The sequence below is a fragment of the Mastacembelus armatus genome, chromosome 3 (genome assembly GCF_900324485.2).
Source record: "Mastacembelus armatus chromosome 3, fMasArm1.2, whole genome shotgun sequence".
NCBI classification, from domain to species: Eukaryota; Metazoa; Chordata; class Actinopteri; order Synbranchiformes; family Mastacembelidae; genus Mastacembelus; species Mastacembelus armatus.
Window position 1 is genome coordinate 1808182 of NC_046635.1, and position 72089 is coordinate 1880270.

General features: G+C 39.6%; 3 protein-coding genes across 3 annotated transcripts in view; all 3 read right to left on the reverse strand.

Moving 5' to 3' along the window:
• LOC113138245 (N-acetyllactosaminide alpha-1,3-galactosyltransferase-like) overlaps nt 1-4023 on the reverse strand; it is a 9550-nt gene extending 5527 nt beyond the window's left edge. Inside the window, exons 1-4 of the mRNA XM_026320543.1 lie at nt 3871-4023; nt 562-645; nt 146-229; nt 1-26 (exon numbers count right to left, since the gene is read on the reverse strand). The exon at nt 1-26 is cut by the window's left edge and continues 70 nt beyond it. Coding sequence (XP_026176328.1) covers nt 1-26; nt 146-229; nt 562-599 — 148 coding nt within the window. The 5' untranslated portion in view covers nt 600-645; nt 3871-4023. The remainder of the gene's footprint in view (nt 27-145; nt 230-561; nt 646-3870) is intronic.
• Nucleotides 4024-7716: 3693 nt separating this feature from the next.
• Nucleotides 7717-38088, reverse strand: mapk8ip1b (mitogen-activated protein kinase 8 interacting protein 1b). Its single transcript, XM_033325089.1, is given in 13 exon segments — nt 7717-10448; nt 11608-11706; nt 12027-12097; nt 13138-13254; nt 13522-13625; nt 14291-14463; nt 15479-15554; nt 16771-17916; nt 18990-19071; nt 25171-25428; nt 31876-31987; nt 37842-38043; nt 38046-38088. Coding segments are annotated over 13 exon segments (2556 nt in total). The 3' UTR covers nt 7717-10375.
• Nucleotides 38089-47375: 9287 nt separating this feature from the next.
• LOC113138083 (guanylyl cyclase-activating protein 2-like) lies at nt 47376-48472 on the reverse strand. The gene is made up of 4 exons (XM_026320221.1): nt 48275-48472; nt 48023-48172; nt 47633-47741; nt 47376-47503 (listed from the first exon to the last, which is right to left on the reverse strand). Exons 1-4 carry the CDS (start codon nt 48470-48472, stop codon nt 47376-47378), a joined length of 585 nt encoding a protein of 194 aa, XP_026176006.1.
• Nucleotides 48473-72089: the final 23617 nt, after the last annotated feature.

The following is a 72089-nucleotide window of genomic DNA, read 5'->3' on the forward strand; positions in this document are numbered from 1 at the left end:
CCACAGGGCTGAAGTTTTTTAAATAGCTAATATCACCATGAGACAAAGTAGAGGCAGTTTGAAATTATTCTTTGAAATAAATTGCATTGTCTCATATGTGCTTCTAAAGCTCTTTAAAAACTATTATAAGCCCTTTGGTACTCACGTTAAATATAAGGAGGTTATGTGGATAAGACCGAATACAATGCAGCAGACAATGCAAATAGTCCTTCCCTTGCGAAGGAGGCCACTGGAATGATGTAAACAGAAAAACAGTTAATTTAGTCTATATACTGTGTGGTTAAAAATGATTATAAGGTGTTTTGTTTCAGTTCAGTTCAGATCTTTTTGTTTTTCCTTCACAGGATAATTATATTTGCAGCTAGGTAACATAAAAATGAAAAGAAAAAAAAAGTAAATAAAGTAAAAGCATTAAAGATTTAACATTGTCGCTATGGATGGTCTAATAACTTGATCTATTACCACGAGGGAAAAATGTGGTTTGGGTGAACTCAAAACAATTTGATCATCAACTTGGATGCTGATAATAATTAAACACATCAAAGATGAGTGATAGGATACCTTATAGTTGTGCAAAACTCCATTATTTCAGCTAACATATTCTTGGAGGCGGAGGTATGTGTTGGCTGGTGGACAAAATGGCACCTTGAAGAAAATGACATTTAGTTTACACTCAACACAGAAGCCAATATGGACAAATCCAACTCAAGGTACATTGCACATTTACTGCCATAATGAACTGAACAACATGTTAACTGATGATTATTTAGTCTTTCCCACAATAACTAATTAATCTAGTTTTCATTTTGACATGAATTTTCAATCGTCATTGAAGCAAAATCAAGACACACCAGACTGAAGAATGAAGAATAGACCTGCCAAAATTAAACAGCACAGTCGCAATGGAAAACAATCAACTGTCTGAAACCAAATGTCCTCTGTTTCTTCCATAAAAGAGCTTGTTCTATGCTGCAGCCATTTTATGATTGGTTGTAGAGTCTGTCAAGGCAAGTCGAGGCAAATTTGTTTGTATAGCACCATTTCATACACTACGCAATTCAAAGTGCTTCACAAGGCATGTAATTACATTAAAAGTATGGAAAAGTGCATCTAAAAACAAAGACATTTAACATAAAATAAATTTAAATCAAATAAAGTAAATTAAAATAAGACGTTAAAGCAAGGATGAACAATTATTCGAAGGCAGCAGTAAACAACAGAGTTTTCAGTCCTGATATGAATGAGCTGACAGTTTGAGCAGACCTCAGGTGTTCAGGAAGTTTGTTCCAAAAATGAGGAGCATAGTGACTGAATGCTGCTTCACTTTGTCTGGTTGTGGTTCTGGGAACACACAGTAGACCTGTCCCAGGTGACCTGAGGGGCCTGGAAACCTCATAGGGAACTGAACATATTTTGGTCCACAACCATTTAGTGCTTTATAAACTAGCAATAAGATTTTAAAATCTATCCTTTGACTAACGGGAAGCCAGTGTAGTGGTCTGAGAACTGGTGTGATATGGTCCAGTCTCCTGGTGTTTGTAAGGACTCTGGCAGCAGCATTCTGGATTAGGTGCAGCTGCCTGATTGACTTTTTGCTAAGACCTGTGAACAAGCCATTACAATAATCTAACCTACTGAAGATAAATGCGTGAACAAGTTTTTCTGCATCTTGTGTAGAAAGAAAACCTTTTATTCTAGCAATGTTTTTCAGGTTGTAATAGGAAGATTTAGTGATGGATTTTATGTGGCTGTTAAAATTCAGGTCTGAGTCAATGATTACACCAAGGTTTCTGGCTTGATTTGTAGCTTTCAATGACATGGAGTCAAGGTGAGCAATGAAGTTTGACCTTTGACCTTTGACCTTTCATCACTTCTGTCTTGTCTGTATTGAGCTGGAGAAAATTCTGGCACATCCATTCTTTGACTTGATTAATACACTCACATAATGAAATGAGAGGACTATAATCATGAGATCAACAACAGTGTGGAGGGTGTGTGTGTGTGTGTATATATATATATATATATATATATATATATATATGTATATATATAAACTGTCTGGTTTATATATAAACCAGACAGAACTGCTGCTGGTTTAAAAGGGGAGAGCTGCAGATACTGATTAGATTTAGGTTTGGTTCCCTTCACTGAACTTTGGATGTGCAGTTATTAGATAAATGAAAAGCGATTTGTGTAGTTTAACATTAAAAATTATTGGTATTGATATCTTAGCTTAGTTATATTTGGTATTGTTTAATAACCAGTAATATTACCTGCCCCCAGTGGAGGAAATAATGTATTGTAGATCAATTGTGGGCAAATTTTGGATGCAAATGTCATGACCTGCTAAGAAAGTGAAACTAAATGAAGCCTGCTGAAATACTTCAGGAAACACAAGATAAAGCTTTTGGTGTGACCTTCATTGTCCCCTGAGAAGGTGTCAGGCCTCGCCAGCTTCACTCAGCCCTACTAGAATAAGCCTTTTCTACAATTGCCCCATAAACAAGGCACAGAACCACCACTGACAGACTTTTCCTCAGTATGTGACCAGCACATATCATCACGCATTACATTAATGCAATCAGCTGCACACTCTCCACACACATTATGTGTAATTGCATTACCCCTACATGTTCTGTGGGTTTTACTAGTAAACAACAAAAACAAACAAAAGAAAAAAACTTTGTCTGACCTTGTGTAACTACATTTTTTTAAATTCTGCTTTTCTGTTTTTCCCAGGTGAAGTTTCAGTGGCTTGTTAGGCAACTTCATAGACACGTAGACTTGCTCAGTTGTCCAACCACTGTCTGAAACCACCGACCACTGAAACAGTCTCCATTTAGCAGCACTTCTAAACAAATTTCCTGTCTTGCCAGCCAGTGTTACAGTAAATTTGTGGGTAAGTGTGAGAGCGAGATAAGATGCTGGGTTCTCTCCTGTTTATTTACCAAGATTTTGGGGAGATGGAAGCATGGGAGAAGTTTCCTCTAGCACCAATCTGATGCTGGTTACATGTTCCACAGTTCACTGCAGCTGCAGTAAAATAGTTTCCGCTCTTTCCTCTGGCCCTACTTTACCTGCATCCACAAATCCAGCAGCCTCATCTTTTCTGAATAGCTTCTGCAACCAGTTTATGTTGGTTTGATCTGTTATGATATGCTTATGTCAAAACAAAAAATATAACTGTGCCAAAATGTTGGGTTTCTTCATGAAGCCTGTTAAACTGGATTCCTAAGGTTAAATTTGCACCTTTCACAATCTGCTGGCGCTTTTGAACAATTAAACCAGTTAAACTGGTTTTTAAAGAATTCCATAATCCCCCACACTACTGATGCAGCACGCGGCTCTCAGACACTCTATCACATAAGTGCAAAACATTCTCGCTCGCTTTAGGTATAGCTACACCATCGCAAACCTGTTAAGTTCACCCTATGAGATCATTTGCATTTACATTTTTGGCTCTGTACTCTGACTTAAAATATAAATAAAAGTAGTAAAGCACATGTCATAGGCAAACACTTCAACAACGAACAAATTTTTTTTAATTTCCTTTAGCTTCGTAAATTTGGCATCTGTGGACTCTCACAGGAAGACAAAAAAAAAAAGCATACGATGTAGTGACCAAGGTTTTATCCTAAGTCAGCTATTCTTATAATAATTAACAGGCAAATAAATAAAACCACATCTTGCACTTTACACTGTGTAAAATTAGTTTTTACTGACTCAGTCAAATATACATAAACTTCTCATTTCTAATTCAAACGCTCAGGAACTGTTTTAAATCAGCACAGTTAAACTATACAAGGTTGTAAATGGCAACTTATTTTCAATGTGAGCCACTTTTCCATGAAGACATTACTGGTGACTTACCTTTGTGCAGGTTGATTTCACTGTCATAAATCCACAGAATATTAACAGGATCTCTGCTCACATGCATGCATGCAGGTAAACATGATTTGCCCTGTTATTTTCTTCTTAGTTCATAATGTTTGTAGCATAGAGCAGCTCATGGGCACTGAAGGTGTGTGGATAAGACAATCTGTTATTATGTTACTGTAGTGGGAGGACAAGAGCAGGAAGGCGTGTTCTAGAGGGGCAAAAAGTGTTTTTTCTTCTTGAAATGTGATGACTTGTCATCTAGTGCCATCATCTGGTTGTAACGACCACTGTAGAAATGAATAACACACACTGGTTAGTTGTAGATTAATCTGCACAGTTGGGAGAAACTGTCTGTCCTCCCTGCGAAATCCCCATCTGGACTAAATGTCCTCTGTCACGTCTGGGACTCTTGTCTTTCACGGAGAACTCTTGCCTTGCGTGCTGGCTTGGTTTCTAAGAGGACACGCTCATGGCGTTCAGGTAACAATTATAGTTCAGAAGGTTCTTCCCAACACACTTTTAGGTTGCTTTGCTTTCACCCTTCTGTCCAGTTCATCCCAAAGCAGCTTGATGGGGTTTAAGTCTGGAGACTGTGCTGTTCTGGCTTTGGTCTGCCAGAACTCTTCGTGTCAATTTCCAAGTACCTCTTAATGCTGTAGGAGACTGTACTGACTGACACCTTGGCTTTGTTTGCAATATCTCTAAAGCAAAGACCTGCCCTTTAAAGCCCGATGAGGGTCTGTTTTCCTTTAACTTCCTTTTCCATGCCAATATGAAAGCAATACAATACTTAAAGCACAACAATACTGTCCAAATATTGCTTAGGAGGGTGCGGTCTGTTCCAACACTGCTTTTACACAGACAAAAGGCAAACAACAAAAGTTGGAACACCTGTAGAAATTGTTAGCATCGATTTTCAAGGCTTAATTTACTTCCATTTCTGCAACAAAAGGTTGTTCACTGGAGTCAAACTGCTTAAATTTCAGTACATTACACACACACACACACACACACACACAAACAAACACGTGTACATTCACACCACCGGTGTGAACATTGAAGTAACATAAGCCAATTGATGGTTGCTACGGTGACGTTACTCCTTTACAACATTAACAACAAAGAATAAAGGTTCATCTTGTCCTTCCTTATCCTACACCCCTCACATTTTTTGCCTTCATTTTCCCACAATTCCCTAATTTCTGCTCACATCCGGGTGAGTGAATGGAGAAGAAGCATTTTCTGACATTTTGTGAAACACAGAAGGAGCAGCAGTAGTAAATTTGAAGAACTTTTGTCCTCCTGGGTCAACTTGACCCTTTCTGTTCTGACTGTTTATAAAGCATGAGGTATAAAATGACAATTTTTTTGTTTCACCTCTTTAGTGACCTTGTTTCCAACATATTAACACATATTTTACACATAGTAGGGAACCATCCATGTCCTTTTAGTTAATTATATAGAAGAAAACCAAAGTTATCACATGTGTTCACATTGGAAAATGGGTCAAACTGACCCAAAGACAACAGGATAAGAAACAGTTAAACAGGCTGCTGTGTTTTCCATGAGTTGAAGGCGTCTAATAGAAGAGTGATTCACAGAAATGTATTGGTCTTGCTGCTCCAGTAATCGTAAACATGTTTACATTGAAATCAATGGAAGTGGTGATTGCAATCACTGGTGACATCAGCTTCGTTCTAAGTTGAATCAAGGCTAACAGTGTGGCCAGACAGGATCCACACAGACATGTTAACTCTCCTTATTCTCGTCTCTCTTGTAATGGACGGTGGCCTGCTTGTGCCTGTTCGCAGCAGGTAGGTCTTATTTTTTTTTCTTTAGGTGCTTAGTCTAGTGTGTGTGCTGCCACATAGTGCACTTTATCAATTCTGCATAAACCTTGTGATCAGGAACATGATTAGCGTTAAGTGAGCATTCAGCTGTTATGTGTTATGAAGGGCCAGTCCTGGAAACTAAAACACACATCTGGATTTCTGTTGATGACCTGCTTCCCTGTAGTTCTTTGAATGACTAATGTTTTATCTCCTATTAACATTTGTAAAAGGTGCAGTTCGTAAAAGTCACAGTAAAGGCTTGGGGTTTACTCAACATAGGACCCACCCTATTTTCCTTTGAATATAATGCTGTTGCTAACATAATGCAAAGCTATTGTTCTATACTGGGAGAGCTGAAGCGTGGTTCTTAGGTAACAACTGTAAGGCTATTCATTGCTTCCTCAGGTTACTGAGGCTATGTAAATATAAATAGCATTTTAAGATATCAGTTACCTCTGCAGTGTTAATGGTGATAACAACCAGTAGTTCTTCTTTTTCCTCTGACAGAGCTGATGAAATTACAGCGGAGCTGCAGCTTTTGTTTGATCCGAACCTCGTCCAACCCTACGTTAGCCTTCCTGATGGTACGACACCTGCATATCAGTCTGCTGAAGCTGCTTAGAAACCCATAATGTTAAACAAGCAAATTAGTAATCGCCTTGTGTCCGAGTCACATACTGAGCAAAAGCAGAACTGATAAAACACAGAGGACAATGCAACTTGTTTCTGGTTGACAAACCTGTTTTTTCAATACTGTCCATCAGTTTTATTGTGTTAATATGTTGCAACAGATTATGGTCAGAGGCCCTTCCACCCTTCTCTGCCAAATGACAATGACCCTTACCAACCTAATCTGGAGGATGAATACTACTAACACAATCGCGACAGAAACGCAAAGAAATTAAGTTCATCTGTCCTCCATTGACCGACAGCGATAACAGCAGCATGTTAATAAAAAGAAAAATAAAGATGGCTCTCTTGTTGGTGCATGTTTCCTTGTATTTTGAACCTTTTCAAAACAATAATAAGAAAATAAAGCTCATCCTGAGGCTGAAGAGTTTTAGAGGCAAAACATCCATGGCTTTACTTTAATAAGAGAAAAGTTGTGTTTTTGAACAGGGCACAGCAGCTCAGGCTATCAGACTCCTTTACAGGGAAATATTTTTCTGTGGTGTTTGGTTAGCGCTCACCTTAGCATTTTGCAGAAATGCAACTGAGGACTAAAGAAGGAACAAATGCAAGGAGGTCTGCTGTTATTGTTACTCAGCATGTGACATGAAGGCTCAGGGAACAGGAGGAGTCTGTACAGTGTGTTGCATGGACAGAAACAGAAAGCTTAGATCTAATCAGCCATGAGAAGCTAATGTCAGACTTTGCATTTCTGTGCAGTAAAAACACGGAGACTGGACGAGGTGTAGTTACACTTTAAGCCTGAAAAGTCAGCCAGTCAACTCCAGCACTATGTTTCCATGATAACAATAAATGACAAAAACAAACAGTGGCACTAGGTAAAAAGAAGAGAGCAAAACAAAGCTCATATTATTTTAATAGTCTTGCAGTGTTTCCTGAATTTGCTCAGCAACATGTGCTTCACCTTTTAAATCTCCTGTTTGAGGGTTAACTCTTGGTTTTACCCGGATCAGGTGTGTTGAGTTATTTGGATGACGGAAGAGACCATCTGAGATGAAGGTGGAATGGGAGAACAGAAAGTGAGTTGGTATCTTCCAGCTTCTGATTAACTCAACACACCTGATCCAGGTAATAGGTAATAGAAAACAGGCAGGGCAGTGGCCCTTAACCAGGACTGCCGACCCCTGGTGTAGGAAACACATTACAATATGTTAGTGCCTGTTTACTGTTGTCACTAAAGTACAAGTGTGTGTGTGTGTGTGTGTGTGTTGATACAAACTTAATAACGACATGACACCACAAGATCTGCATTAAAATTTTTAAATAAAGAATAATTCACACCTAAAGAAATCCCAAAATAAAGAATTTCACATACTACATGTTGAATCAATACAATGTAATATTTATAATTACAGATAGAAAATTATTTATTTATATATGGCATATCTGTACACCCATTGTATTGCCCCATTGCAGTACATTTTCTCCTGACCACTCTTTAAGGGAACTCATATAAAAGTCAGTGTTGATCTCTTGATGCAAACACCATGGCTTTGACCAGCAGGTGACTCGTTGCTTTTGTCCAAGGTTTGTTCATGTGAAAGGGCCAAACTGTCGGGATTAGTGAGATGGCTGGATTTCCACATCGCTTATAAATGAATCTTTCTTTTACTAAATATAGACCACATAAAATCATCTGTTACAAATCATGTTTGTGATACAGTATATGATGGTTTGTTTTTCACTTTCCAGTTGTTCTGCACCTGTGCTGGACCCAGGATGACTCAAAATAATATGGCGGTCCTTTGGTTTTCTGTTATGTTTATCTGGTCCCTCATTCACAATACAAAAATCGTTTTGAGAAAATGCAGGGATAAACAATGAATCATTTCGTCTTCTCTAGAAAACTTAGGTTCAAAACCTTCAGGTAGGACAAATTGAACTCAAGTCTCAAGTCTGGTGTCACATCTAATGTGGATTTTTTTCTTGAAAAATTACTTCGATTAGTTTTAAAAGAGATTTTGATTATTTGTCAGTTTACTAAAACCAAAGTCTCAAGTCTTCATGAGGAACCTACAAGTCAAGACAAGAAGTCTTTCAGGTATTAAAATGCTGACCGATACTTATTGTCAGTACCCACAGCATTCATCCTTGCACAACCTGCTTGTTGCTCTTTTTAAAAAATTTGTTCCAGGATTTTACCAAGTCAGAATTTGGTACCTCATGTGCTTTCAAGTCTCTAGTTAGTCAAGTCTCAGACGTTTCAATCCACTTCCTCCAATCCTATTGATTAAGAATGTTCTTGGTTTGGTTTAATTGTCTTGTGTGTTAACTCTCTACAGTCCCTCTCAAGTAACAGATATAAAGGTTCTGTAGTATCACAATTCAACTGGACTCTGCATGTTCTCAAACCAGTATGACTAAATATAACTGGAGTTCAACAGCAACAGGTAGAGTACAGAACATTTAGTGCAGTGGAAAACAAACAAACAAACAAACAAGCAAACAACACACTCCATGTCAAACATACTGACAGATCTGTTTTCATTCCAACTTTTAAACTCAACACACTCACTTGCAATCCTTCAAAATGTTGTGATAAAGTTCACTGAGGAAGGTCACACTGATCTGATGAAAAAGAGGCACTACTAGTGAAGATCTGAAGACACCACAGTTTTGCTTATGCTCCCTTATCAGCACCTGCACCTGCTGTACTGGGGATCAGCCTGATTATATTATCACTGCCACGCTGAGAGCATTTCATACTTCTGAATGTGGAAACTATGAGGTTTCTAGAACACCAACCGGGAGGACAGCGTGTACTGCGTGTGGGTCTTATCCTCGGTACCACCACAGAGTCTAACGTGGATGTTTTCTTCCCAGAACATCTTTGTCACTGATGTGATGTGTATTAGAGCTAACAGGTAACAAGCACAGTGTGTCTGCCATTAGACATTAGGCATTAAACAGAACAGTGGGGGTGTTTTAGCTGAGCACTACAGTACCAATACAGGCCGCTAAAAAGGAAACATCCACGCTCGTACGTCCCTCACACTGTTTTCTTTTTCAAGCATGATCAAAGCATGCCCAGTGCATTTCAGGGATTCTTTGTGACTCAGCGTTGACATTTGTCCAATAAGCCCAAGTGTCTACGCCTACTTTGATTAGTGATTACGCATATTTACTGGAATGCTAACCAGCGTATGTGCCGCCTGGGTATTGTACTATACTGTATTTCCTCTTCTGTTTGACTGGACCATTTATGGAAATGTGTGTCTCTAGACATCTGGCAGCAGACTCGCTTCGAGCATTTGACAGTTGGCTACAGCATGTTCTGCTGTTGACACGCTGATGAAAATGGGTCGATTTGGCAACTATGTTTGGCACAGAACATCAAACGTCTAACAGGACCCACAAATGCAAAGAACATCGCCTTCAGCTGGTTTTATAACAGTGTTTAGGGTGGATTTTGAACAATGTGATTTATTATATCAGGTGTTCTAAATTGAAATGCACTGTCCCTACATGGGTTATTTGTTTCATTTAGTGTATATTTTCATTTGAGGATGTTATTTAGTAAATATACACCTCCCTAATGCTCACGCCCTGAATAATTAAAGAGAAGAGAAAACTCTTAATTTTCCACATCTCAGCTGCTGTTTTCTTTTATCAAGTGCAAGGTACAAGGTAGTGGAGTCCAGTACAGCTGCAGAGAAGATGCTACAGGCTAACTAGCACTGCTTAGACAGGGGTGATATAATGTTTGTGCTTTCCATCAACAGCCCGTGATCACTGACTCATCACTGCCTCCATTTTGCATATTTTCCTCTCTCAATACATGCCTCCTTTGGCTCATTTTCCTCTCCTCATATTGAACAAAGATCCCACCTCAGCTTCAATACTTGATCATTCTGCTCCACACTGTTAGTCAGTCTGTTAATTTCATTATATTTTTAGTTAGTTGTCGGTCCTTCATGCAATGTTATGTTATGATACATCGTACTGTACAGTGCCGAGCTGAAGGCAGGGCTGGGCTACTCCAGGTAGATGTCCTCTGTAGGGCACGAGAACTCCACAAACTCTTTATAGTACAACTGGAAGGCTTTCCTGAGAAATAGAAACACGTAACACAGTTTTATACAGTTTTCACTTCCTATTGCTTCATGCAAAGGTCCTAAATGCAGTGGGACTCCACATGTGATTGGAGATGCCCCAGAATGTTTAATTTTAGAACTAAGTTTTTAAATTTGAGAAAACACAGGTTATGTCATTATGCACAAAAACAAAACAAACTAACAAACAAACAAAAAAAAAACAATCCATAGAAGGAATCAAGATGCAGCCAAAGGTGCAAGAGTTTTGAATTCAATTTTTTTGTTTCTGTTCCACAAGGCTGTTTTTGCTAAAAAGCGACAAATATTCTAGTGAGAACTATAGTCCAGAAAATACGGTACCTAAGAACGCTGATAATATTGACAATAAGGACATACAGTCAGTTTTATAGAGGTCTCACTGTGCAGAGAAGTGTTTTCTGTTATTTAGCCTAAACCCACTGATATAAATACAAGAAAAAACAGTATAAGAAACAGAGTCCAGTTCAAGCTGCATCATCAAACTGTTCTGCTGTTACTATTATTTTGTCTATTAGACTGATGAACAGAACTAGCTGTCAGTGTAACACAGTCCGGGTCATGGAGCAGCGGTCAAACAGTCTGAACGTTGTAACCATCATGAACAAGGCTTTACTGCACGACTGCAAATATTTGCTAATCAAAGGAAAACATTTCGTCTCATAGGGTATTTGTAAGGCCACTATCCCAACAACCCACTTAGCAAATGTCAAGCTTAGGAAAACAGTGGACATTGTGTTTAACACAGCTCCACACACCTACAGCTCCTTATTTACTTAAATGGAAGATCAGTAATAATAATAGTTTTGATAGAGGGCCCATTAATATTAATATTAATATATAATAATCATTAATATTACGAACTTTCTTTCATTTTCTTGTATGTTTCAGTGATTTTAAGAGCTTATAAACATGATTGTGTTAGTAGGAAGTTAAAGTGAGCAGCCCATGAGAAAATGTAAGAACCTTATAAATTAGCTGAAGTATTACTACCTACACTTTCACACAGTGTTCCTGTACAGCAGTGACACACAGTGATGTGCCTGTTTGTGTCAGCAGAGATTAAGTGAATGCTCAAACCTCCTGGCAAAGAATGAATATCTAATAAGAGCTAATACAGAGACAGTCCAACTCACCCTACTGACTCTGCCAGTGGTTTGGTGGATTTTTCAGACACAAACACATGGCAGGCAAATCTCTGGTCTGCTGGGTGCTTCGTAATAAATCCAAAATACCTGCAGAGAGGACAGAGAGAGTAGATATGGTACTATAGATAGGGTACTCCACAGAGGCAATTCAGCACCTTGATTTGTTTAATTACTTGTCATGTATTCATAATAAACAGCTGTTTCACATTTGATCCATAGTCGAGTTCTATGTCTGGCCTGGTATTAGTGTTGATTTCTAGTAGTTCTTATGGTAACTTATTTTTCTTTCTTTGGACTCAGCAGGTAACGACTAGTAGAAGGTAAGCACATATAAGTTTTGTGTACTCATACAGTAGTTCTGCATTAAATAGATTTTTTAAATAGTATTATTGTTTCCTCTTACTTACTTGCTGTTTTTGGGGTGATATCCACAGAAAGAGACATTTTTTAACTGGAAGAAGTGACTGCACTCATTACTCTGTGAACAGGACACAAAAAACGCAAAATAAATGTCTCACATCCAGAAGGCTGTTTGCTCTGTCATTACTACAGACATCTTATCTGGAGCTGACACAATTATTTGATTAGCTTATCAATAGGAACGTATTCTCAAACTACTTTGATAATCAATAAATCAATTGTCAAATCAAAAGTGATTTGCTCTGGCAAAAATTAAGATTCTCAACCACTCAAATAGTCTTCTGCTTTTCTCTGGGTAACATCACTGTAAATTGAAATTTCTGGTCATTTTTATTATTTTATTATTTTCATAAAGACATGCTAGAAACAGTTTAGGAGATAAAATGATGTGAAAATAATATTTAGTTGGCTACAAACTAAAGTATAGTGTAATTACTTGTAAATAACTACAAATCATAATTTATATAATAATTTCAAATTACAGTGCAGTGTTTTTCTGTAACTAATAACTGAGGAACAACTTATCTGAAGCAGGATTGACAAGAAAACCCAAATCTCTGTATGTTTCATTCACTGCCGTTAACACATAAATAAGGTTTAACAGTCTCGATGAGGAGCAACAGGTTTGTTTGTTGCTGGATTTAGGGTAGAATGAAGTCAGTCTGATTTCAAGATGTATTATTCATCAGCTATGTTGTAGGTTGGGAGTCTTTAGAAGTATCTGGACTAAGAGACAAAGTTTTTTTTTCTTTTATGACAAATATTGCCCATGTCAAGTGGGAACTAAGACACATGCATGTGCATATATACCATATAAAAGATCATCATATGTTCAGCATGTCTGACTGTCAAACACATGTAATGGACATAACAATACAACGTTTTCCTGAGTAATACAGAAGCTCCTACACACCAACTCACTAATAACCTGCAAGAAAACACACCCCTTAAGTGTCTTTGCCTGCAGTGTCTAGTGGCAGCCACATGGGGGCAACATAACTCAGGTTGTGAAAATTGGCTTTTATTTTTCATTTGTCAAAAGCTCATGAAAGTGCAGCAGGTTTAATTTGCATTGGAAACAAAAAGCAAGAGTCCTACTCTGTCACAAGCATAATAGTCCTCTTGAACTGCGAGCTTGATGCCTTTCACACTAATCTCCAGGATGCAGGAGGAAGGAGGGTTGTACTTGACTGTCATCCTTCTGTTGGTGGCAATCTGGAAAACAAATATAAATGATGAGTCTTAAATAAAAATAAAAAACAAAAGCAGTGTACCCCAGTAACCCCGTCCCATCTATGCTAGATGAAATTATGAAATATAATATTATTTATCTAAGATGACAGTACCTTATATAAAGCATATAGGAAAGCTCCTTTATTTTTGTAATGTGTCCCTTAAGTTTCATTACTATATTAGTCAAATGCTTTAAACAATCAAACACATAGTCTGCAAAAACACAAAACTACACAACATGGGTATTACCTTCTGCATAGCCGCACAGAGAACATCGTTTCCTTTGTGGTACGGTACTTGGACTGAGCCCAGGAACTTCAGTCGGTATCTGTCCATCCATTCACTGGTCTTCACTGCACAGTAAAGAAACAGGATTATTCAGTAACTAGAAAATAACACAACACAGAAGGTGTCAGTGATTTATTGAAGCACCAAAACCAAGAATTTAGTGGAAAGACAAAAAAAAGTGGTTCTTTTGTTTTCCTCAGGAACAATAATCACATTGGCAACGGGTTGACAGGGCGTTTGTTCGTCCCAGTGCCTCAGTACATGCACAGTAACCCACCAGAGTAACTGTGCTCTTTCAACAATGATCTAAAAGAAGCCAAACAGTCAGAATCCTATCACTATTAGCTCTTTTCAACCAGAGCGACCAGAGCGAGCCACATGGTCTTTCTCTTTTTGTTCTCAGTATAAATAATTACTAAATTTAGATCATTTTCAACTACTCTGGCATGATGAGACTAGAAGAAGCATCACTGTAGTTGCACCTGAAGAGAAAAATTTTTACTGATACGGTTATTTTAGAGTAGGGACATAATTTATCACATTTTACCTTGTTTAAAAAGACCAGTGAAATTAGTCCACTGAGAAAATACTAAGACCTAAGACTTGTGCCAGATTAAATACAGTGGGACTTTAGCTCTGACTAGTACAGGGACAGATAAGCCGCATCATTTCAGCCCTTTGCAAACACTTTCACAGTCTTTGTAATTAACAATTGCAGCAGAGTCAGTACCTTTGTAAGTCTCGGTGTCCTTGGCCACCTCTATAGCGTAGTAAGCGGGGAAGATCCCACGGGAACCAGTCCGCATGTTGTAGCCCTCGTACCAGTAATCCTCCGCCTGGACCTCCACCAGCAACGGATCATCCACTTCCAGCTCCAACTCATCGTCATGTCGAGGGACAAATCTGACGAGAAAGATGAACTTATGCAGAAGATCGGAGGAACATAACAGGCTTTTTACGAGCTGGTTGATGACCTTATACAGTATCTGAACCTCAAATATGTCCTGCGTTGTCTGACTTCCTGGAAATTTGGTTCATTTTCGAACTAGAATGCCTCCTAGAGGTTATTGACATGTATTCAGATATTTGTATCTTTTCATGAGTCAGAAACAGACAGAAAATTGACACTTAACACAAGGTAAATCAAGGTAAATCAAGGTAAACAGCATAAAACAATTACATAACTTCCAACTATTAGCTAACTAATTTGGGCCTGGTTGATAGTGGAGGCTATAGATGCATGACAGAAATACAAAGCAGTTAAAATAACATTATAAGCCCAAGCTTTCAGCTCTGCATGGATAATGTACCACACACTCACATGACCTGAGAGAGCAAAGAGATGCTTATTTTCACATGACTGTGCTGATGTTGTTTCTGCCCCCCTCCCTTATATGCATTCATCAGCCTGAGGCCTTCAGCAGCAGCTTTAGTCTAACTCTATGCTGCCAACTGGAGTGTGAATATTACTGAGCAAACTGGAGAAACTGAGTATTTGTGGCTGCTGTGACTATAAAACCAAAACAAAAAAATGAACATTTTAAAATTAATTTGAATTTAAGCATAATGAAGTATTAATTCAAACATTCATCTGTATTAATCACCTCATTATTAAGGTTGGAGAAGCCTAAAGTTATATATGAATCCATTGCCTAATTGAGTTCTGTGCTGCCTTAGTGTAAGTAATTTATTTAAATGTTATTTGTGCCAGTTGAAGTAAGATTAAAGTGTGTACATTGATTGTACTCAACACTATGCGATCAAGTGCTTTTATCAATAAATTGGATTCCCTGACTGCTTAGTTCATGGTCTGTGACTAAAATGTCATGACTAAAACTAGTCATGGTGTCACATTTAGTATGGACGTAGACATGATGAAGGAGATGATGATGATGAAGGTGTTGTGGTTCTTCCTCACCTGTAAATGGCCCTGTGGCTCTGGTCCTTCTCCTCTCCATTTATGACACACGAGTACAAGCCAAAGGATTCTGCACCTTGAACAGCAGAAAATAAATAAATAAAATCAGCAAGTGAATAGTGTCACAAGATTAATGTGTCTAGCAGTGACAAATATTAAACATAATTTAGGAAGTGTGTTCATTTTAAAGAACACATATCTTTTGAGAATTTCACCTTAATTAGGTGTGAAAACGATTTTCACTGTGGAACCATTTTTCTACCCACATACATTCGCCCACAATATCCATGACCTGTCCTGCACTACTCCGATAAACTGTCGTGGTGTTTGTCAAGTCCATAAAACACATGGGCAGCATCCAAGAAGACAGCAATGACTCTTAGAGGAAACAACCACACATATATTAAAGAAAAAGCTCTTTCCATCCTTACGCAGTGATACTTCCCATTTTTCTTCCCAAGGTGCCAATGTGCCTAGTGAAAGCAAACCATACAACACGATATTATATGACTCTCCTTGGTCCTATGCTTTCGATCCCGAGATGTAGGCTGCAAATCTCAGATAGAGCAACAGCTTTGTCCATTTTAAGTACATGGACTCAAGTAGCAGGATATTCAAGGTTTCCAGATGATGTTTTTGATGACTCGCTGATCTGTCTTCGAGCACCCAGCTCAAACTTTTCATGTCTCTCAAATCTCAAAGATTCTTAGATGAATGTTGATGATGTTGACGATTCAAGCCGTCGGATGAACACTTTCTATTCAGCACTTCCCATGTTTCCTGTCGGCCTCCAGACAGGCCCTTTTCAAAATACCTCAGGTCACTTTTTTTTCAGTGAGTGTCACAAAATCTGATAAAGTGCCTCGGGTGATATTGCTTAGTGTCGGTTTGGAGCAAAGAAAGAGTTTAATTATCTGGTGATTTGGATTTAGAAGTGAGTTTACCTCAGTAGCATGCCCCGCATCTCTTCCTGAGGCTACATTAGCCGCTATTATTACAACATACCCAAATCTCTGAGAAAACTGTTGGCAGTTGAGGTTTTTAGAAGCAAGAAAAAAGCATCAAACAAAAAATGATGATATCTGGTTCTATTGCATCCATTTTGTTGCTGGATCAGCGTTTCTCCACCTAATAGGCCATTTAAATATCCAGCTCAAACATGTTGCTGTCAGAATGCTGATAACAAAATCAGCTAAGAAGCAAAAACATTTTCATTACCACACTTACAATTTGAGCTGCGTTATATGGCTTTAAATGGTAATAAAAAATAATAACACTAAAGAGCAACTTACTGGATGAGCGAGAGCGGCCATTCATGAAGACATTGAGGAACTTCTTGGAGAAGTGCAGGTCTGCCTCTGGAGTGGAGTCTTCAGACAGACAAGCTGTGGCTTCTCTCCTCACCCCTCCTATCCGAGCCCCGTCCTCCTCATCCTCATCGTCCTCCTCATACTCCTCCCCGATGGCTGACTCATAAGGAGAGGAGACACAGTTGTCGTAGACGGTGGCCGAGTCACTGTCGTCGCTGTATCCTTGGTAACACTGCCGGAGACTGACCAGTTCTAACTGAGCATGCTCATCCACCACCAGTGTGTATTTGACTGAGTCATATGAAAGGCCACTGGCCTCTGAGCTCATGGAAGTCCTTGGCGGGGCTGCTCTGCTACCACCCCTATCTCCCTTTCCTCCCCCTTTCCTCATCCTTCCATCCATTATAATCCTGTCCACATCCTCATCCTCCCCACAGTAGCTTTCATCTGTGGCATCCACATACTCCACTGATGACCCAGCTCTCAGCATGGCCCCAGCCCCAGCCCCCGTCCCCGCCCCCTTCAGGCTGAGGTCCAGCACGAGGGAGGAACGAGCTGAGAGTGCTGTGCTGGGCGGCGTGATGAGGGATTCTACGCAGGAAGCATATGAAGGCGGAGGGATATAGACTTCGTCCTCCTCATAGATTGAGGGATTTGTCCGGTCTGGAAGAGGCTGGTAAGGAGGTGGGCCCTCTGTGTCAGAGCTGATGGACATGCGGCCCTGTTCAGTCTGCTGTGAGAGAAATGGTCGGTCCTGCAGGTTGGGTGGTTCTAGGGGGTCAGCAGATCGCTGCACCGGAGTAAGATAGATCTCCTCTGTGGGTTCTAGATGAACATCTGTGTGGTAACGGATCCTCTCCCGATGGTGCCCACCTCCATCCCCCCCCTTTCCTGCTGGGTACAAAGGAGCTGGTGTGTAGTTCTGTGGTGGTGGAGGTGCAGGTGGCTTCTCTTGAATTTTGGAGTGTGTTGCAGCTGCCTTAGATGAGTCGTGCACGTGTCCAGAAGTATGGCTGTGTCTGCAAGGAGCGTCGGTGGAGGTCCCGCGGTCTTTGGTCTGTGCTCCCCCTCCCTGCACTTTGTCCTCGTCACTCAGACAGCTGTGCTCACGTGGGGGGCTGAGCTCACCTGGAGAAAGAACAGATGCGAACGAAAACATGCACGCGGCCGCACAAACACACACACAGACGACACACAAGCATGCAAGGTCAGACACACACACAGTGTAAATATACATGATGCAGGAGACGCAAGCACAACCCAAAGAAACGCACAGACAGGAAGGCAGTCATGGCAGCATATGGACAGAGTAAAGTACGAACAAGAAGAGAGAAAAGTAGAAATGGTTAGGTAATGCATGTTAGGATTACGCAGCTAAATCCCTATTACTCATCAAATTCAGTGCAGCCAGGAGAAGGTGATTGCTGTGTTATGTCATAATCCATTGCCAGAAAATCCAGGCATGATAATGTCACCGTGGATGATGCAGCACTGCAGCCTGAGCTTACATGACACCAGTGAGGTGAGTTCTGGACGAGCGGTTTCATTTATTTTAGCTTTTATGGAACAGGCTGGTTAAATCGGGATAATAGTGTAGGACACTTGAACTTCCTCGTGTCGTCACACAGACCTGTTCTATACTAAATGATTTGGATCTGCAATTTAAATTTAAGAGAAGTTTCTCCAGTGACTCTTTAAAACAAATTTTGTTTAAATTGCTTTTATTAATTGTTTTATGAACGCAGGTCTGAGCAGACAAATATGTCTGAAAAAAGCAAACCATGCTCCAAACTTTTTAAAAGTTTGCCTCAAAATTAAAACTAGTTTGTCTGAAACAAGAAAACCAAGAGCCAAAAAAAGACATCTAGCCTCAAATTAAAATAGGAGATTAACAAGGTTGCCTGACAAAAGAAACACACACACACAGAGTATATATCATTCCCTCAGCTAACGACAGTTAGCCTAGCATAGCTAATTCAGGCCTTAACACTGTGGCCTCTGAATAAGACTGACACAAAACCTGCCAGACTCAATGCGAGTCACACAAACATTCAGATACTTTGCCTTAAGAGTTTGACTTATATCAAATATATATATTTTTGGTCTGCACACTCCAGTTACCATCAACAAAACAGGAATATTCACACAGGCTGAAACACAAACTTCATAGTGTTGAGATCTAATGAGAAAGAAAAGCTCACCGGTTTTAAGAGGCGAAGATGAGCCTGAAACCTTTTCCTGCCAACTGTATTTCTTCCCAAATGAGTTGTTGTTTAACGTGTCCTGTGAAAATGCAGAAAAGAAGAAAAGAAGAAGGAAATGGTGAGAAAGAAAAAAGAGAAGCAAAGAAATAGAGTTCGAGATGTCTGGTCACTGAGCGCTGGATCCTAAAGCTCACTGTACAACTTTTTTGTCTCTATCCGTCTCTCTCTGGCTCACACACAACACACACACACATAACACACACACACACACCCTTTTATTCTGTTGAATGAGCAGGGATTCTTTTGTCTGTGCTCCACAGTGTGTATTTAAAGGGAACCAGACCTTTTAACCAAGCTATTGCGAACACACACACACACACACACCCTCACACACACACACACACACACACACACACACACACACACACACACACACACAGTCTCTTCAGGCTGCTCGAGGCGAGAGAGCCTTTTCTGGACACCATGATACTTCTCATGATACCTCTACTTAAAGGATCAATGCACCTAAAAAAACATTTGTGTGCCTCGTTTAAAAATTTTAAGTAAGCTACAGAATATTTTCATCATCGTCATTTTAAAAACATAAAATATTATTTCAAGTGCTACCTAATTATTTATTCTCATCACAGATTCACACAGTATGACCAAAGGGTTCAAAGGGGTCAAAATCCCACTAAAGCGTCTTTTAAAAAAGAAGCAGTTTTGATTCATCAGCATCCAATCTCTAATCTTCCATATTTATGCAACATTTTAGACACATTGGTTATTATTTCTTTCTTATATATTATATATATGCTATTTATGCTATTATGCATCCATTCCCAGGGTGGCATTGGGCTGGAGCCAATCCCAGCTGACAAAGGTGGGTTACACCCTGGACAGATCACCAGTGTGTCACGGGGCTGACACAGAGACAAACACTCACATTCAGGCCTACAAACAATTAGTCACCAATTAACCTGAGTATCCCGAGAAAACACACAGAGTCTGGTTGAACCTGGAACTTTCTTGCTGGGGGAAGACAGTGCTAATCACCGCCTTGTTATCATTTATTTTATGTCGTTTTGTGATTTAATTTAACTTCATATTATTATTTTATTTTATCTTTTTCTCCCTTCTTGTCATTTACCTGCAAAGTGCTTTGAATTGCATTCACCTGTTTGAAAGTTGCTGTATAAAGATGCTGTTAAAAAGTCCCATTCAAGAGGAAAAATGGTTGAAAGCGGTGACTTGCTCTAATATGTACAATGCTTCAATATGCACAATGCTCCAATATGCACAATGCTCCAATATGCACAATGCTGTAATATGCACAATGCTCCAATATGCACAATGCTCTAATAGTGCTGCCAGCCACAGGAGTGCTGAGGTTTGACAGGCTGCCCTGGGTAACAGAAGGAGAGACACTAATAACATAAAGGAAGATTTTAACAGATGGAACAAAAACTGGAAAATCCTGTGACGACAATGTGTCACCCAAAATAAGATCATGTCCTCCTTCTGTCCACCCACTGGATGATTCACTTCCCCTCTACGTGTTTCAGACAGAGATGTTGCTGTGGTAACAAGTGAATCAGCAGGTGGGAGAGCAGCATCGATCTGAGGGGCAAAGATTTATTTTACAAAATGATCATCACTCAGGGAAATGAGTCTGTATTAAAAGCTCTACATGCAAATGACTGATAACATACAACTGTGAAATACAGACATGAATCTGGCTGTGGGTAATGCACAAGGTGCTAAACTTAGTCAAAGAACAACTCCAAATGATTTCCAATTTTGCAATGACATTGTTGAAAATATAATATTATACGGGGGAAATTTGCTTATAGCTTTATAAAATATACTTAAAACTAAGCAATAAATGCAAATTTATTCAAGAGCCTTCTGATGCCTTCTTCTTTTAGAGTACTCCCTTTCATTCTCTATGTATATATATATATATATATATATATATATATATATATATATATTCCCAGAAAGGATTAAATACCCTGAAAACAAAGAAAAATCAAATGTGCTATTTTAAATTATAGGTAGAGCTTATTGCTAACATTATGTACATAAATGCATAGGTACTGTACATACAGTGGCATTGGAAAGTACAGCTGGGCTTCCAGCCAAACTGAGTAACCTGGGTTATGCTGACACTTTCAGAAGTCCTCTGCAGAGATGGGACAACCTGCCAGGAGGCAGCACATCATCTATCAGGCCTTTATGGTACAGAGTCTAGCCAGAAACCACTCTGAGTAAGAGCCATATGACAGTTTGTGTGGAGCCAAACAGCATCTAAAGGACTCAAAGAGCACGAGGAAAAAGATTCCTGAATCTGATGAGACGAAACTCTTGGGGCAGAACTCCAATCAATATATCAGGTTCATCACAACTAATATCATCCTGATAGTGAAGCACAGTGGTGTAGAGCTAGTTTTTTTTAAATCAATATGCATTGTTGTATCTGTATTATTTTCTGCAAAAACCTCAGTATAGTATACATTACATGACTGCCACCCACCTGAATTAACCCTACCTTGAAAAAAGTTTTTTTCATGTCTCATGATATTTTGATGATTTGCAGGTTTGTTCACTTTTGCTGGAACCAGTCAGATTTTTAGATCTAAAAATATTGCTTTTCAAAAAACCCTGATCAACACTGAGAGGTGCTTTTATTCAACTACAGAGCTAACAGATTGCTAAATGCTGCAGGGCTAAATTTAAATTTTACATTTTTACTGATCCACAGACCTGAAAATTGTTCCCAGTAGTCCGTGTCTCTCCCTATTTTACAGTATTTGTTCTAAGAACAAAATGTCTGGAGATTGTCAACACTCATCTATCATCACCATCTATCTCTCAGCCTGACAAAACCTCAGGTTTTCACTGTGAACTCTGTTGGAGCTAGCAGAGCTTCAGTATTGTCTTAATTTAAGGTGTGCTGGAGAACTAAGATCTACCATACACTTCACCTTCATTGCAAAACTGTTTTGGAGTTGGGCTATACATGTCAGACTCTGTGATTACACCACAACAAGGTCTTCTTCAGCTGTGTTATAGCTAAAATGCAGGAGAAAGTCACTAATGTGAGGAATTCATAGAAGAGTAAGTAGACAGTGAAATTTGAGAGGGCAGCGTAACCTGTTGCTTCAAGTCCTCAGAGTTCATGCAAAAGCCACTGTCAGGAAACGTTTTACTTCATACGTGAGTTTTTTTTCTGCTGAATAAAGAGAATGAAAAACATCCCAGGAGACACAAACACTTCCCAAGAAGAAGCAAATTCAGGGCAACCATTTCCTTCATGCTTTCCAGTTCTGACAGCACAACACACACACTCTCACAAGAACAAAGGCACATCAGCAGGTGCAGTAGGTTTGTTTGCACCTCATGGAAACTGGGCAAAGTGCAGATAAATATAGTGCTGCTTGGTTGATCACGTTGACAGACTGCACTGTGGGGAAGTGTGTGTATGTCACAGCATGGCTTAACTTACTAACATATACATTACTGTATTTGCTGCATGACAAGAGAATCCAGGTTGTTACATCTCTACAGAACCTGGGAGATTTTTCACAGTATACAAATGAGTATTAAATGTGTAAAATACATGATAAAATATTTGCCCCTAAATTAGAAAATCGTGTCCTCAATAACTTAATTCCCCCAAGTATAGAGGCTGCAGTAGAAGTAATTGGCTAAATAGCTACATCTATTGTCAAAAGAGTTGCCTATTAAAACAATGTTTTAAACACAAAAGCTATTCTTTAATCTGAACTGAAGAGAACACAACATGGTACCCAAAAACGCAGTGCTGCGTACTCCTGCGTCGTTTTTACAACTCTCAGTATTACTTCGCCTCTAAACATCCATCGAGCAAAGGTATCGAGCAAAGGTATCGAGCAAAGGTATCAAGCAAAGGTATCGAGCAAAGGTATCGAGCAAAGGTATACCTGCACCAACATACAACTCAAAATAGACCAAAATACAACAACATTCCCTTTTCTTAGAGTTATAAAACTCATATCAACCATATCAATGAGCAATTGATTCAACATTTCATTACTTTCAAAATTAATCAATAACCTCAGTCATACTGAACTCATTAGCTTATCAACTCATTAAGCTATGTTCACGTATCTGGGTGGACTTTCAAACACCAGGCATGGCTGCTATTGGTTACTGTCACATATGACAACTATGCTCCAATCCATTACAAAGTCCTCATATCTTTGTGGTGTCTTGATGAGATGTCACATGAGCAGATGAAGACGAAGACTGAGACCGAGTGTCCTTTAAAGAATTCACTGTTTTTCAGTAGGTGACTGAACAGGTGAAGAACTTCATGAGCCCTTCATTGCCTCTCCTGGTGAGGTCTTAAGTTCAGCATCCAACTTTAAGGTCAGAGGTTGTAGGAGTCTCAGATGTCTCCGGTGTCTACGCGTGATTCCTTTTTTAGTCCGTAGGATGTATGACCTGGGTTGATGGCCCCATGCAGACGTTGCAGTATTTCAGATCTCATTATTGTCTCCAAACAGCAACGCACCATCTAGTCCATAGCTACTGGCATCTGCACTCACGATGGTTGGCTGTTTCATATCAAAGAAAGACAAAACTGGTGCCTGAGTTACTAGCTGCTTTACTATGGGAAGGCCTGCTCTTGTGCTGGGCCCCAGCCCTACGTAGCATCCCCTCTCAGTAATTCATTGAGTGGTGCTGTGATATCAGAGACGGTGAACATGAATCTACTTAAATTGTGAACCATCCCAAGGGTCCGACGTAGAGGTGCAACATCTTTTGGTGACTCCGTGTACGTAATAGCCAGTACTTTGGAAGGATCAGGTCTTATGCCTCCCATAAGGAGTAATAAATGTTGTCAATTTTGCACTGTCCCTATCCAAGGGAATCTGCCAGAACCCACTGGCTGCATCCATGAGATGCCTGTGAGAGTCTGGGCAAAATATCGTCAGTAGTAGGAAGGACATATTTGTATACTGCTTTGTTTAGCTGTTTTAAGTCAACACAAATCATGACTTTTCCACTGCTCTTCTTAGCTCTTAACTGCTACCATGCTGGTGCACCATTCTATTGGTTCTTCGGTTTCTTCAGTGAGTTAAGGAACTGAGACTCACGTCTTTTAGACTTATTTTAATGGGCTTTATTTTTAACAGTTCAACCTCAGTTGGTGGGCATGTATTTTTGAGCTCTTTGACTCTTCTGATAAGTCCCATTGCCACAGAGACATTTCGGCACAACAGGTTACTCAGAAAGGTGAATTCTATACCAAACCTTTACTATAGCGTTGGCACGTCATCCACCTGTCATCTACCACTTATCTATATACATCAAGGATTTTTAATGTGTCGCCTTGCCAGTCGGGGTGCAGGATCATGTTCTGCCCAGTTGAAAACTGTATTGTGTTGCTTAATTTGAAGAACTTCTCTGTATAGACACAGATTTAGTGGCCACGTAGTGAAGGAGACCATGGTACCAGAGCTCTGCTGTTGAAAGGATGTGGAGAGACACATGATATCAACAGACATCGAGCACCACTCATGCACTGTCATACACATACAGCCTCACCCAAATGCAAACACACGTACACCCACACACAGACATAACTGTTTTCATATCTTGTGGGAATATTACATTGACTTACATTCATTCCCCAGAGACTTACAATAACTGCTACCTCACCATAACCTTAATCCAAGTCACCTCTTTATAATTCAGTGATTTACATGGTGGGGACCTGACCTTGGTCCCCACAGGGAAGCCAAGACTCACTTGTCACTGTGTAAACAGGGTCCAGTCCTCACAATGAAGGAGGAACAAGCACAAACACACACAGTCACAAGCTCTATAGCGGCATTCAAGCACAAACAGAGATGGGCACTGAGGAAAAAAATCAGTGTTGACAACTGAGACTATTGTTCAGTCCAGTAAACACATCCTGTCAGAGAAACAATGATAATGAATCCAGTGGTGATGTCACGCAAGTTGTCCATCATATTTGTATGTGCGGGGGAACACATATAAAGAGACGGACACCTGGACATAGAAAAATACTGTTCACTAAAAAAAACAACATTCATTCTCTCCTGTTTTTGTCTTTTTGATTGATATTTGGTGTTGTGTTACAAATTGTGGTTAATTCAGGTTTTACCTGTGTCCGAGGTACAATCGGGAAGAGGTTAAGGGTCGTGGGTCTCTTGGGCCGGTAGGTATCCATGGTAACAGGTGCTACAGGGTCCTGGATGACTGGCGGGGGTGCGATAGCAGATGCCTTTGAGGACTCTTTGTCACCGCGGTAACCGTCAGCACCGTCTATGAGGTCCAAATGCAGCATCTCTGCCTGAAGCTGGCCGACGGCGCCCAGCTCTGCCCTCCCCGACATGCTATTGGTTCCTCGTCTCACATGGCCCTATTGGGATTGGAGGAAACACGCTGTCAGTTGAGGCAGGGAAAGCGTGAGAAAGACAGAGAGAAAGAGAGCGTGCATGAGGCTGGGATGAGGAGACTGAAGCAGCCAATTAGAAGCTGGTCTCCCTTCAGTCTCGAACACTCAAAGAAACTAAGCTGCTTTAGGCAGAGAGGCAGACACTTTTCCCACCATCACTTTCTGTCCTCTAACCAAAACAATAACAATGAGCTGATAATCTTAGCAGAGATGGCATGAGTCTAGAAGAGAATATTTAAAGTAATACAGTGTTAAATACAATATTAAAAAGACAATGTTGATCAGGACTACTAAGAAAATGTTAGTAGGACTAAGATACACAAGAGGTGACTCGAATCGGAGCAGCAGTGTTGAAATTCATTTGACCCTCTTTTTTTACTGTAAACAAAGCAAGTGACAAACATGAGCGTCATCCAAGAGACAGAAAGTCAGGGGGCACTGGGCCAGGACAGTCCACTTCACTTACCATCAGCATTCCTGCATGCACACACGCACACACACGCACACACACGCACACACACACACACACAGTAACTCCTGCTGTCAGCTGATGTACATACTTTGACACCACACTAACTGGAAAGCCTATTACAGTCTTTAGCTCCCTCTTTGCTTCACATGTAAAAATAAACACATACTTGACACACTAGTAGCTTATACAGTGCAGGCACACACAAAACATATTCATGTGCAGCTGTACAACTGTTGACCCTATATGAACTACAACACATGCAGAATGTAAAATAACTCAAATCAGATGACATGGTGCACCAGATTAAAGTCACTTTGACTTAAAAAGCTCCTTTGAGAGCTATAGCAGAGCTGATCCATAGGCACAAGGACGACAGTTAATAGCCAGATGCCATGGTAACCCCAGTTTAGAATATTTTACATATATCAGTCATAGAAGAGCTGTGAGGTAAACCAAACTCTATTAATCTATAAACAATATAATTCTACATTATTTCAGTGAGCTGCAGTCCTGTCTTGAGTAATAATCCTTTCCAGGAATAAAGGCAAACCAAAATTACATTTAAAGGTGGATATAAAGTTGGTCAGAATAGAGACCACATGTATTTATTTACTATAAACATGCAAACACTTCCATTCTGTCTACACGTTACTGACTGTTGTGTGAAGATTAAGATATGAATTGTCCTCTGTAAATGAATCAGAGTGGGTATGAACGCGTGCAGTTGCAGAGTGAGCTAACACAGAGGATGAATGGAATTGAGGTTAATCCAATTCCACTGGCTAAGTGTTGCCTTCAAGCACATTTGTATGCAGCGTAACGCCAGTAACAGATATGCAGGGGTCTCTCTCTCTTCAGTGTGAGGCTGCAGTGTGTTTGTCATGTTTAGCCTTCATCAAGCAGAACTGCCATGTTTCCATCATGTTTTCTGCATCTTTCTGCATCATCTGTCAAGTTTGACTGGTGCTCTTTTAATTCATTGTGTGTTGCCCTCTTCTTCTGCAGCTTTTTTAACGTATTAATTTAATTTAATTTGGTTAAAGTTTGTCCTACATTTGGATGAATACCCCTTAATTATCCAATTATCTATTCATCTATCAATTATCCATCCATCATCTATCAATCACACATCCATTTGCCCATTCTTGTTTATTCAGCCCACCAACATCTTATTGAGCATCCATAAATCACTCCCTTATCGGATTAGGTGTATGAGAAGACAGTCATGTCACCCCTTCTCCTCCTCCTCCTCCTGTGTTTTCTTCTCAGCCACATCACACCACTGTCTGGCTCTCTGCCTGTAATCACAGCACAGCCCCTCACCCAGCATCATTATTCTCCATTTTTATTCCTTGTTCTCCTTTTCTCCCACAGAAAATTGATACCTGCAGTTGGTTTCTACTCTTCCTTCGCTTTATATTTTACACAAATTGCGGTTTTATGACCTCAAATTGCAACTGGTCCCTTTAAGAGAGCCGTGGCCCCTGTTGCTAGGAGACAAGGAGCTCAGTAGTGATGAGGAGGTTGAGGAGATGCTGTCGCTTCGAAGATACAGTGATGCTGAACTCACAACCAATCATAGCAGCCCGAGGAGGGGAATCACACAGCCAACAGGTCAAATACAAGAACATAAGTGTGCAAAAAAGGCTGAAAGTGCCGGATCACTCAAAACCTGCTTTGCTTAGAGAGTAAAAATAAGAAAGATTACAATACTACATTATAATTAAAGTAATACAAATGTAAATAAATAGAGGATAATAAAGTCCAAAAATCTAAAGCCAAAATCATGTTACTGACATTACATTTCTTTGAGAGTATGAAATATCAAAATCATAAATACTACTGGTATATGTTAAATAGAATAAATCTTACAGTCATTTTAAGTTTTGCTTTTATTTTGCACTAAAACAAACATTCGAAGTACCTGCTCCAAAACTATCACATTACTAACACTAATTAGTGTGAATGCTGATTCATGATACATGATACAATATTCATGATACAAAACGGCTAAATATCAGTAAGCAACATAAAGCAAATGGCAGCCGGTAATGCTCTCAACAGGACCTCATTTGTTTATGTTGATGAGACGGCTTCCTCTCTGCTCTCTCATGTGGAAGAGATGACGTGAGCAGTATCCATAGGTAGGTGTGTGTGTGTGTGTGTGTGTGTGTGTGTGTGTGTGCACCAACACTAGATGTATTTTCAGCTCTACCACGTGCACTAGGTGAAAGAAACACTGTTGCTATGGAAACAGGCATCCTTCTCTGGTGTTTTGCATGGGCTCTCTCTCTCTCTCTCTCTCTCTCTCTCTCACCATGTCTGCATCTCTGTCTCAGCTCTTTCTCTCTTTTCTCTTATTCGTTTGCTTGCTTTCTCCGTCTTTCCTCATTTTTCTGCACATCTCCCTCCATCTTCGTCTCCTGGATAATGATATCAGTGCAATGTCTACATCTATTGATTTTTTTTTTTTTTAAATATAGCTTACCACTGTCTAAAGCATCTTAAAGAGTTTTAAATAAAATCAATCATCTTTAATGGCACAACAGTTTTAAACTAATGTTGCCAAAGTACTTCAGAAATATCAATAAGTTAAGTAACAAATATCTGAAAGGATAACACACAATTCATTATGAATTCAAATGTGGTGAGATGACTATTGCAATAAACATTAGTCCTGATATAATATCCTCACTGTTATAAATAATAAATATATATAGTATAAATATTCTATGTACTGATTACCGAAGGTATTATATGTATTTTAAATTATACTACTTTCCACCCTATTTTTAACATGAGGAAATAAATGTTTTCAGCTGTTCACTGAATAATAAAAATAATCGATATGTTATGTGTTTAAAAAGTCGAGTGTATGTTGTAACCTTTCCTTTTTATTTTTCTCTAACGTGTAGTACAGTGACAACAGAGGGCAGCCTTGACAGAATAAAGTCTTGGGTCTTCTCTTTGCACAGTATACCTGTGATAGTAGATACTAGTAGACTAGTTTGTTTTCCTATATTTGTTTGTAACCACCATAAAACTCTGTAACATTAAAAAATTTCACACTCCTGAATCAGTGAGTGATAATAATTTATTCTGATGCTTGTTTATTTGTTGTGATTGTGTTGTGAGTGCATGTATTGAGGGATGTAGCTAATACGATCCCTGCCTGACACTGTTGGTTTGATGAGATGGCCTTGCTCTTGTGACCAATCAAGTTTTTCCCTTTGGGGATTAATAAAGTTTCCATCTATCTAACACTGATGCTTACTGGCATTACATGAGTGTTTTATACAAGCTGCTACATTAAGCAGGTTTGTGCTCCACCAGCAATTGTAATTCAATTCTGCTAAACCCTCCTCAATTGTTCCTTTACTATCTATTATCTATATTGAAAGAACTAGTCCCAGGGCTGGACTTTGTTCAAACTAAATTTAGAACCAGGTTCCTCAATTCCCCATTCTAGTAAACTTTCTTATACTGTATGTCCTTTTGGAAAATTCCTGCTGTTAAGAAGATTTTCTGCAACAGCGTTTAAATCAAACCAAAAAATGCTAATGTGACTGGAATCCTGTTTGTGCTCCCATTGTGTTTTCATATGTGTATGGGTTTGGACACACCCTCTGACCCCTTCATATAAACACACAGAGTCAGTGCACAACACAATGCCTGTCTGGATGTCTGATGCTCTTCCCATGCGACCGTCCATTATTGATGAGACAAAATGCATCCTGGACCTCCACAGGGAAGATGAGCTCACTCACCATATGTGTACGTACAGTGAGTCCTCTGCATTCATGACCCCTTTTCCAACCAGGGTTCTGCAGTTGCACCACCTACTCATACATTTTTAAACAGAACAGGACTCCATCTAACACTTAAACAGAAAGCAGAGATGAAGCTGTGTCTCTAAGGTCTGTGATAAACTATGACAGAGAAATACAAAGGATGTCAGCCCATCTGCCACGAGCCCACTTTTATTTTCCATTTCAAAAACATCAGAGTGCAATTACTAAAGGTTTTCACTGCACGACAATGACGTTCAAGAAAACTTAAACTCAGAAAAAATAGAAAAAGTATATATTAAAAAAATATATATTAAATTCACACCTGCTGAAGGGAACCATGTCTAAAAAAAGACTTCAGGGGAATCTAAATCAAAGTGAAATAATCTGAAATTTAAATATTCATCACTCCACAGATGGTTTACCACTTGGCTTATTGAACACGATTACTCACTGATTAAAAAGACTCAATACAAAGAATGCAGCTAGTTTTTAATACTGTGTAGTTTTCTTACTGTACTCATTTATTTATGAAGGAATTTTTGGTCCACCTCATGTTTATGGTATTATAATGTATTATTTTTGGTATAGTCACCTCTTTCTGAGATTTCTGAGTTTTTTTGCAACACCGTTTTCACAGTTTCACACTCTCTTTGAGTAAAATACCACAAACGCCAACTACTGCCTACAGAATTACTTATTTAGCTCATTGTGTAGTTGTGCACTTTTAAGAATGTGATGTCCGTGTCTAGTGGGCAACAGAACAAACAGGAGATGATGCAAAATCAACAAACAAATAAAATGAGACTGAGCAATGGAGAGAAAACAGCAGAGCTTACTCTCAGTTAATCTCAAAACAATCTTTAAATAAAACTTTCTGCCCTCTCTACATAGACAGAAGTCAGATACTTCGTGCACACACAAACACAGATCTCCAGCAGAGAGCTTTCACATTCAATAATCTGTGCTATAATTAGCTCCCTAGATAGCAGGAAAAGAAAAAGCGAATTGAGAGAGAATTGACTTTCCAACTAAAAAAAAAATCCCAGCAGTCTAACACAAGAAGTTTTCTCATCTATGAGGTCAAAGCCTCACTAACAAATTCAAATACAAGTCACAGAAGGAAAAGATTTCTCATCCGCTCCTATAATTGACGGTGAAAAAAGCCCCTCCTGTTGCCTCTGTGGAGCTGAATGGAGGAGGAGGAGGTGATGATGATGGTTTCACTGGGAAAAGAACCGGAAAGATCTGACAGAATAATACATTTACCTCCGCTTCTTCTCGCCCTCTTCACCACTCCAATGTTCCTCTCTGTATTTCACACTTGGCCCACTTTCTGATAACGACCTCAGGCAGAAAAACCTAAGAGAACCAGGGTGTTGGTGTCTAAAACTTACTAACTCACTAAAAAGTGTCTCCTTTACAGAGGAAAATATTAAGGTAACCAGGATGCACCGTCTGTCAGGACTCTCTCTCTCTGCCTCTGGCCTCTTTCTTCTGCGGGCAAAAAGCCAAATGCAGCAGCTGTTCAAGACAAAATGCCACAGACAGCAATGTCTGAGTGCTCGCCAAGCACAAACTTGCTAGAGATGGACATGTGCAACATGAGTAAAAACTTTCAAGGCATAAACTCTGAACAACAACACCGAAGACCATAAAATGTGAGAATGAGCCTTCATACATAAATATCTCCAAGTTCTAATAGACCTAAGGACACAATCCCTTCGTGATAGGGTAAACTACCAGCTCTCGGCTTTTCAGCATGCGAGTGCACACTGCACTCAAGCTCTGCATTACTGCTGATTCTAGTATTGTGATGTGTGAACTCCTATGAGGCATGGCCAAGATCACACCAGAGACACTGATGATAAAACGCTCACTGTGAAAACTGACTCTGCCAACATCGTATGTGTGAAAATCACCTTTTGCTGAACTCTCCTTTAGTCCAGCTCCAAATCAGAGCAGCCGCTGATTTAAAACTGTTCTTGTAGAAGAAAGTCAACAACTAAAGCTACAGCTGATGGACGGGGGGTTTAAAAGCCTTTGCAGAAACACATTTTTTATATGACACCATTGAAGACTTTCTTGTGAGAATATAAAGCTAAATGTATGAGATGTGGGGAGAACCAGCTCTATTTGGAGGCATCTTACCTTTATATCTGGGCCATTGCAGTTGAGGCTCATCCCGCACTCATCTGTGATCTCTGTAATCTCTGACAGGTCGTCATCTTCAAACTCATCTAGGCTAATGTCATGGGTCAACCTAGTTGAAAGGGAGGATTAGGAGGAGTAGGGGGAGAAAAGGAAGAGAAAAATCAATGTTAATCCCCTCAACACTCATCCACAGTCACAGTACATCTCAAAATCTCTTTTTGACCGAGTTATTTGTTTGACAGTGAAAGCACCAAGCCAAAATCCAAGCCAAATGACACATCAAACACATAAGCATCAGAAACACAGTCACCAAACCTGTGGTACCTGCTTTTGCTGTTTGTAAAAACAAGATAAGATTCTCCTAAAGTTGGACAGGATGACAAGAAGAAAAGTCACCGGCAGTAAAATCGTAGTGAACACAGGAATTTCTTTTTTATCCCTTTTCAGTGACAACAGCAGATACTATTTCTACTACTACTGTTACTACTGTAACTGGTCGGGGAAATGTGGTGGAAAGCAGAGTGTTCATTTGGCTGCTGGTTAAGAACTGGCAGCGTAGATAAAGCTACATACCAACAGTGACAAAAAAGCGGTAATGGAGTGGGAGGGAAATGCCTCATCACATATGGCAACGCAGAATGTCAGCATATTGAAACTAAAACCACAATAGACTGGACTAGACAATTTCCCCTCTAGGATTAATCAAGTTGTTTAATTGAATCAAGTTATTTGATGACAGAAATTAAATGTTTGCTTTTCCAGAGACAGAGACATATTGAAAATTTGAAAATAATCATCTCTCTTGAGACTTCATGAGTTCAATATGCAAATTTGTATGTTATGAATGTCAGAATGACAAAAATGACTCAACAACAACAACAAAAAAAGCCTCATTGGCATCATGTCTACAGCCACGTCTTTCATTCAGACTACATTTCAGTAGTGTAGTGAACCCTGTGCTACCGGAGCCTTTCCCTCTGGATTTTGTAAGTTCCTCTGTGTCTGTGTGGGTTTTCTCCAGGCCCTCCAGACTCCTTCCACAGAGAGAGACATGCAGGTTGGAGTTGGGTTAAGTTGGTGTGGATGTGAGTATGACTGGTTGCCTGTTTCTGTGTGTCAGTCCTGTAATAGACTGGGTCCAGGGTGAACCCCACTTCTCTCCGAATGTGAGATAATGTACTTGTAGTTATTTATTATTTAAAGGCCATGAAATATTCGACCAGGAGAATCCACTGGGAATGTAACGACAATATTGTTTGTAAATTTGATCAAACCTATTGGAACAATCTGTAAATAAAAAAACATATATTGAAACAACTACAAGTTAATGTTCAAATCTCTGTCAGAAGAGAACAGTCCTCTCCATACAGAGCATCTGCCTCTGTCTGTGCCCAGCATTAAGAACCGTTTGGGAGCTCTGTCATATCAAACACACATGGAGGCGCTCAGCTTCTTAACTTACTGAACTTGCATAAAAAAGAAAAAAAGCGAAAGCTCTTGCAGCAACCTTTGCCATCACTCCAGTACCAGGCTGGAAAATGCAGGATTCAATTAGCTTCCACTAAACAATACTTCAGTTTTCCCCATCTGTAATTATGTGCTCGTCTTATCTCTTTACTCAGCAGCCTCCTGGGTGTAACACACAGAGCAGGCAAATGTTATTAGGTGGAGCCAAGAGAAGATCACAGTGATCATTACGAGCACAAGAGTGAGTTGTCAGAGTCCTGGTGAACCTGGAGCGCCATGATCCTCCTAATGCTGCATGACGCTAATGTCATTTCTGGTTACAAGACTCAAGACCAGCTGTCTCCTCCTGCACTGTACACACAGCTGCAACCATCTTTAGCCGTCACATGTCAGAGGATGGGCAGAGGAGTTAACCTGCCTGGGTAGAAGCATCTGTTTCCCTGTATAATGAGCCCATGAAGGGGGAGAGTAGGAAGTACAAAAGCATGGAAAACTTGAGAGACTGAATTCAAAATATGGCACATTTAGGTAACATTCATTGTTACATCTCTTATCTCATCATTTGGGTTTTTGGTTTTCATCTCCAATTCGTTAGATGAGACAACATTTCAGTGAATTCTGCAGCACAAGCTACTTATTCTGCAGAAGTGAAAACGTTAAAGGGAGTAGAATCATCTAATTTCCCTGGAGATGTGAGAATTTTGCAGCAGCAATCAACTCATTCAAATGTTTCACACTGAATAATAGCGTGTTTTCCATTAAAAAAAAACAGTTCTGCCAATTTGTCTCCAGCCGCCCTTGACTTTGCCCATGAAACCACCAGCACAGAGCAACAACATGCCTACAAACACTTTACAAACATTTTAATATGTTTCTTCAGCTGAAGTACACATGCAGGCTTTAACCTGGGGACACGGCTCTGCTCTTGAATAATAAAAACCAAAAGTTTATCAGTTCCTGGGAAAGGAACAGTATGCATGTTATTGACATCACATACAGGAAGGAGTAAGGTAGAGGACAGGAAAGGCAAGTGAAGAAAAAGAGTCAGCTGTAAGTGTGTCATGTTATCTGGACCCTGACTTGTGTACTCTGTGACTGGATGTTGGACAGAGAAGACGGAGAGAGTCGGGGGGGACAAAAATAAATGGTGGAGAGAAAATTAAGAGCCGGAAAGGACAACTGGTTAGGACATGGTGACTTTGCTGCAGTGAATTGTGGGTAAGGACAGATGCAGACACCACAGAAAACCAACAGTGTGTATAATACAGAGCAAATTATGTTGTCACGGATTTAGGCCTAGCTATCACAGCAAGTGAAAGTTTTCTCTTAGACTGTTATGGAACTGAGAAATAAGACCCATAATGGAGCTTTCATTTACATAAGCTGAGGCTAAAACAATCACCACATTTGTAAAATTACAGACTTTTGAGGTGTTTTATTCTGACAATAGGCAGTAAAGGTCTTGATGGAGAGAAGGAAATTACACCCAACGAAGGACACAACCGTTAGGACCAGGATTTCCCAGATCTCTCACGCTTTTCCTTACGTATGGAAACACACATCCATGTGCAAGAAAAAACACAGCTCCTAATTTTTTATGAACGAACATCAGAAGGGCCTATCAACAAACCAGAAAATGCGTTACCCTGAATATACCACTGTCAGCTGACTGGGCCGTCCAGGTAAGAGATTCCCGTGACACGACTACTGTGTCAAGCCGTAGTAACAACAGGCTAACACCGACACCGTCACCGTAACGCTGTTACCACACAGGAGCTTAATGACTACCCAGGAGCCTGAGCAGAACAGCTCACATCAGCAACCTAATATACTGAATATTTATAATGAAATGTATCATTTTTGCCTCTGACAAACAGGCTGATAGCAGGATATGTTTTTGCATGTTATGGTTTGTTCAAAAAGAAGGCGAGACCTGTAAAATCTGTTAGACTAACAATGTCTCCATTAAATTACACTTTAAAACACACCTTACACTACATCTACTCTTAATTTACCCTGCACAATTAATTCTGTTAAAAACACAGTTGCTACCTAGATTGAAACTTTTATTTTCACAGTAGGGGAAGTCACAGGAACAACGTTAGAGTGGATCTTTAAACACACACGACAGATGACTTTGACACCAGACAGGCCCAATATGCATCATGTTACACTGAAGTCTAAAAACTAACAGTAAAACACTGGTGAAGGTTTTAGTTAACTAGATTTTTTTTTTCTTTTGGTTTCTCCCATTCGGGGGTCCCACAGCGGATCAATTTGGTTTGGCGGATGCCGTTCCTGACACAACCTGAATATCTGAGGCTAGCGGATAAGACGAGACAGTTCTCTACATGATACACACAATAGCACCGAATTGTACAGGTCTCCCATCCAGGTACTAACCAGGCACTGTCCTGCTTAGCTTCCAAGAGCTGACGCTACCAGGCACCAACACTCAGGTGCGACCTTTGGTTAACTACATACTGTATATATGAAAATAAAATCAGATTTCATCATTCATTGAGTTAGTGTTGACTTTTTCAAAATGAACCAGGGTGTTGGTCTGAGTTGGCTAAAGATGATCATAAAATAATAATGCATCAGTTGTTTTGCCTTTTGCCAAAGGCAGACACTCAAAGTGACTTCTCATACAGCCTGCATGAATGAGTCCACTGGTACCTTTTGGTAATTGGTATTTCATGGTACACAACAGTACCAGCTCTATATGTCTTTAGCCATTTTGTCTTCACTGCACAGGGACTTTTATTGATTCTTCTGCCATTCATTGATTTTGATCCCATTGTCAGCATGTTTTTCAACCACTACTCCAGTAAATATAATTTAATTTGGCTCTGTGATCTAAAGATGATGTAAAGTTCTATTCAGGTAGAAGTTGTGTTTTAAGGTGCATCATTGACCTACACTCTGGTTCTGGTACCAAATGGATAACACAGTGACATGAATGATGTTTCAAAAGGGGAAAGTGTTAATTGTGTTTGTGTCTTGACTGAAACACACACACACACAAACAAACCAAAACAAACCCTAGCTTTGGTTACCACTACTTGGTTGTTTTGCAGCTACAGTCTGGTGCCCAAAATCTGATTGTCCTGGACCCACATTACTGACAAAATAGCAGCAGGAGGATAAAGTCCAGGTTTCATACTGTGCACAGTTGATGTAAAATGACATGAGAGGACAACAACACTGCAGGATGGATGCTGCAGTTTGTTTGGCTAAAGATTTGGGATAAACGCCCGTGTTATTGTGACAGTAGGGGGTGACAGGCCTGCCTCTCTGTGTTAATGAAGGACAGCATGACCTCGTGTTCAGACCAGTGAGCTCAGGCAGCTCATTATCTTTATCCTTATCCAGTTACGACTATCAATACCAACAGCAATGTATTTATCTACTGCCTGCTTACAAATGTTAATGGAAATGTTTGTTCCTAAGTAGTATTCAAGGTCAAATGTCATCATCTTTTTCTGCTCTTTTGACATTTTCACTGAAAAGACTGTAATCTGGGCAAAAATCACTTAATTCTGACATTCGCCAGGATTTTATGACCTGACAGACCTACAGCTTTTGTTGAGCCTTTTTTGTTGTTTAAAGTAGATAAAGGTCATGCCTCCAAGTTAGCTCAGAAGAATGGTCGCAGCAGAAAGGAAAAAGAAAAATGTGAAGAAACTGCAATCCGGTGCTAACACTGGACCAAAATCCTCTCGGGTAAGAAAGATTAATGAAATACACAAAAATCTGATTTTGACCCAATTACTGGTAATATATTTTAATTCATCAGCAAACGCAGGACAATCATGTTAGCCACGCATCTGTGACTGTTTCACACTTGCATCTCCTGCCATGGTACAGACTCTCAGGACTAGCATCTGTGTTGACCTGGTGTGATTCAATCAGCTAACACACAGCCCACGTCCAGTCATCACAGCAGATGCATGTACACCATCACCTCTGTCTCCTAGCATCTGACTCTAATAATTCCCGTTTACACTCACACAGAGAGGTCAGTTATTCATCAGCTTCGCCCTCCTGCAAGGACAGGACCAGGACAAGGATCAGGACAAGGATCAGGACTGTCCTGTCAGATTCACCACATCCAGATGAAACAACCCTCCTCCATACATCATCTACTGTATGTCAACAATTCATCCACACACAGAGCTTCTCCTACACCGGCACTGCTGTCATAATTCACACACAGCAGCGTGAAATATGCGTTGGTCCTATTTTTGGTAAACATAAAGCAGACCCCTCTGCTGCATGAGCTACCTCTCTCCTATAAACACAAACATACACAGAGCCATATGCGCCCGTTCTCCTTCAAGACCATGCAGCTGGAGCTTTAAGATGCAAAGATACAACATACTGCAAGATAAAGGCATGTTAGCAGTTACACACACAAGGTCACACATAAGCTATGCTGCTGCACGCCGGGAAAGAAAATAAAAATGCACAGAAGAATGAGAGAGATTCCCTACCATTTCTCCCACTGGTCCTCCATCCATCCCTCTCCTCCTTCCCTTCCTGAGTCCATAGTGTAAATGAGGAGAGCATCCACAGCTGAGAGGAGAGGAGGAGAAGTAGCAAGGGGGTGAGGAAGTGAAGGATGGAGGTAGGTAGAGAGGGAGGAGCAAACAGGGAAAGAGCTGGAGGAGAGGGAGGAGGGGTGCAGCTCATCCGGGTCGATGGGAGACGTGTCCGATTCAGAGCCCTGCTGCTGCTCATCCGGAGGAGGGAGGGAGAGAGATAGACGGAGGAATTATTTAAAGCTGTCAGAAAAGAGTAGTGTTATATAATCTGCTCCTCTCTCTCTCCCTCTCACTGATGTTTACTCTGTCCTGTGTGCATCAGATTTACTATGCCATTGTAGGAAACTGCTGGTGTTAGCAGAAAACTGAACACCATGGCGTGCTCAAACAAGAGAAACACAAGAGGACATTCCTCTCCCTCTCTCACTCTGTCACTCTCTCTCTCTCTGTCTGCAAAACACTGCTGTGCTTAATTATTCATGAGACCTATTGATCATGCGAGACTCCTGATTGTCCCCTTACTTCCTTAAATCCATCACCTTTGCCTTCATCTGTATCAGTGCAGATATTATTGCTCTCTCCCGAGGTAACTGCTGAAATCCTGTCTAAAAAAACAGCCCTACAGCTGATGTAAGTCTTATTAACCAGTTATTTGTGCGTTAAAGTGAAAATCCAAACTGCTGTACCCATCCCATATTATGCAGGGAAAGCAGAAGCTCACAACTATGCTAATGATAATGTGGGTTAGAGCTAAACCAGAACGTTACCCACCTTTGTTTTCTTGTATAAATCTGTTTGGTTTACCAAACCGCTCATGTGCATTAAAATCATTAAAGCTGGTTTGCTGGTTTTGTTAGGTGGCTGTCTTTCCTCTCACAGCCAGTGTGTGTGGAAATGCTGGCATGCCCATGCAGTGAACTCTACAGTCCATTAACCCTGTCAACCTCGCTGACCTTAAAACCTTCCTTTCAGCATCTCACAGGCCAAAGCATATGTAAGCTCCTTCATCATTGTACTGTACTCATGCTTCATTTGATTCTTTAGAAGGCGGAGATAGAAAGATGCACTGTATAAGCAGAGGGGAGATGCCATCAGGTGGAACATGCCGTGTCAGCAGAATTAAGCAACAGCGATAAATAATCAGCATGGGGGCTACTGCAACCAGAGCAATTACCATCCACCCTGTCAGTGTCTACTGTAGGTGAAAGCAAATTTAGATTCTCTCTCTTTCTGTGGAGAAAAAACAGAAACTAAAACCTAAAAATGGATCCCCCCCCCCCCAGAAAACATCAAAGTCAGTGAAAGATGCAACTGACACTTCAAAATCTGCTTCACCTTCCCTCTCATATCCCACACCCTGTGAATCCATAATGTCCGTTTGGAAACCTTAACACATGAACACATGAACACATGAACACATGCTTTGATTTTGATTACTGTGTGATCTATACAGTTTGAAACATATGCCTATCTAATTCATCATATCTAAGGCCAAGGTGGGGGACACCCCAGGGAGATCGCCAGTCCTTGACAAGGCTGACACAACAAGGTCCAAGACTTGTTTCCATCGTGGTGCACCCTGTGGCTCAAACTAACAACTATTTTCACCTACAGAGTGTTTTCTCAATAAACTAATGAATTGTTACGTTGACAAAAGGGCAGAAAATAGTGGGGGAAATGCCTGTTGTAATTACACACAGCCTGAAATGGGAAAGTCTTTAAATGGTTTTTGTCCAAACACCAACCAAAACCCTGTGATGTCCAGTTGGATATTTGACAAACATGTCAAATCCTCTTAGTCATGTCAAAGGACTAACTGACTAATCCACCGGCTGATAAAATGTTCCGCTTCAGTCCGGACAAACAGCTACTGTAGCTGCCAACAGCTGATGGTGCACAAACATATCAGATGAATAATGATGTCTTGATGTGCACTGATTAGAAATATTTCAAAACCAAAACCAGGCAAACTGCAACTCATTCATGTTTGCTGTGCCAGGTGACGGCCGACACACAAACGCCGTGCTAATGTGAACGTGTCTCCTGCTACGCCCTCTCGTGCCAAAGGCAATCAATGCAGTGCAGGAGAAAAGAATTTAAAGGTACAGTACTTCATGTCAAAAGTCACCAACTCAAATCTGCCTTCACCAGCTTAGCTTTCAATCTGCTTTACCACAACACTTCCACAGAAAAACACTCCTGATCGAAAATTTCCCTCAATTCACCTTGTTCTGTAATAACAGTGTGACAGGACACGGTTTCAGTGCTTATGAGGGTAAAGTGACCAGATCAGGAAAGAAGAATGAGCATGAAAGGCATTTAAAGTGCCCATTCATTTAAAAATGAAGCGTATTTGCTTCCTCCTGTATCTCAGTCACCGAATATGTCCACAGATGGGAGAAGGTAGATTTGACCACAGTGTGTGGAGGCAGGGAGGATCATGGACGACAACACGCCAACATATGGCTGCTCTGGGACTTGGCCAACCCTTAAGGTTGTGGATTATCTGGCTTCCTTTCTCTGGTCGACTACAAACCTGAGATATCAGTCCACCCTGTCCAGCCCCATATGTCGTTATCGTTTTAGTTTTCTGGCTGCAGATGTGTTACTAAAATGTATTTTAGCTAAGTTCTACTGATTAGTGTCTTTAGACTAGAATTTTAGAAAAGACACAAGACTTTTTAGTTTCATTTGGATTATAGATGTGTTTTTCTTCATGCTGAGGAAACTGTTGCAGTATTGTCTCTCTTGTTTATCGGTCGGACGCAATATTTATTTTGTTATACGCTGAAATCAAAAACTGCAACACTGGTGAAAATGTAAAGGAAGAAGGCTGTGGATTCTGCCTGTTTGCAGCTCAGCTAATGACACAGGGCCAGACTGAGCATGAGAGAATGTGTGTGTGTGTGTGTGCGTGTGTGTGTGTGTGTGTGTGTGTGTGTGTGTGTGTGTGTGTGTGTTGCTGTCTCAGTGGGAAATATTGATCCCAGGCCTCCACAGAGCAATGACACTGAAGAATCACAGCTTCTCCTCAGGCAGCACTGTGGGGGTCTCTGGATGTGTTGAAACATGACAACACCTGTAAACCCCTCAACTCTCTCACCTTCCCCTCCACAGCAACTACACAATCAACTCCATGACACCATTTAATCAACTAAGTTATCAATTATGTTTTCATCCCAAAACGATTCTTTAGTCCAAACAACACTGCAGGTAAAACAGATTTTAGTTTGACTAACATGACACTTATAAAAGAAACTGAACTATAATTAGCAAATATGTGATTTTTACTGGATAAATTATTTCCAACTACCTGACTAATAACTGGAACTGCCCTCAATTATTCCTGAGCTCACAAATTATACATTGGAATCATTCCCCTCTAATGTGCAGTTTGTGTTCTCGGGCAAAGCTGCTGTAAACAATCAATGAATCCAAATACACTATATTAGATTAGTCCTGATAAAATCACAGAACAGACTGTTCGCTGTCACTGTTTTGTTTTTTCTCTTTTCTTCTGGGAGAAGACAGATGTAAAACCTGAACAGATCAGTTTAAAAGGGCCCTGAGTTTTGCAGAGAGCCCACAGCTCGTCCAGCTCCTGCGGGAGCAGACACGCCCAAACACCAAACATGCCACTTCAACAACACACTTCATTCCGCAAAGCCGAGCGGAGCCAAACGCAGCTGCAGCGGCTCCGATCATCCAGGATCAGCACCTTTATCTCTGCAGCGTCGTCGCCGTCTCATCGCTCATTCTCGGCCCCCCTGTCCGAGCACCTTCCGCCGGGCTTCTTACCTGAAGCTGGCCGGGGAGTTCACCTGGATGTTGCGGCCAGACGGCGGGCTGGCTTTCCGCTTCTCTCTGTCCGCCATGCCGTTACCATTCCTCCATTGGCTCAGACTGTGCAGCCGCCTGGCAGAGACACCTGGTCCGGCGATGCTGCGATAGGGTGCTGTCTTCACGGACTGTGGGAAAAATGACACCTTAATCGAACCGCGCAATAATGACTGAATAATATTGCTAATCTACTTTAGTGGGATTTGATTTGAAGGTGTTAATCCCAAATTTATCCTGAATCCTTAAATCAACGCAGGCTCACTAACAGACTGTAGGCTGCAAAGATAACTAAGAAGCTTTGGTCCTTTTTTATTAGCCTGAAATAAAACACCCAGTTGTTAAGGTCACTGTTAAGAATCAAGCAGAATTAGGTGAAATGCTTAAATGTCAGGGCACTGGAATAGTTAGAAAGTGTGAAGACCCGAATGGGTGGATTAAAACAGGAGAGACGGCTATTTTCGATTAAAATCATTTACCAAATCACAGAAAATACTGATCTGAATTCATTTAATTTTTACACAGATGATCAGAGGAGACATGGTTACATTTCTATTCATATCGTGAGTAAAACCAATACAGTTTAACCTGTAGGTCATAACTGTTTTGTTCTGGGCTGGGCATGATGCTATAACTTATATGAAGGTTGGAAATGTCTTATGTTGAAGCCTCAACTCTTTTCAACCTATGAGGCTTTTAAGTGTTTAAATCCTCTTTCCACACGTTTTTTACCATCATATATTTTTAAAGATATTTTCCCAGATCTTCACTAAAACTATGATGTTTACAATCATATTATTAATTAATATTCTTACCAAATATGTAAAAATAGCTGCACCATTCTCTCAGAAAGCATGAAGATGTGCTGAGCAGCATTTCAGGCACTTTTCTGGGTCGTCTTTAGAAAATATCCACCAGAACAAGACGTGTGGGTTCGATCAAGGTTCAGCTGCTTAGCTACGCCAAAGCAGGTCAAGGTTCTTACTCATTGTAGTACTTCCTGATCTGGCAAAAAAAAGGACCCAGACACTGGACTGGCCTGTCGATAAAACTGCAGTTACCTGAACTTTCTTAGCCTAATTAAATAGTATAATTAGACATGTAGAATCTGCACCAAAATTGAATGTTCATCTTCAAAATGCTGTATTTCTTTAGATATTTGGGGAGTTAGTTGAGCCCAAATTATGGCCTGAATGTGGACATTTAAATCAGTGGTTTGTTACAATCCTTATAGGGGCTTATTGGTAGCGACATTACCACATTTCAACAATTATTATTATAACAGGAATGATGAACCAAGACTATAAAAGTTATATCAAATCAATTAAACCAAGTCAAACTTTATTTAGCCTATAAGTTATAGCCCAATATAATAAATCAGTAGGGCAAAATTCCTCAAGCATATGATACTCTCTGTTCTCTCTCTGTTCTTAGGTTAGGATAGGAGAAAGTCCTCAAAAATAAAATAGAAAATAATGGAATAAACCTTAAGAAGAGCATTGCAGTAATACAACTACAAAAAGACAATCTGTACAAATTTGTACCTATATATTCTTGCCACTCAAAACTGTCTTTTAGAGTCTAAATGTAATACAACTGTTGAAAACCCACATTAAAAATGGTTTTGGAAAATAAGCTACATGCTTTATGAAGCAGCAAGAGTTTGGAAAATACATTATCCTGCACCACTACAACTGATGTGGTAGTGTCTGTGTAGTAATTACTTATCGACACTTGGCTTGCATGATTATTACCTCCAGATGTTGGAGTTTACGAGAAGACCTTGAAAGCAACAGCAGTTGTCACAGAGAGGAGAGGGCTGAGCTGGATGAGAAAAAAAACAGGTGAATCCTAAGGGTGGATTTCACTTTCAGATTGTGTTAAGGTGAAATACGTAACCCAGTATAGTCGATTTAAATTTGTTTCTTTTCACAGAGAAAATCCCTTAAGAGTGAAAATTAGATTTGCTCTTACACTGTAAAACAAACAGAACTCTCAAGCTGGAGAAAGTCAAAGTGTTTAAGGAGTAGGGTGACTCTTAAGGAGTCATGTCAGAGAAAAATCAGCAGAGGGCGATATTGAACACAGAAATGCAGCATATTGTGTTTGGAAAAAAATATTAGAAATTATTATGAGGCATAAAGGAGAAACAAGATGGATTCATCGCCATGTGTGTCCATTTCTTTAATCGCTTCTTACAGCTTCACTACTAAACACTCCTGTCAAAGAAATGTTCCAATGATTCAAAAAGAAACATCAAGGCAAAATATTTTCATTCAGCAATATGTAAATGATCAACCTTGATTTCTCTGGCATCAAAGCTCATATTATTCACGTGTTCATATATTTCATTGACTTTTCTTCTTAAATTTTTATTTTTCTGTGATGTGGAGTTATTCTTGCCATCCTGCAACACCACTGCAAAGAAACTATGTCATGTCAAGAACATCAGTGTCCTTCCTTTTTCATCTTGTGCCAGTTGAGAGACGGTACAGTTGTTGTTTTTTTGCTTGGTTCCTTCTGTCCTTCTATTTGTTGATCCCATAACCATCTACTCATTTCTCTCTCTTGTGTTTTAGTTCATCTCCTTTGAGATACGAGGAGAAGAAGCAATGGATATGGAGGATATTTTGCTGAAGTTATTGGTGACACAGTGGTGCTTATAGTAAATTGGTCTGACTAAAAGAGGAAAGGTACATTTTCATCTCTGCAGCACTTTCCTGCCATGGACGAGCCAAGAAACAAAGTCTTGGGCCGAGGGGAGTCCATGTCCCTGCTTGTTTTCCAACTTCCTAGTTCATTTTCTGAGCTTCTGATTGGCTGAACACATCTGATCCAGGTAATTAGCAGCAGGCAGGACAGAAACAGTTGGAAAACCAGCAGGACAGTGGCCCTTGAGGACCAGAGTCGGACACCCCTGTTCTGTTGCATAAGGAACAGTTAGGAGTTTGTAGGCTTTAGAAAGTCAAGTTGTCAGCAATTGGAAAAACAAACAAAAACATGATAGAAGCCATTTTACTTTATAGATAAACAAAGTGCTGTTTGTAGCAAAAGCAAGAACTGGTAGTGCTTCCCTTCTGGCTCCGGAGAGGAATGTGCTACGGTCACTTCGACAAATCAGGAGTAAACTGGTAATTAAAAGTCTTTGCATATATATTATTTCAAATGATTTAAAACCATTTTCATAGGAACTTAAATACTGTACTCCTGCAGTCCACCCATTAACTAGCTCTACTCTGCCACTGTGCCATTCTCGATTGTTCCACCAGATGGTGACAAAGTGAGGAATTACATGTCCTTGCAGATCTTGCACCTTGTGGTATGAGCCGCCTTTTTAACAGCACATTAGCATGGCTATTTTTAATCTACTTTTAGTCAGGTCCTCTTTAGGGTGCTTGTGCTGTAAGTCTTAGGTGACATGTTTGGCAATGGCGAAATTCCCACTGAAGCACTGGGTTATACAGTGCCAAGGTGGTTGGTACACACTTCTGCCTCTTTCAATAGTGTGTGTGCGCGTGTGTGTGTGTCTGTGTGTGTGAGGTCTACTGTTGAATTGTGCACTTGGCTCCCAGGGCATGTGTTAGGCAGAGAGAGTGGATTGCTTGTCACGTCTGCTGAACAGTAAAGAAGGAGTGAGACAAACCGTTTCTGGCTGTTGAGTCTCTGGACGCTGTTCAACACAATTTTTCTTCCCGTGAATGTATTTGCTAATTTTGACCTTGAATTGGGTTAGCTGAACTGAAATCCCACCACTGTAGTAAAGACATAGGTATTTCTTAAATCAATAGTAGGTAAAGACAGATGTTTTAGTACTACTAGTTTCTTATCGCCCACCTGGACTGATTGCAATTAATAGTGATGTGTCCACTTCGTGGCTTCTGTTGAAGACGTTTTCAAAAGCTCAGAGGTCTAAAACTCAGCTGAGTGTAATAACCAATTCATCATGTGAAGCTTAACCCAAACTAAGAGGCTTATTTTTATTCTAAGGCTTTAGTTTAACAGCTAAGTTTTAAAGCAGCAGCCTAATCCACGTACCTGATCTGAACCAGGGGTCACTAGTAAACTATTACTCACTGTAATTATAGCTCATAGTGACTAGTAGTCATTTCTCTGCATGTGGATACACTTATAGTATAAATTAAATCTCTGCAGGTTAACTGACCTGTGTAAGGTCACCAGGTTGCTAGTATATAATGTGAATAAAATCCTGTTTTATTTAACGATTTGCTGCCTTGTCTCCTGTATCTCACTGTACATGTTTTTATTAATGGGACTGATATTTACTGATATGTTTTTCCTACAAAACGACATACTTTATGAAGTGTTGAATACTGTTTTGCATCTTTAATTTCAACTCAAAAAGGAGATTCAGTGGCAGGAGTGCAGTTTGCCTTTAGATGGAGCCAGTGAGCCTTGCTACAGATACTACGATATGACTGACATTCAGGTAAGCTGGTCGAGATCTGCATTTCATACCTACCTCAGTAGAAAAAGACAGGGCATGACAACGACTTGTCTTCAGGCATGTTCTTTATTGAACCTTAAGTGTTTAACAACAGTAAAATGAACAGGTATATTTACACTATTACAATATGCACTTATGTTCAATATTTACAGTAGGAGTATGCAGTAAATAATGCATCTTCATGTAACGTTATGTGCTTAAAGCAAAAATTAAAATCTGTAAAAAAAAACAAAACATTAGAAAAGAAAAAAATAATCATCTTTGACAATAAGAAAACACTTGACTTGACCTGTTAAGCAACATACACAGTATATGCATGTTCATATTACAAGACATCTTTACTTGAATAGTATTTATGCATAAAACGAAGCTTAACTATTATTAAACATTTAATAGCAAAAAGAGGTGAATGATGAATGATGGTGCTAAATATCATTTGTATGTGTCTTCATGCTGTTCATTAAAGTCCTTACTGAGAATTAAGGTCTATTGTTCCTTCACTAAAAGCCAAAGTGTCCAAATCTGAACAACTCACTCACAGCAGTTTTAACTTTGGCACTTTGGTTTTCTTTGCTAATAACTCAGTTGAGGTGTTGTTCTTGTCTGTGTGTTCAGGGGTAGAGGCAGTTTATTTGTTCCCAGAGCTGAGAGTATTAAAAGCTGATTTCACTCAAAATTTGAGTAAAATATTGTTGACAGGGTTTAGGTTGAGAGGAGAACCTTAATTAATACAGTCAGTATAAAGAGGAAGCCAATCCCACCTGGGAGAGTTACACCCTGGACAGATCAACAGTCTATCACAGAGCTAACACTTAGACAAACACTCACATTCACACCTATGGGGCATTTAAAGTCACTAGTTAAACTAACCCCAAAACGGAGTATCTGGAAAAAACCCCAGACAGACTCCACACAGAAAGGCCGTAGTGTTGAACAGGACTTAAAGTCAGAAGCTTCTTGTTGTGAGGGAACGATGTTTACGACTGCAGCACCTTCCCATAACATGCAAGTGTTTTTATAAAGACATTAGCACAGTCAGTGAAAAATATACAGCTGCGTATACCAACAGTACATCTACAATAAGTCCGTATTCTAGTTTGTAGATGTGTATCAAAGCCTGTATTTTCGATATGATGGTTCTCCCCTTGTCCACACTGGAAAGGACAACGTGCTTTGTCAGTTCAGAAATGTGCACTTCTTCTTCTCTGCGCCAGCACCCATCCAGCGGGATTCATGCCCAACTTAAACAAGCTGAGCAACCACTGGTCCTGCTGTGCCCCCCTGATGAACTCTTCCATGCTAATTTGACCTGTAGAACCAAAGGCATCAATGTAGGATTAATATTCTCTGCTGCTATAACCAAACGTTTCCTCGGTCTGTTGTTGCTCCAAAAGGGCTTTCAGTGGATTGTAAATGCGCCATGTGACCAAACACTTACCATCTCCATCACTGTCGACAGCCTGTAAGATACGATTCACAACCTCATCCAGCGCAAACTGGGAATCACTCGTGTCTGTGTCTGTGCCTCTCTTCACCCGATAGATGCTCTAGATGGAGAAAAAAGAAAGGCCAATGTTGGACTTTGCTTTAAAAACCTGCTGCACATATTGGTGGTGCACTCAATAACTGACTGAGCAATGATGTCGCTGGCTCTGGACTGCAGTTCACTTTTTCAGCTGCAAATGCAGAATATATCTGAATATCTTTAACACTCCTGATCTTGTTTAACTGAAGCTACATGAAAAGAAACATGTATCTACTTGCACTTGTCCGCTGAGCTTATTTGTGTATATAAGTCATTCGGGTATAGATAATGGATTTGACTTACATCAATAATTGACCGCAGTTCATTCTTGTCCACGTAGCCGTTACTGTCTTTGTCGTACACCTTGAATGACCATCTGAGTTTGTGCTCCAAATCTCCACGGAAAACAAGATTCAGCGTTGCCACAAACTCTAGGAAATCAATTGTATTGTCCTGAAAGATGGATTGAGAGAATAACAGTTGGACCACATTTTCACACTTACATGGTATGAATGTACAGTAAGCCAGGATGTGACAGATTTTTTTTCCTCTCACCCCATTTTTGTCAAAAGCTCGAAACATGTTTTCTGCATAATCGGACGCCTCTCCCGTTGCATCCACACCAAAGAAACGCTTGAACTCATGCAGAAACAGTAGTCCACTCGGGCACTCCATGACAAACTTTTTATACATATCCTGCAGAGCTTTGACGTCCATCTCCTCATTGTTCTCTGTTTGTTGTGTCTGCCCCATGGTTGGCTTGTAATTTAACAGTCCATAGTCCTGCAGCCTTTGAGGATATACTCTGCAATGGAGTCACCAGACTTTGAATGGACCTCTCATAGTCTTAGGAGTTTTTTATAATCCTGTGAAATCCCAGAGCTCCAGTTTGCAGACAGGTGATTGGTGTGGCCACAGGATTACTATGGTATTACACTGCTGGGGTTTCCTCTCTCTCAGTTAATTAGGCGCGCAACTAAATGTGGGTTTAAGCCAAACTCATAAAGCAGGTGTCATTCCATCAGACACATTAAAGGTATGTTCTGCAGTCATGTTTCTGCACATCTGACTACACTTTCCTTTTAGCTGTTGGGGTCTTCAACAGTTCCTGAGAAAAATATCTGGTTCCACTTATTTATTCATTTTCCTTTATAGTTCAAACAGTTTTGCCCTTTTTTACACTAAACAGCTGACTTGTTTAACCAGAAGTATGAATTACATTTAGTTTAACACTTCTGTAGACACAGGGCCATGCATGCATCTGCCAAATCTATTGCTGTCCTTAATCCATCTGTGTGTTTGTTTTTCTGTTCAGAAAAAAAGAAGCTGAGAGACTAAGGCGCTCTAGGTCATGCTAATTTCGAACTGGTGTAGCAATCTCTTTCAATTAGATTGCATTAGCTCGGCAGTCTGGGTAGTAAGACAAATCCAACAGGTATGGACTGAGAGAAACCCTCAGAAGTGTGCTTCTTATGTGTTAAAACATTCTGCAATTTGTATTGTTTGATTGAATTTAAATGAAATGAGCGACGGCCCTTATTTTGAAAGTGAAGTCTGCCCGGTCAACATAAAGGCCACATGTTATGCTCCAGATGGACGAATCTACACCCTTTACCCCCCCCCCCCCCCCCCCGAGTGCATTACTATTCTCTATCCTTATCTTTAATTCTGTTTTTATTGTAAATATCTTGTGGGTATCTCTTTACTTTTACTGCTGCTAGTTTTATGTTGGATATACTGTACCATTTGCTGCTGTAACACTGAGAATTTCCCTGCCTGCCTGTGATAAGAAGAGGTTACTCGATGTTTTCTCTTTGTTAGGCTTCTATAGACAGTAAACTGGACACAAAATCGGATTTTCTGAGAAGGTACAGTGAAAGTGGTGCAAACAATGCTGACAGAGGAGCTCGGTGTGAAACACTGTGATTGTGTTCAATAGTTCTCACACAAAATTCTGAGGAAGTTGTTTCTTCCAAACCCTGAAGCCAATAAAACGAAATAGTGGTATTGTTGTACAGTGGCCTGCCAAAGTCTTCATCTTCTGTCACATCTGTAGGCAGCTTAATCACTGATTTCTTACCTAGAAGACCAATAACACAAAAACTCATTGGCATATTAAATATCCATTTGTGCAGTCTGCAGTTCCTTTCATCCTGATGTCTCATTGGTTCATTGATAGTGTGATCCACACTGAAATCCAGGAGAGCTGATTAGAGTTTACTAAGATTATCACACAGGAGGTCTACTGAAACAACCTCTGGAACATGCATTTGAATAACCTGTAATTAAAAGGTATGTCATACCTCATGATGACAAACTGCATTTCCTGAATATTTACACTCATGCATTTAATACTCACCATGTAAATGATAGAATTTGCAATAACGGACAAACATTTTGTGGCTTTATCCTTGTTTGGCAGCACATGTATGCAGTATAAGGTTGATGGTACAGGTACATACCCAGTTATCTGCACAGCCTTTAGCAAATACTACATATCATAGTGTGGTGATGTACTGCTATTCCTTTTTATGTATATTTTGTGTCCATAGTTCACCACTTCCTTTGGCGCTGTGACCGTAAAGAACCTGGTTACTTTTCTTTTAGGTAACTGGATTATGTGACTCTATTAGGCTTGATCTGTTAATCTTTTTGCACTGAGGATAGTGTGCTTTAGCCTGCTTTCAGAAGTGCAGCAGTAGCAGGTTGTACATTTTTGGATCCTCACCCAGACAGTAAAGAATAGCTCCTTTACACCCACCAACACCTATATCACATAATGTCAAATAAACTGTAAATAAATGTAACTAAAATAATGCAACTGAAATAAACTTAACCTCAAACACCTACTATCACCCATGTACGTTACAGTTGATGCATTTCAGATCTATTTTGTTTTAAAGCTCACCTTTAAATCACATTTCACGCACATATATCTTAATATTCTTTGCAGCAAGTAATCAACAACAAAATAGTTGTTGTCAGAAATCAACATAGATAAGCATGTACACATGTATGTCTTCCAACATCCAAACTTTCTTTTATTTCCAAGATCCATGTTTTCTAAGCAGTTGCTTTTTGTTTAGGAAACTAAACATTTTGGAAAAGTGACAGTCACAAATGACCTATTAACGAAAACTCTGTTGAATTATTCGGCTTTGTATCTTATTGTAAAACACTTGTGTAACTACATTTGGTGAGCACCTTGTTATAGACTCCTACATTCAATTTAAACAGTGAGCATAACAGACACCACTGAGTGCATGTATGTATTAATGTGAATTTTTTTTTTTTAGTGTGAGGGATTACAATTCAAACAAATTAATTATAGTAGTTATTACACTAAACCGGGGCTATCATATTCATGAAAATATGGCTTTTTGAGTAGGTGCATAAAGAGCAATTGATGATCAAAGGTTGTTTCAGGTTGAACCTCTGCAGAAACACAGTGTATTTACCACGTCACACTAGTCCACTAGATGGAGGTGGTTGTTCACTGTTGTTTGGGGTGCAGACACTATAGGGTGATTTGTGATATGATACAGCAAATGGAAACTATCTTAATTCACAAACTATCCAATACACCAACATACCTAGAGTCACAAATATAAATGTTGTAATTTGTCATTCAGAATGTAAGACGTGTTTAATCTAATCAACTGTCAGAGATGGTTCCTCTGCAAATCCTGACCAGCATCAGTAGAACATGGCCTAAAAAAAAAAAGGATAAGTGTTTGTCATTGCTGTTACGCAGAACTGAACTTAGGCTGAACCATTTCTAATGGACTGTATTCTCTCAGTTATATTTAGAAACATGCTTGCTGCCAAATGCTCGCGAATGTTGTCACAAACAGCCTTGTTGCAGATACCATATTCAGTTACCAACAAATTGATAGACTCCATAATGCCATATAATAATAATAATAATAATAAAAGTTTACAGTGTATAGTTATAGAGGTAAAATGAGATCACTTATTGATGTCTCACTGCACTGATTTAGTTCTAATAAAAATGTGTTTGAGAAAATCTTTAAAATGTCTGTTTGTATATAGGAGTGTTGTTTACGTTTCCCTTCTTGCACTAAAATGATTTATGTGACATTACATAGATCACACACAATGCTGTGGCTCACACTACACTATTATCCCAGGGGTTACATCCATACCCAAAACCCAGTTTGTGCATTTCAAATTTACTTCTAATGTTGTTTGCAAAATGCTGTTTGCAATTACTGTGAATAAAAATGCAAAATCAAAATGCAAAATCAAACCCATGCCTGCATGTCAGTGATAAATGTGACTTATGAGAGTGTCAGACACCTACAAAGAGTCATTGGAACACTACAAATAGATTCCAGACTGCAATCACATAGCATATCTAAAATACTGTGCTGTCTATTATTTGCCTGCTATTTCACGAATGAAATGTTTTGTTACCACAGAGGGGTAGGGGGGCTAAAGATCACATCAAAAGCAGCACCAAAGCTTCATTAATAGTATCTTTATAATCTATTATTCACATCCTAAAAGAGATTTCTGTAACTTGCTAGTGTTACTTCCTCCATCTGCTGCCTTCTGTCAGTACGGAAGGATGTGCTCTTCTTTTTGTTCCTTCAAAGCTTCAGATCTGGGCTGTACAAGTAAGCCTTCGAATGTGTTTCAGAGAGCAACTGGCTCTTACCGCCCCCTATATGCATTTAAAATATAAAATGATGCTTAATTCTGAATGTGACTACAGCGCACGCACAGTCATGTTCCTCAGTCAAGTCTGATCTCTTGTTGAGAATCATATGCATATCAATGCGCTGCCTGTGTGTAGTTTTATTTCCGTGGTTTGGGTACAAAAACGAGTAGAGACAAGGCAATCTCTTTGCATGTATGGGAATAGATTGAAAAAGCTATCTATTATCTACAAAACATATAACTCAGCAGAAGCGTAATACAGTTACAAAATACATGTGGCACCTTTTATTCATCTATGACCTGGTGCAACCCAGTTCTCTGTTTTCTCTTTTTTTCACGTCTTTTTTCCTTCTGGAAGAGAGAGAATCATTTATTTATTGTCTTTTAAAGAAGCAGTGCAGTGTCACCTGTGTTTTGGGAGGTCCATTAGTAGTTCAGAGCAGCTTTCCAGATTTTCCGAAGCTCATACACGTCACAGTGTGAGACATAATATTCAGAGAATGGAAGCATCCTATTCAGATATACTCAAAGCAAAGACATCTCTATTTATTAAAGCAGCCTAAAAGACATTTTATGGATATAATAAAAATGTGTCTTAAAACAAAGTTAAACCTGCCTAAAACTGATATTAAAAAGTTAATCTAAACTCGCTCAGTGCAGACTTTTATGATAGTAGCCACTGAAACTGTCATGCAGTGATGTTTACTGCAATTGCAGCGAATTAGTGCTGCAGCGAGACGTGTAACTGTATAATGTTTGCGTGTGGCTCTCAGTTTACTCACTGTACATCCACTACAGCACTGAGACCATCTCCACTGTCAAACACTTAAAAGAAAAGCCCCATGATCATGGTTTGTTGCAGTGTTTTATCATTCCATGAAAAAATATACAATACTGTATTGATTGTTGTGTAATGGGGGTTGTGGCATTTGCCCTATGACTGATTACTTATTATAACTGTAGTTATTACTGTGGGTGGATTTGGTATTGGCCATTTGACTGTATAAACAAATTCATGTGCTGTTGTATTTCTCAGATCAGTGTGTTCCTGCTCCACACGGTGACTGACTGTGACTGACAATGCTCAGATGTTTCTCTGATCTAAAAGGCAGGGATATATCTGACATTGCTGAAAGGGCCACTGTGTCTTGGCTCAGCCTCAGAAAAGGGGAGACATTCACACCTGAATATTCCCAGCTGCAGTGGAGAATGGGTGTTGGACAGCTTAAACCTTCGTTTTCAAAGCTCAGCCTCCCCGTAAATGAAAAATTGCCATTTTCTGCCCGCTAATATTGGTATAAAAAAGAAAGCTCTACAATGTAGGAACGTTCACTGAAGTTCTCCTGTAGAGTTAGGGTTAGTGTTATGAGCTTGTTTTGTTGGGTTTCAAGTACTCCTATGAATGCTGTGTTCAATGATATCAGTAGGACCTGAGCAAAAATGCTCTGCTAGACCAACCCGTAGCCTAACCATGCAGCAGAAAACATCAGACAGGCGAAAAGCTAGAAACTAGCTGGTGAACATGTAGCGAACAAAGAGACAGAAAAGCTAAAAGAAGCATGGATACTGGACGTGAAGCTACAGGAGTTTAGCTGAATGTTTTCTTTGCCTTGGACAGGTTGCTGTTGACTTTTGGTCCCAAGTGTCTCCACGATCTGTCAGAAGGTTTTCCTTGGTCCACTGTGGTAAATGGTAAATTTCTGTGTAGTACAATCAAATGAAAAGAGAGTTATAATCTCCTTTCCACTAACCGACATCGAAATCGACATCCTGGCAATACAAAGCCCAGGTGTTTAAGTCCACCTGGTTCAAGCTTGAGAGCCCTGAGATGGTTGAAAAATGTTATGCTTTGATTTCCATAAATTCATGTTGATTTTTCAATTAATGACAAGTGTCATCAACTGTGTGATGAAAAAACTCAAGGTCAACGCAGGATTTCATGGGACTTTGTTCTTCCATGACACTGCATGATGAACAGTATGTGCAGGTCAATGGTCACCACTGCATGTGATGAAAGCGAAGAGGACGCATTGATTTTACATTTCTCTCTGCAGAAGGTTGTCAACATGTCTGCCTAATGTTTCCTTGTTCTTTTATTAGTGACACGCAGCCACACGTTGGTCTCTCTACGGTTAGAAGGACACTCACTAACATTACTCATCGCCCTAAGCCCTAACCCTCACCCGTACCTTGAAAGTCTCAACCCGTCTTGGCGAGTTCTGAGGACACTTTTGTCCTGAAAGTGATGCTGCTGAAATAAAATTTGTCCACACCACCACAGAAAGACATGTTCCCCACCCACACACAACAATGTGTCCCAAGGACAGTGCAAATTAATTCTCTAGCTGGTTTCACAGGCTTGTTCCCTTGGTCCTTCTATCACATTCCCATTTCTCATGCACAATGAGCAGCAGTCACAATGGGTGACATTGAACAATATACTTAACAAACTTCAAACTTGATGGGGACTTTTGTTCTCCTGAGATAGCTTGGGTGATTTACCGCCTAAATATGTTTTTGTTAAAAAATAAAATAAAATGAAGATTCAATTGTATAAATTAGACTCATACATGACCAGAACATGGACATATGACAGAAGGGACGAAACTCATTTGGTTTCTTTCTCAAGGGAGAATGAGTGTGTCTTTATGAGTAATGGATGAAATGTTCAAGGTCACCAAAATCAACATATATATATTTTTTAAACTCTCCCACACACACACACACACACACACACACACACACACACACACACACACACACACACACACACACACACACACTATCATGTATATAGTTTGCTACATATCCTTGCTCCATTTTACCAGAGTGTTTCATTTTCTATGAAGGCTGTTTGTCTGTGTGATGTGTGTTGTGGGAATAACAGGCACTGTACAGCTTCAGTTTAAGGATATAGGAAATTATCAGAAGGAATAACACCTATAGGGATGGAAGGAGGCCACGGAGAGACAAATCGCACCCCAAAGTGACTAAAAACAATATTTCTGTCTCTTGTATCGGAATTAAATTGATTTCTTTCCCTGTTCTCCCTCAGGAGTAGATCATTCATAGTCATATATGTTTTTGTCTAAGTGCAGAAATCCCAGATCGACACCAAACTTTAATGAGTTGTTTTTTTACCTGAAGGTGCGTATGTCTGCCAACTTCACAGACATACAGTCAAATGTTTTGGAGATATCGTATTGACAGATGGAGACTAATTAAACGGGTAGAATCATAACCTCCTTGCCTGAGGTAAGTCTTAATTCTGACAATGTAAGATTGTGATCAAAACTCCAGTAAATTCTCTGGGAGTTTACTCAGAAACAACAACAACATGAAAATACTGAAATTCAGGAGAAACTGAAACCAGGCAAGGAGATTGTTTCCTGTACATCTTCTCTGCATCTCTGTGCATTTGCGTGAATAGTCCTGTTATTCTTTACAAGACTCCTACAGTGAAGTCCTGTGACTGTTCATATATTCATATAATTTTTACAAATGTTCCAGATCAGAAGCAATTTAGCAGATTTTTTAATCATGCAACCATTTTCTTCTCATTAACAGTCTAGTTTTGATCTTCCTTAATCTACTAAATGCCTTAGCTGGAAGCATCATGGGCTTTAGTCATATCCCATTAATACCAGCCCCTGTTTTGCAAACGTTGAATGTTTGTGAGGAAAAGGCTCAAGGAAATTGTCAAACTGAGGAAAAACATCTTCTCTAGCTCCAAATATCATGGCTGATGCTAGCAGGATGACATGGCTGTCTGATATCCATCCATCATCTAGACCCCCTTATTCCTAACCAGGGTCTCACGGATCAGCTGGAGCCTATCCCAGCTCTCTTTGGGTGAAAGGCAGGGGTCCACCCTGGACAGGTCACCATGCAGTGTGTCTGATGCCATGAGCTACATTTACAGTGTATGATGCACTGTGAGACTACATGGGAATTATGAGTGGCACAAAAAATGGATGCACATAAAAAGCTGCGAACTCCAAATAGGTTGTTTGATAAACATCAAGTCTGCCTTTTGTGAATCATGATCGTGTAATTACAGGGAAGTTGCATGTAATAGCCCAGGTATTTAGCATATGTAGCCTACACCTGTGTGTTTGTGTACTGAAGATTGTACTGAAACCAGCTCACAAAGCAGCTATATGACTAAACACTAGAATTCAAAGCCGACAAGCTGTCAGGCAAATAATAATAATAATAATAAAAAGTTATCAGCACACACGACCATGTGTGAATGTCAAGAATCTTTCCATATTTCAGCACAAAGTTTGGTCCATGCATTATAGAGAGCACAAAACTGGAGCTGCACATAAATATTCTTCTCCAAAATGACAAAAAATACCTGCTGAGTTTTGCTGTTTCCTCTACAGTCCCACCTGCACATTACTGATTGAAGTGTACAATGCAACTTTGAAGTCTTAAAAATAATGCTCGTCACAGCAGCTGGAGCAATTCATCCATCGCACAGCAACGATAGCTTCATCATATAAGGAACCACATTTAACATGACCACACATTTAAATAATACGATGACAGGATCTTCTGGAAGCAATTTCTAATGAACCTTTAGCATTTTTCTAAACACCAGTAAGAAGAGATTTTAAGTTAATCAGTGAAATCATTTGTAATATTGTGGATCTGAACGTCTTAAGCTCCGTCAGAGCAGTCAGGACATTGACAGTGTGTTTTTCCACCTTAAAGAAACTGCATTTTCCCTAAGTATACAGAGGGAAAACATCAGAAATTATTGAGCCACATGTTCATGTTGAGAGAAATCCTATCATAAGAATCTTAATAAAAGAGGTTTTTTTTTTTTCCAGGCAGTAATAAGCCTGAAATCATGGAAAACTGTCCAGCCCTAATAAGCATCACTTCCCACAGAGTGAAGTCTTCGACCTTCTAAGGCCATGCCCTCGCTGATATTACCATGTGTGGAAAAAGCAGCTCACACTTTGATTTTAATAAAGCTACTGTGTTAAAGCAGCGGGGTCTAAAAAAGGGTTGTCTATGCACTGAATATCGTCAACCCTGAACCTGGTTCCATTCATTAACACCGTAAATGTGCTGTTTACCTTATGATTGCCACGATGAAGACGCACGTGTAAAACATGCAGATTTATGAGTTAGAGGTTGTTTAAAAAAAAACACTATGGGACACCTGGTGCAGGGGATTCAAGGGCAGTATCAGCTAATTAACAAAGACTTCAGACAAGTTTATGGTTTCATTTATTTGGATTAAAAATGACTATGCTCAGCCATGCCAAAAAAGTTTTCTGTGACCAGCTGGTAATGTGTTATTCACTCTCTTACTATCTCTGTCACTCTCTCCATGAGTAAATTGCACAAAGCTGTGAGCAAAATGTAAGCCTTCTTTTTTTTTTCTTTGCTGGGCTGTGGAATAGAAAAAATGATTTTCTGCTGTAGTTTCTTTTTGGTGGCAGGAGCTGGGTGCAGTTAAAGAGGATTAAAGGTATCCAGGCTTCCAATTGCAGCCTGGTTCCACTGTAGCTGTGGAGTCATTAACACAGAACAAAGATGTCACAGAAAACTATCCATAGGATTCTGTGTGTCTATGCCGTACCCATCGGACCCATGCTATAGCTAGGACATAGGGAGACGTAAGGAGTGGTAAAGAGCGGCTTGTGGTGTGTGTTTGTTGGCTGAAAGTAAATTAGCTAAAGCACCTGTAGTAACAGAAAATATGATTTGCAATTCAAATCTTCCTCTGAAGCTTAGCAACCTTGGAAAAATGTATCAACAGTCAACAACTACGGGCAAATCTCAATTTCCTTATTTTATTGCCCCTGGGTCGACCCAGAAGTGATTCTGGTCTGCCATGATGAAGGATATCTCAAAGCTCTTATTGCATATCTCAGAGCTCTTATTTGTGCCCTGAGGAATGAGGACCAAGGAGCAAAGAGTCGGCCTAAGAGCTATAACCGAGGATACACGCGAGCATCTCTCATGGAAAACTGTGACAGACTAACATGCCCCTTTATTGGGAACCAGTTTGATTGGACGCTTCGTTAAGGTGCAAGGAAAAGACACAAGTGAGGGATATGTAGATGTGGTTAGTGGAACTGGGATTCATCATGTCACCCTGACAAAAGATGAAGATTTAAGATCTCCATTATGTGACAACAATCTAATTATTTCGTGTTTCCAGTAATATCACTAATGTCTAGTGTACTGATAGTAATTGTACATAGAAAAACGATTTTAAAAGAAAATACTGACCCTCCCATTCAATTTGAAACCCTCTTGAAACAAAGCCTGGTAATGACCAGAGTCTTAACAGTATTATTATCAGCAGTAATCTGTGGTGCATATGTGGACATTGATGTGTGATGTTTAACTCACATTTCCCCCGTAGTTGCAACTGGCAAGGCAAGTTTATTTATAAAGCACAATTCAAAATAAGAAACAGCAAATAGTGGGAGATGAACTTGAAATAAAATTACAGGAGACTGAGTGCAGATAAATCACTTTGGATAAAACACTGTCAGTTGTCATATGTTGTAGGCCACACTAAAAAGAAAAGTCTTTAGCTTGGACTCAAACATTGCCAGAGATGAGGCCTGTCTAACATCATCAGGAAGACTAGTCCAGGTTTTAGCTGCATAGAACTGAAACGCTGCTTCTCCCTGTTTAGTCTTGACTCTGGGCACGAGCAGAAGGCCTGTCCCTGATGGTCTCAGAGTCCGAGATTGTTCATATGGCACCAACATGTCAGAGATGTAATGAGGTGCTGAGCCATGAAGAGACTTATACACAAGCAGGGCTGGTTTAAAGTCTATTCTTTGAGGGACAGGAAGCCAGTGCAGAGACCTGAGAACAGGAGTAATGTGTTTGTACTTCCTGGTTCTAGTCAGGACCCGAGCAGTAGCGTTCTGAATGTACTGCAGCTGCCTTACAGCTCGTTTTGAGAGCCCCGTGAACAGTTACAGTAATCTAACCTGCTGGAGATAAATGCATGGATGAGTCTCTCCAAGTCTGGTTTAGACATGACCCCTTTGATTCCGGCAATGTTTTCGAGATGGTAAAATGCTGACGATGTTATCGATTTAATGGGGCTGTTAAAATTCAGGTCTGAGTCCATGATTATCTCTAGATTTCTAACTAGATTTTTAAATTTTAAACTGCATCAGATGTGGGTTTTTTTCTCCCCCACTGCAGGTGTTACAGGACATACTGAGCCCAAGACTTTGCATGGTCTTGCATGTATTTAAAGACTGTCACTACATAGTAACACAAATTCAATGGTATTGATAGATTTTAAAGATATATTTATATCATTGTAAGGATATGTTCCATTTATTTGACTAGTATTTGTATTATTTACCCATCAGATGTGGTGAGACTCAAAAATTATGAACAATTTACTTTGTCGTCTTTGTCGTTAACTGAATTTTACTGTTCATCAATTGCAAATGCCCACGAATCTGACTGGTTTCATTTAGGCCCGGAGAAGGACAATTAATTTGGCTTACTATCCATACTGAGTCATTTATGTTATGTTTAATGAGAGTCATTCTACTATTGTCAACTACTTGTGTTGCTTTTAGGGAAAGTCAGGATGTAAGGGAGGTTAATCATGACATTTATGCAGTCCAGAGCCATTTTCTTATCAGCTGCTGTCCAGAGGCTTAGTGGCTCCAAAACCATTCTGTTTCTGTAATTACTGCCATGTGAAATTGGTCCAGAACAAGGTGCGGAGAGGTGAATATGAAAGGTAACAAAGAAGAGAGGCTAGTGGGCTTGTGTTATCACGCACAAAGATAAAAATGGCTCTTTCATTCCACCTACTTTTCTCTTTACAGAACATAATCCTAAACAATAGCTGATACAGATCTCATTTATGTTACCGTATGAAAGTAGATTATGTATGTCTGTGTCTCTTTGCACAGAGTATGAGGGAGATTAGAGACGGGAAACAACGTGGAAATCTTACGTCTGATTTCTAATTTGTTTTTGTTTATTGTCTCCCCCAAGCTTGTGAAGAAAAAAAAAGCATATATTATCAAATGTTTCATTTGCAGCCATAATGAAATTGTGAAATTTTAATGACCACATTACACACATTGATGATTCATGACCTTTGTAGTAACTGCAATGAACAAGACGAGTATATTAGCAATATATATAGCTTCACTATGCACTATGCAGTGTTGTAAGCTAAAGGCTAACATTGTAAATGCTTATATGCTACTGTACAATGTTCTGCACCACAATTACAGGCCAGTCCAAACATTGATAATGATATTCCACTCAAAACAGCAGCAAAGTCTTGGAACAGCTATACTAATAACTTCAACCTGGTGGCGATGATAAAGGTAATTTACGGTGATCGGGCAACTCATTGATTAGTCCTCATATCAAATGTATGGCATAAACTAAAAATGTTTGTGTTATTATAGGGTGGTGGAGGAAAATCCGAATAAAAGACACAAAACAGAGCTAGAATACCATGCACTGCGGTTTTAAACAAGATCACCCTTTATTTCAGTCGCAGCCCGTCTATAGACTAGCAAAATACTCTGAAATAACAAATAAATAACTACACACCCATATATTTGTGCTTCTATCTTCTAACCTTAACCCCTAACCTTCGTTGTTAGGACAGTCATGTTGATATGACACATGCCTTAGGCCCTTAGAGTAACTTTAAGCACCACAGCTAAATGCTGAACCTGGACCTTTATATTACCTAATTCTAACCTTAACCCTTAAACAAGTGCACACACACACACACACACACACACACACACACACTGATTCACATCTGTCAAAAATCAGTATTCGTGCCGATGGTATTTTTGTCCTACTGTATTTATCCAAAATTTCCTTCCAAAAAAATACACATCGGTGGTGCATTTGCATTTCGAGCCAAACTGATCGTCAATAAAGATGTTTTCTAGTTTATTTAGTTGATTTCTCTCCACTACTTTGGACAGAGTACTGGCTAAGGCTACAGGCTTATAATTCTCCAACCCGTTTAGTTTGCCAGCGTTATGTTTAATTACAGGCGCTAGTAAAAGAGATAAAATAGAGCTAGGTAGAAGACCATGTACTACTGTAAGAGTCAAGTAATATAAATAGCAAGCAAAGCACATAGCTTTTTACTATCCAAGTTTTAAATAATCAGGAGTTATATTCTTTTTATCTCCTACCTTCATTGCTGTATTTGGGAATCTTGTAGAGTAACAACTGCCCCTTTATTATCTGTGTGGTCCAACACAAAAGTATTGGTTCTGACACAATAATGTTTCTGCCACTTATTCCATCATTTTTTGATATTCAAGTAGGATAGGGGTCATAAATGTCTCTACAAAACTTCTTGCCATGCAGCTAAATACTAGTTGTTGAGATATTTCAGTCTGCTGCAAAGACCGACTGACACTCTGACCTTGGCATTTATACAGCAATGCCAATGGAGTTGCTTAAAACTACACATCCACAGGAACTTGTTTACCTGTTTTCCTCTACCCATTTAGTTAAATTGTTTTATAAAAGGCTGTTTTTTCATGTAGTTGCTCAGATGTATAGTTTGCAAAAACTATTACTGCTATATTATGTCAAATCACCCTTTATTTTAGTTGGAAATATGACCAAGAACTATATATATATATATATATATATATATATATATATATATATATGTGTGTGTATTAAAAGTGTCAGGATGGACCAGTTTTCTGCCACATTTATACTGTATATCATACTGAAATCCCTAATAATTTATATCTGGCACCCCGAAGAAATCACCTGATGGCTCCGAGGCCCCTAAGAAATGTGCCATACCCAGTTATCAAACTTGCACAGGCAGAGACTCCAGTTGTGTTACTGCTACTATTCATGGTACTTCAGTATTGACACATGCTGTTTTAACCTGTTCAAGTTCCCGCAATCATACTGCACCTGCTTCGGTCTTGCTGCTGGCCTTGTTATTAGCAAAAGCTTGGGTTCTGTTGTAGCACTTAACCTTCATTTGTTCTGTTTATGCATGAATACAAGCTGTTCCTTAAAGTCTTCCAGCCTTTTTGAAGTTGTCATATTACTTCAACGCATAATCACTTCTGTCCTGAAGAGGGTATAATGAAAGCCAGACAGGATTGTCACTGACAGTTATGCTTTTGCTACATTAAGCATGTAGATGATCAGAGCCATTGAAGCTGTCGGGTTTAGGAGATGGGAGTGCCACGATGTCACATTTAAAGATTGAAGGCCAAATTCCCTGTAATTTGTGTATCAAGATAAAGTATTACATAGTGTGTGGCTGTGCGTCAGTGTGTGACAGTTAGTCTATCTTTGCTAAATAAATAAATAAATTAAATAAAATGTTTTACAACTACAATGCAATTTTAATATGCAGGAGGACATCAGCCCTTTAATGAGCAATGAAGCTAAAAGCCCACTGGCCTTCTTAATTGGTGCCCAGCTGCTGCTGTCAGTACCAGACTTTTAAAATAGTCTTTGACTGTTTCTATTGGCACTGAGACATTAAGTTATGAAATAATAATGGTAGTAATAAATATAACATATACATCCTTGAGGGGGGCCTTGAGTTGCTGCAGCACAGGTATGAAAAATAACAAGCATGACAGATATTGTCCAGAGAGATGGTGGAGTGAGAAGGGTGTCAGACTGAAGGAGAAAATCTTAGTGTCTTTGAATCAAACCTGTTTTCATTGCCAATCAGGATGATCTTCAAAGTTTGAGGGGTCAGCAGAATAAAAACAAGCACATCCCTAACCTGACAAGCTGCTGGGCCAACACCAAAGGTAAAGTCTTCACATTCACACTTGCCCCCAGGACATGTCATTGAATGAACACCTTCACAATATTTCAGGCTCAAGGCTCATCATCACACAGAAGACAAATGAATCCACGGTGCCGCCGACTGTCGACATCGCTTCCCAGAGAGGCCAGGTAATCTGACTCACTGCAGGTTGCCGAAGAGTTTCTGAAGAAGAGCGCTGCAGTCTGAAAAAACACATAGAACTGGAGCTAATAAATTTATACACCTGGGAGCAACTTACCCTGTGCTTCTGATCTCAAATCAAGAAGGCATTTCTGAAGGGCTTCAGTTCTTTTCCCTGATAAAACTATAGAGAGCAAGCATTAGCTGTGAGTATGCACTGTATATGAAAGTAATAAAGTCTGTAATGAGACTCATAAAATGAACAACAGATACCTTTTTGATGAAGTCTGAAAACTGAATCATGATAAGCTTCACAAAAGCGCTATGTATTTCCAGGCTATTATATTATATTTTACATGAAATGACAACTTGGAAAGGGACATTCCACTCTTAACCGAACTAATTTGCATCAATTGTTTCTTGGCTCTACTTCATAGAAACGATTATAGCTCAGCATTGTGGTTATTACATAAAAAGCAGCAGTAACTGACTGGAAAGATATTGATGAGTGTGATATTATTCTCTGACACTAAAATAGAAATATAACACATCTTAATTACTGTAGGTAGTTTAAAGATCTGAAATGAAGCAGGGACAAATTCACACGGGCCTCACAAAAACGTCTTAAAAAAGGCATCAGCATATTCACTAAATATACAAGTTAATTTCATTTTAGCTTGAACACACTCACATCACCACCAAATTTGAGAAATGCAACCAAACCCTGACACTACGTTATTTAGTTAACTACTAGCTAACAAGTATGGGTACATGTAGTACTTTGTTAATGCGGTCTTTCTGCAACTATACTCCTCTCAGTCGCATGTTTGCAAACTCTATCTACTGTCCACATTACTGGTCTGATTGTTGTATTTAATATCCCTATAAGGGACACCAATTAAAACTCAATTAAATCCTTATCAGCAGGTTTAATGATCTGCCTCCCCATATTATTAAAAATTCAACTGCAGGGTCTGATAAACTCAGTATGTTAAATTGTTTCAATAAACTTTTTGTTGCCTCTTCTAATCTTTTTGACTCTGGCAGTAGCTCTCTAACTGTAAATGTGTCAAATGTCTCTGACTATGTGGAAAGTGGTAAATGCTTTCTCCTCCTCTAAGGTACAAGTAGGCTTAGTAAAAGTTAAGGAAACCCTCTGGTCAGGACAATTTAGAGCCTCATCTTTTTAAGGTTCCTGCAAATCTCATTTCTTTTCCTCTCAAATATGTTCAGCCTTTAATTGCAAGTTATTCCTAAGGTGTGGAAATCACCTGTTGGTACACCTGAGGGCAAAACGCTTCCTCTTTAAATAATTATAAACCTATTTACAATGTTTGATCCAGTCTTCTAGTAAAGATCGAAGGACTGACACTAACTCAAGTACTGTGAATGTGTAGAAGGAATCTGATGTGTCACATCAGTGGAGTTTCCCTTTAAGAAAAGGATCTTAGGGTTTGATTGTTTTTTAAGGTAGAAAAAATATTTGGTTTGGCTAAACAAAGGCTGTTTGCCAACGCAGGTTTCAAAAACAGCACTACATCCATGTTTCTGTGTGTTTTATTTTTACATTTCTGGTCCAAAGATCCAATTTAAACTCACCTTTTTAATACTGTATTTTAATATTAATACTTTGACAGAAATCCTGCATTTTACTTTTAAAACCTTGAAAAAAGAAAAAAACCCAGACAGTTTTGACAATTTCCTGCAGACAACAGACAACCTTATTAGAGCCAGGAAAACATGCTGTAGGGAACCAGTCACCAATCAAGTGTGACTGTCAGCAACATCTGAATATCTTCTTTAGCCTGCTGAGACAGTGGGTGCCATCAAAATCGTATGAAAACTGATTTTCCACAAATGATTACTCTCATACCCTCCTGATCCAATCTAATAATTGCGTCTGAAAATGAGCTCGAGCCAACACCTGCGGCTGCAACACCTCCGTTCTTTTTAAAATAGCAAAATTAATGTGTTTTGCACATTGTACAATTTCTATGGCTTCCCTAATGCTCGTGAACAAAAATTGTGTATTGTAGTTGAGAGATGTGTGTGTGGGCCCTTGTTCGTCTTAACAAAAACATGCTTATATCTTGGACACCGTTTACACATGCAGGAATCCTTTCGGACAAAAATCATCTTGAAAAAGTCACTTGCATCCCACAGCTGCTGGAAGCCAATGAGCAGTCACACAGCAGGAGCGAATCAGGCAGCTGTAGATCATCCTTGGTGGGCAGCTATTCCCAGCCTTGGGGCCTACAGCTCACCCATCACATTCTGACTCATCAGCAAGAGTCCAGCTAATGCAGCACAGGCTGGAACAGAGACCTTCATAATGTTTTCATTAAATCTGCAGAAAAGACTAATTTGTTTGCAGTAGTGGAGGATTTGCTTCGTTGATAAGCATAAACACTTTTCAGCAGCTTGAAGTATATTTAGCTATGGGAGCACGGCTATATGGATGATAATGTCAGTCAGTCCATTCTGGCTGGGCAACCACTTCTGCCCAAATTAAATCAGCAGTAACTACTAGATGGATTGTCGTGTTATTTCATACACAATCAGTTGACTTTGCTCTGAGGGTGGTAGATGTAATGTCTGGACAAATATATATTAACTGTGAAATTTAAAATAGATATTAGTGGCTCCCAAATGAGTGTCCCAATGACTTTAATTAACTTTTAACCACTTTCCTAGCAGCACATGAGGTTTTTACATGTTATGTTTTTCTGTCAACAACAATTTGATGAACCACAAAACAATGTGGTAAACACATTCGTGTCCCCGCTCAGCATAGGCAGAGTTTGACATTTGCACTGGGGGAGGCAAACCATTTTTTAAACTGACGTCAGTACACGGTCCAACTCTTGCACTGCGGTTGCACATACAGCAGCAGAACAGTGCCAAGCAACACAGGAAAACAACCAGGAGCAGCACCAGACCGGCCTCCCATTTATTTTATGTGCTGTCCCTGTTTGCACGTTGTGTTGGCGGCTGCAGGCCAGTAGGCTCAGGTGACTGTAACTAGACTTAAGAGTTTTATCAGAAGCTGGATGTTTTAGAAAAAGCTAAAACACTTAATGCACGAGCCAATAACCATCATCAACGTTGCACATCACAAAGTGCTGATGTCACACGACGACTGCTCAAAAATGAATTTAGATGTATTTCTAACAATCATTTTATTTCATGTATACTGTATGTACAAGAAACATTATTACTGGACCAATACTGTTTTCTTTTCCCTCCAATATCGTCTGCAGGTCCAATTCCATTGTCAAACATTCCCATCGCCGTATAGTTTATTAAATGCTACTTAGCAAATGTTAGCATGCTAACTAAGACGCCACTATGGTATTAGCATGTCAGCACTAGAGTGTAAGCAAAGTAATTCTAGCGTTTGCCTCGGCTGTTCCAAAGGACACAGTCACAGAGTGCTTAGTGTGGTTGTAGATCACATCTGTATGTGGAAAATATTACAACCTGAACATCTGTTTATCACATGCGTATCTAAGAAATGGTGATTTTACAGCGTAACAGAATAATCACAACTCCTGAGATCCAAATCTGGAGTTTTATGCTGTATGTAAAAGAAGCATGTATCATGCTCTCCCTTATCAATCTCTACTTAGATTTGTGTTTTCAGAGCTGGTGTTTGTGGTGCTGTATCTTCACGCCTTTCTTCTGCTGTCTTTTATTTTAATGGATTTGCTCAGGTCAAATTTATCTCTACCAATTTTCCCCTCCTTTCATGTTTACAGATCTGATATAACAAATATCTGGCTATAGAGACCATATATTGCTGCCACATTATATTTACTGTATCTTGCTCAGGCTAGATATATGCCTTTGCTTATACATCCATCTATTGTATCTGAGCCAGCTTTCAGCAGAACTTTGTCCTGCCAAACTTTTTGTTTTCTTTTACACATTTTTATGTACGCAGTCTCTACATTATGGGCTACAAGCCCGTGATGAAAAAATTCAATGGGCATGAGAAAGAATAAGAAAATACAATAAATGCATACATCATTATTAGCTGTGTTACTCTAGATTGTATATCATTTGCAATACCTAAAGACTGAAGTCTGATTTGATGGTAATTCAGTTATTTCAGAACAAGACAGCTGCACTTACATGATAAATTCAACATATGCACATATTTAGGTATAATCCTCCTTTATTTTTCTGACTTATGCTACCTTCCAGTACCTTACTATTTATCCTGACTCCCTATTCCAATTTCATCTCGTTTTCTCACTCTGTTTCTAGTCTGCCGCCCTCCCCTCCCTCTCTGCCTGTGCTCTCTGCCTCCCTGTCAGTGTGTGACAGATCGATGCTGTATCCTTTCGGCTTCCCTTTGCAACTGTATTCTCCTGGTAATTGAGCTCAGCTGGTCTCCCAGGGGGCTACTGATTTTCACAGGCGCTTGTAGGAGCTTACTCCCTTCTCTGCCATCTACATCATCACTCGCTACCTCCATCTAGCCTCATTTTTCCGCCATCTCTTCCCCACTCACCGCTGCCACCTGTAAAACCCCTAAGACCAATACCCCAAAGCTGTAATTGGTTTTGATTTCCACCTGCAATGTCATTTCTCCCACCTTCTAGTGGCTGCTGAGCGTGGCCCTCCCCTACTCACAAATACACACATTTTCCTCTTTACAAATCCAAACTCTGGGATTTCAAACAATGAGGAAAAGTGGAGAAATGGGCTTTCAGCATCTGCCAATCTATCACAGTTTTGTCACTTTGTGTGACACCCCCAACAAGCCTTACTGGAACTAGATGGGAATTTATGGGGATTCTGGCTGCCAGATCTATATTGTAAATCATGACATGAAGATTGCTTTTTCATTTCATTTTTAGTTTGTATTAGACCTCACCAAGTAGCTCTCATATAGTGTCAAGCAATCACACTCTGTTCATATTGATTACCTTTTGATACCAGCACGTCAGTGATCTTCAGGAGTCTTTCAAGGAACTTTGTAGATTTGTGAATAGAGAGGTTAAAGGACACAGCAGATTAGAATTCAAAATGAGGCACATTCAGATCTGTTGATTTAACAGACGCGTGAAGATGAATTGTATTGGAGTGTCTGTAACTGGAGAATACTGATACATGATACAAAATTTATACAATCCCACAGTACATGCACAAGATTGCGTCATAAACCTGAACTCTCATGTAATTGTGAGAATCCATAAAGGTGTTAATTAAATCTGCAAACATATGATGTTAATTGTTCTTTGTTAATGTGCAAGTGTGAGAAATAGCCCCCCTTGTTTTTTATGCGAGTCAACAGAAGACATATCAAACATTTATGAACCTTATTGGGCCAACACTCATCTGAAGTGTTGTTTGAGCCTGAAAATCCATGAGGACAAAAAAAAAAAAAAAAAAAAAAAAAATCCTTCACAATTTGAGAGTTTTATTGCTAACTTGCATTCTGCTGCACCCATAATGCAGCAACGTGTATGCACGATGGGTGCGCCAAAGACGGAGCTTAAAATTCAGGGAGGGAAATATGGAAATTGATGGTGGATGTGATTTATTAGGACCAGAGGCTCAGAATTATCTTTTGATTGCACATACTAACTAATGCAGCAGGGTCATAAAAGTCTGTACAGGAAAACTGGGCTGTGATTGGACTACCACAGTGAATGCATTTCTAAGATATTTCCCTTCACACCCATTGATACAAAGCAAGTTACAAAGTTTTTTTTCTTGTATGATTTTTGCCTGTTGACCCATCTTTCAAATATCTAGGATTTATTAATCAGTGAAAACGCTTAAGAGGAGAAGAATGGTCTGCCATCTGTTGTCCTGAAGAGCTTAGCAAGATAAACAATTACTACTCTTTCAAGTACAATGAAGAAAACACTACACATAAGAGCTTACATACCTTTCTGATATTCATGTTTAATTGTATGCCACACCAGTTTTTATTGTATTTTGAGGTGAGTGGTCTTGTAGAAGTGACTTATTAAGGTATACCTGTCTCCTGCTTTGGGATACTTTTGACCTGTGTTAGAGTCCAGATACAGAATCTGAACTGAGTTTGATTTCTCAATAGGCTGAACACAGCATAAGTCATAAGTCAACAAGGGGAAACAGGAACAGAGGGGATCAGGCATCCAGTGGGCCAAAAAACAAAAACTCACTAAGTACAAAGCCCATTATTGACAGAGAGCACAATAAACAACACAGCCTGCTGTGGGGTTATTTATCTAGTTGGGATAATGAGGGAATGAGAACCAGGGGTGTGGGCAGGTGGAGGATCATGTGATTGGCAAAGGTGTGGTCCCACTTTGCACATTTGGTGGACAGGGTGAGGAATGATGAAGTTTGAAATAACAGTAGATGTTACTGGACAAACATTCATATTTCAACCATCCATCCATCATCTGTACCCCCTTAGTCCTAACCAGGGTCCCAGGGATCTGCTGGAGCCTATCCCAGCCTATCCCTATCCCTATCTCATATTTTACTTTAGTTATTTATCAGATTATTGGGAAGGCCATGGAATGTCTAATGGGTATAAACATTTTCATGATAGAAAAGAAAAGGAAAAAAAAAAAAAAGCCAGGCTGTGCCACTAAACTGTTTTTGCCAAGTTCTTTTCTAACAGAAATGTTATTTTGCATGACACCTTGGGGGCTCATGTGGCATGGAGACATTTTGTCATTACTTAACACTTATAATGTTGAGCCCAGTCAATTACAAAAATTTCCTGTCTTACTTTTTTAAACAGAGAAAGCAGTTTTCCAAGATAACGGCGATACCATGGACAGCTGAGGGAATGGTTTATACAGCTGCTGTTATTACTATTGACAGTTTCATCAGAACAAATTAATGGCACCTGGTGTTACTTCTTCCGCATCTACAATGCAGATCATCCATATTTCATGAGATGCTATGTGCAACTCTCCAATAAGTTTGTATCAGCTTCACACCTGATTTCTTTGTGTTTCTTACTTGCTGCTGCAGTGTAGCAGGGTTTGTCTTGGGCTGCTGTTATTTGCAAAGGACTCTTCACAGCAGCCTCCACAGAAACCTAGCGAAGTCCTGCAGCATAATCCTATTTTTCATAGTGTTGCTTTTACTTGTACACACAAGGGTGTCAGCTGCAGTTATGTGAAGAAGTTAATTAGTAATGTGCGTAAAGAATGAAAAACAAATACTTTGAGAGAGAAATTCAAATCTTGCATGTTTTCCCACCTCTACACACTCGGCCAATCACCACATAAAGTGTGTTTGGTTTGTCTCAAATTTATGGAGATTGTGATGCAATATTCCCAACTGTGACCTTGGAAACGTTGCGAGAGGGGACCGAAGGCTGGATTTGCCAAACCAACAAGCATACTGAATTTTTAATGTCTGCATACACAGATGTGTTCATCCAATTTCTGGTGTGTACGGACCCTCTCAAAGGACATAATTCAACACATGTATATGAAAATAATATATTGGATCTGTCTATAATCAATTTGCAAGTATTAGAAAGCATTAATTAATCATGAATTTTCAGCCCTAACAAGAGAGTGCTGTTGGCATAAGGCCATGGAGTGGGTGGGTGTTGAGTCAGCAGACTTATGCTTGGAAACAGAACTAAAGTGCATTTCTGAGGACCAGACTAATCCCAATATTTACCAACGTTCCTCACACTGAATGATTTTGGGAAAACATGCAAATGTTTTTATTTTTTTTTTGACCAGTGATTTTTTTGCCATCAATAAGCTCATACACGAGAAGAAACAGATAAAATGATATGGTTGCGTAGCTTTGCTTGGTTTATGCTGTGCAGTGAAACTGGTGTTTTGTCAGCCATGCGTTCCTTTTGGATGTGGGGTAAGATTGTGCATTTTTGTACTTACCCCACCTACCACTCTTTGCCTTATTTTGCATAAGACGGCTTTCTGTGTACATTGGAAATTTCTCTATCGTCAAAAAAAGTCAGGACGACTAGTTTCAGCCAGAGTTGTACACAACCACCTGGGGTTTGTGCAGCGTACAAACTGGAAGGGGTGGAAGATGAATGTTAGGAAAGTGTTGCTGGATATGACAAACTAAATTAAAATTGCTGACTATAGTCTGAATATTTTCATGCCACTGAACAATTTCTACAAATTATGAGACTTTCACATCATTACCTGGATAAAGAAAATATTAATATATAATAAAATTAATTTAATAAACCTTGTTGGTTAATCTGCTCTCAGTGTCTGAGCAATACAAATTCAAAATGCAGTTATTTAATGACTTTATATTGTCAAACTGTTCAAGGGGAAACAGAATTATTTTACCTTATTTCACACATGTTGGAAGAGAACAGTCCATTACTGCATTGGCAATATTTTCATTTAGAGACAACATATTTTCTGTGCTAATACAAACTCTATCAAGGCATAATGTACAAAGCTCTAAAGCTACAGGACGCTTTATTCTTTAAAAAGGTGTTTCAGTAATTTCTCTGCGCTATTTAGGTGGGAGGGACACAGATGCAAGCGTAAGATTCAAGTGAGGGAAATGAGACATTTTAAGGTTATGAGGAGCACCCATTACCGTCACCCTTTAGCTGAAGGTTGTCTCATTTGTCCCCTTGGGATATTAAAATAAGAGAGGCATTCTTTCTATGATCTGAGGCTCAGCCATCATTTAAATGCACACACTGGTAATTTGATTTGAGCTTTGGCACTTCTGTGCTGGTATTCCACACAGATGGGCATCTTGTTTTGAAATGAAGCAATT

Bases quoted from the DNA above. Each gene is read 5' to 3' on its own strand.
- LOC113138083 (XM_026320221.1), bottom strand. From the start codon at position 48,472: ATGGGGCAGACACAACAAACAGAGAACAATGAGGAGATGGACGTCAAA. The intron at 48,173-48,274 runs GTGAGAGGAAAA...TCCATCTTTCAG, and splicing joins GAGCTTTTGACAAAAATGGG to GACAATACAATTGATTTCCT. The intron at 47,504-47,632 runs GTAAGTGTTTGG...TTGGTTCTACAG, and splicing joins TGTCGACAGTGATGGAGATG to GTCAAATTAGCATGGAAGAG.